Raw genomic sequence first — 72,089 nt, 5'->3', positions numbered from 1 at the left:
ACCATCTTCTCCCAGTCTGTGACTTGTCTTTTCACTTTCTTATTAATATTTTTTGATGAATAGTAGTTCCTAATGTTATGAAGTCTGATTTTAATTTTTTTTCTTTATGGTGAGTGATCATTGTATACTCCTTATTTAATCTTTGCCTAGCCCCAAGATTATAAACGTAGTCTCCTCTGTTCTACTCTAGAAGTTTTGTTTGTTACCTTTACAATTTAGGTCACTTAGGTCTATGATTTCTCTAATTTTGGGCTGTGGTATGAAGTAGGGGTCAAGATTTAACATTATTCCATACAGATATATAATTTCTCCAGCGCCAGTTATAAAAAAAAAGACCATATTTCCCTTGACTTAATTGCAATGGCACATCAATATATGCTTATAATATATGATATTAACTTGAATATAAATATAAATATATATATATATTTGCTGACTTTTCTATTTTTTCCCCAATACCACACTATCTTAATTATTATACCTTCATAGTGCTAGTAGGAGTACCAATTGGGACAACCACTTTGGAAAAGTCTAGTGTCTAGTAAAGCTAAAAATACACTTACCTTATGATCTAGGAATTTGACTCCTACATATTTGCCCAAGAGAAATAAATGCATAGGTTTACCAAAAGACATATAAGAATGCTTGTGCACCTTTATTCATGAGAGCCAAAAATTGAGAATAAACCAAATGTTATTAATGGATAATGGATAAATGAATTTTAGTGGAGTCATACAATCGAAGATTACACCACAATAAAGAACAAATCCCTGCTTCCCATAACATGGACGAATCTCATGAATATTTTTGAGCAAAAGACAGAGAACTGCATATACTACAAGATTCTATTTCTTTTTTTTTTTTTTTAAGATTTTATTTATTTATTTGACAGAGGTCACAGAGAAGCAGGCAGAGAGAAGAGGAAGCAGGTTCCCTGCTGAGCAAAGAGCCTGATGCGGGGCTCAATCCCAGGACCCTGGGATCATGACCTGAGTCGAAGGCAGAGGCTTTAACCCACTGAGGCACCTCCATGATTCCATTTCTATGAAATTCAAGAGTTTGCAAAACCAAACACACTGAGATTAGAAGTCAGAATAGAATAGTGGTTACCTCTAGGGGGCAGGGTATTGACTGTCAAGGGGCAAGATGAACATTGGGTTCCAGAAATGCTCTGGATCTGGGTTTGGGCAGTGTTACACAGGTACCTATGCATGTACAAATTGACTGAGTTGTACATTTTAAGGTAAGTGTTCATTATACACTTTGCTTTATCAATGTCATATATCAATACATTTAAAAAAGGAGATGGAAGTCCAAAAATGTTTTTGTTCTGCCTCACAGTTGAATGTTTAGCTGGGTTAAAGGACACAAACTGTGTGCTTCCTCTCGCATTTCCTCAAATGCCTCCTTAATGGCCCTCTTGGACGGGGCCCCGTCTGTGTGGCATTGCTCCTTTTCTGTCAGACCTCCGTGAAATCTCCCAAGACAGCATAGGAGGTCTTGTTTCTGACATGCCACTAAGGCTAGACGAGGCTACCCAAAAGTGTGTGTGTGTGTGTGTGTGTTTTGGGGGGTGCAGCGATGAAAAGGAGAAACCATTATTCCTCTCCACACGACTTCACTTTCAGTCACCAAATGTGTGGACACTTTCCCACACTGACCAAATTTCCAACAGCAACTGGGTGTCCTACAACTCACTTCAGGTCCGACACTGTCTACCTGGAGTTAACTCGGATCCCCCAAGTTCAGAGCTCAGTCCCACAACACTGCTCCCATTCCCGGACGCCTCCAGTCACGAGTCTCAGGTTGTCATCTGCACTTTGACTGACCGGCTATGAGTCAGAGTTCCCATGACCTGCTCTTCAGGTTCGGTCAGTTGTTAGAGCGGCTCACAGAGCTCAGGAAAACCATTTATTTATGAGGTCACCAGTTCGTTATAAAAGATTACAGCTTATGGACATTGGGGAGGGTATGTGCTTTGGTGAGTGCTGTGAAGTGTGTAAACCTGGCGATTCACAGACCTGTACCCCTGGGGATAAAAATACATGTTTATAAAAAATAAAAATTTTTTTTAAAAAATTAATTAATTAATTAATTTAAAAAAAAGGTTACGGCTCAGGAACAGCCAGGTGGAGGAAGTGTGTAGGCCGGGGCCGCAGGAGGGGCTGAGGAGTTTTCCCGTCCTCTCGGGCTGTGTCAGCCTCTGAGCACCTCGAGGAGTCCAGCAACCTGGAAACTCTCCGAAATCCGTGGTTCAGAGATATTTATGGAGGCTTCGTCTAATAGGCTGGATCAATTATTAGTCTCCAGCCCCATTTCCCTCCCTGGGGAACGGGGAGTCTGCCTGAAAGTTCCAAGCTTTTAATCATGGTGTGGTGTTTCAGGTGACCAGTCCCCATCCTGAAGCCATCCAGGAGCCCATCCAGGTCTGCTTCTTTAGACCCAAACGTTCCTATCATTCAGGAAATTCCAAGAGATTTAGCAGTTCCTCTGTCAGGAACTGGGTCAAGACCAAATGTTAGAACAAAAGATGCTTCTAGCACCTTTATTGCTTGGGAAATTGCAAAGGTTTTAGGATCTCTGGCCAGAAGCCTGGAATAAAAACCAAAGTAAGTATATTTCTTACTATATCCCAATATCACAGAGGGTTATAGTCCCTTGAAGTGAAGTTGGCCAATGGAAAATAGACAAGAATACACTAGGTAGATTTTTTTTTTTAAGGGGAATGCATTTAAATATCACTCTAGGAGTATTCCCTTTTCAGTGTTATAGTCATGACATTAGATCTGTAGAGAAGGAAAAATAATCCTAGTACACAACTCAGCTGGAAACTAAAAATAATATGTTATTAATATGTATATATGTACATATATGTCATGTTTACTGGTTACCCAATGGACCCTATCAATATAATGCTTTGTGTTATTTAGCTCAGATAAATTATCTTTTACTTTCTTTGATACTTTTTTGTACCTGCTATTTCTGTACTGTCTTTCTGGAACTTCTCTTTGTTGGATAATGGACTCTACTCTTTTCAGCTCCATGTTACTATTCTCCTCCTTTAGATCTGGCATTCCCATGTCCTTAAACTCTCTGGCACTCTTTAGGATAAGTATGGCATCTGTCTACACTTTGGCCTCTTCCGGTTTTGGTTTCCTTCCTTCTAATTCATGAATTATCATTTCTCTACCAATTCTAGGAATTGGTATTCTAGGAATACGTTGAAACCTTTTATCCCTTGAGGTCCTCATCTAGTCTCTTTGCATGGGTAGTTATACTATTATCTTTTTTTAATGCATTCTAAGAGCCTTCAGGGAGAGAAAAGGAAAATTGCTTAAGGTCAGTTCGCCACCTTGAACTAAAGTGTCTAAATGTTTATTACATAGTTGAATCTGTCTTTGCCATGTGACTTGTGTGTTTCATGACTGCTTAACAGGACCATCTTTTTCTAAAAGTTAGGCACGCTTTTGATTCATTTGGCTTATGTAAACTTTTAGAGACAAGTTAATAGTTATCTGCCATCCCAAAGCAACCAACACCACCTGTCCCCAACCTTTATCCACAGGTCAACACATCTTTATTTCTGAAAATAACTAATTGTGTTTTTTAAATATCATAAAGAAAGCGGAAAGTGAAAAAGTTGTTTGTATGTTCTATATTTTTCACTTCCAGGAGAAGCTTTAAGGAATTATTTTTAGAAAAATAAAACTCTGTTTTTCTTCTTTTGATGCCTTAAACATCACATAATTTTGATTTTCCCTCCCTGATCTTAAAGCAACCTAATTCCTTATTTTTATCTTTAAATTATCTATAAACAAATTTTACTTGTTTTTTAAAGGATTTTCTTTATTTATTCATGACAGACAGAGAGATAGAGGGAAGGAGAGGCAGAAGCAGGCTCCCTGCTGAGCAGAGAGCCCGATGTGGGACTTGATCCCAGGACCCTGGGATCATGACCTGAGCTGCTTAACCGACTGATCCACCCAGCTGCCCAACAAATTTTACTCATTTAGGCAGAATCTACACAAGTTCTCTTTTCCTTTCCCCCAGAAATCTGGACATTACTATACTAGAAATGGACATACTAATGATACAAAACTTATTAAAAAATTAGACATCCTAATGATACAAAACTTAAGCCATCTGGGAACACTTGACAAAAGTCGTTCTCAATGTTTGCACTTTCCAATGACTAAAAATTTACCTTTTAAACATGGGCGTGAACAAAAAATCTTAACCATTATGTCTGAATATTTTAGTTGATTTAACATGTTTTGTCAGTGGACTGCTTAAAACATGATGGCCATGGCATGTATTATTTTACCAAATTGTAAGTTCTAATTAATATTTTCAGTCCTTTAGGTCCTGGACAGTACACCGACCAGAGAAAAAGCTCAGTATACATAACATTTGTTGAATAAATGTAGGTAGAAGGAAGGAAGGAAGGAAGAAATGCAGTAGGATGATGGCTTAACTCACTGAGCCACCCAGGCGCCCCTACTATTTACCTTTTTAAGAGCAAGGAAAAATAACCACTCCATTTTATTTTAATATTCCCCATTTTGTTTCACCTCCTATAGTTAATGCTGATACCATCTATTTATGTTTTGTTTTTTTCCCTATTCCCATCTCCTCACCCTTTGGTATACAATACCTTTTTTTTTTTTTTTTTTTTTTTTTGACAGACAGAGATCACTGTAAGGACCTATTTTATATTTTTATTTTAGCTCCATTTAGGTTAAACAATAACTTTTTTTTTAACCCTTAAACTGTCCCTGCTCCCCCCTGTTAAAAACAAGTCCCGGAAACCAGCTCCAGGTGTGGAGGCCAAGAAAAACAAGGCTGTACCCACCTCGAGTCCCGCCCTGACATAAGTACAGCCATCTTGGCAAAGCAAAAGCAGGCACCTTGCTCTGTAAGAGTGGGTTAGCATCAGAATGGCCATCCTGAAGGCCGGGAAGCCATTTCCCTGAGCGTCCCTAACCAGCCCACCCTGCGCACGTAACTTGAGATAAGAGAAAGTAGCTAAAACCTAAGAAACAACTTAATCATATACCACCAGGGCGGTTAGGCAATGGCGCCACAGGGACCAGATGTTGAAGAAAAACAAATAGTTAACTTGCACAGATCGCGATCCTGCAAGTCAGGAATCTCCCTTGGTTTGCAAATGTCCCAGTGATTTACAACAAAAAGGCCATCTTTTTTTTTTTTTTTTTTTTTTAAAGGCCATCTTTTCAATGGCCCAATTTCCAGAGACAAATGGCTCAGTACCTCTAGGCCTAAGGTCACCCTCCCCACCATAAAACTGTAGGAGGATGAGGCAGAAGGAAATGTAAATAAAGCTAAATTTCTTCTATACCTAAATCACATTTAACCGCCAGGATGGCTCCAGGGTGACGCTGGGGTGGCAAAAGGTTAAACAAAGTTAAACTGTCAAAGTGGGGCGCAAGATATGTATGTAGCTATGGGAAAGTGCCTTGAAAATGCTATATAAACCCTAGGCTTTGAGTGTTCCGGGTCCTTGTTGAAACGCGCTGCGCCGGGCGGATACTTGGACCCCAGTCCAAGCTAGCTGGAAATAAACTTCACTGTGTGACTTGCATTATCGAGAGTGTTCTCTGTCTAATTGAGGGGTGGTCGACTCCGTACCCTAACAATCACGAGTAGGCAGAGGCAGGCAGAGAGCCCAATGCGGGGCTCGATCCCAGGACTCCGGGACCATGACCTGAGCCAAAGGCAGAGGCTTTAACCCACAGAGCCACCAGGCACTCCATGGTATACAATACCTTAAAGATGTCTCAAAATGGAAAGTAAATAGAAAGTAAAGTTGGCTGAATATTTGCTACAAAAGAAAAAAAGTGTGAAAATGCATATTCTGAAAGGGTGTTGTACAGCTTACTTCGACTGTGAGTTGGATGCAGTCAAACTTGCTCTTGCCTTTGATCTCGATAAAGGTGGCTGCACCTTTGCCCTAACGGAATGGAACACTAGGTAATAGGCACAGCACGAAGTTGACAACATGGATATCTGAGCTTAATATTTTAGCTGCGGGCGATGCAGAGCCTCCAGCTGGGAAGGAGAAGGATCAGCTAGCTCTGCTGACCTTCAGGAGCTGGGTCAGGAATAACGACCACAGGAAGGGTGTGCCGCGGGTGCCAAGTGTGTTAATTAACCTCAGGCCATGTTTAGATAGCATGGTGGGTTGGTTTTTTGTTTTGTTTTGTTTTGTTTTTCTTATCAGCCAGTGCAAGGAGCTCTGAAATTTGCTCTAAAATCCCTAAGGAAGGATAAAGGTGACTCATTCTTTGTGCCCTGAATTTCCCCCCATCTGACCTGAAAGAGTGAGGTTTAGCTTTTTCCATGTGAGTGGGAGGGTTAGAGATTTTATTGTTACTTAATTGGGAAATGTGTGACTGAGAAGAGGAAGCAATGTTTAGCAATCCAGTGATCTAACATAATGGTAAATTTAGTGATTCCTTAATCTGTTAACGTAATTCTAAAATTTATGAAGAAATTTTGAGCCTGATTTGTCTTATAAATCAGGTTTACTATATTTGCAGTAGTCTTCTCAAAAGGATATATTTCCGAATAAGAATCCTTTGGGGTGCCTCCAAAAGTCAGGCGAAGTCTCTAGATCATTAGTTCTCAGAGTAGAATTGTGAAAATAAACTCACAGCAGCCTTTTTTAGTACTTCTTTTTACCCCACACACAGTATACATCAAAATTTAGTTTCTTCTTAGACTATGATATCCCAATTTCTTTTTTTTCTTTTTTTTAAAGATTTTATTTATTTATTTGACACAGACAGAGGTCACAAGTAGGCAGAGAGGCAGGCAGAGAGGAGGAAGCAGGCTCCCTGCTGAGCAGAGAGCCCGATGCGGGCCTCAATCCCAGGACCCTGGGATCATCACCTGAGCCAAAGGCAGAGGCTTTAACCCACTGAGCCACCCAGGCGCCCCTGTATCCCAATTTCTTGAAAACTGACCATACGTTAGCGATGATTAGTATTAACTGGAAATATCCCATTCAGAGACTGCCTCAGTCCTCACCAAGATGATAAAGACGACAGTTTTAAAAGAATCTCAGGCCAGCTGGTTGGTCTTTGTTGAATTTTTAGAAATCTCTAGGGATCAGACATCCTAGCCTTCATCAGCAATTTGGTTTTTATCCAACAACACTTACAGCTGTGAATTCTGTCCTTTTATAACTTAGCTTCTTCCTCATATGATTTTATTTCATAATACCCACACGCACACACCACACAATATGGATGGTAACTGGCCATTCTCTATCAGATAGACATTATAAATAAAATAAATATCAAAAAGTAGATTTCATAAATATTATTGAGTCATCCTAGAACCTTCTTTTCTCTGAGCAAAAGAATTTTGGTGCTTGATAGGTCTGATCTTAATTTCAAGTAAAAATTAGGTTCCATGTAATAAATGGTGACATCAGAGAACCCGGCTTCCCAATCTCCCTCCCCACAAAGCTCAATAGACACTATCCATGAACAAAACCAGCTCTGGGAGTGCTCTAGAATCCACGCAGGATATTTTAGAAACACAGTGGAACAAAAGGAACACGAAGAGTAGTCACACAAAAAGAGAAGGAAAACAGATTCATTTTGCCTGCATCATCCCATCTCCCAGCCCAGCGTCGTTCAACACCAAGAAGGAACTCCCCAGCCAGAAAGAGTTCCTCTCACCCTCAAAGAGTGGGTTGAGTGACCAGTTTCCACAGCCTCTTGGGACACTGCACGAAGGTTCCGCTTCAGTTTCACCCCGCCCAGACCTGCAAAGCTGAGATGTGTTGAGCCAGCTAAGAATAAGGAAGAAAAACAGAGGCTGTTATTAGCAAACACACAGTGGCAGCAATCATTGCTCATAGAGACCTGCTGTGCAGAAAAACTCAGCCGATTTTGTTACTGATAAAGCCAAAGGTCAGCACAGCGCCCACAGAACCCCCTGCACGTGGCCCACGTTTTGCCCCACAGGAGTTTTCTGGCTGATGCCAGCTGCTTGAGTCTCTCCTGCTCCTCCCCTGCCCTGGGTCTGGGACCATCGCCTGCAGCCATTGAAGGCTCTGTGGCCTGGTAACTGAAAGGCACCGCCCACTGGAGTCCCTGCCCACTCCCAGCAGAGCCCAGGAGCCATGCTCCCAGCCTGCTCTAGCTTCTGCAGCTGCACAAATGCAGGACCTCAATCTAGGCTCCCCTAGCTAAACCCACTACTATGCCTGGCCTCAAGCCTAGCCCGTTCAGGTGTGCACCTGGCCACCACTGGCTTGACACCAGTCCTTGGCCTCTACCCTAGCCAGCAAGCATGGGGGCGTGTATACAGCCATGGCTGAGTGCACCAACACCAAGGGCCTTTGCCGAGATCGAGTCCTTTCTTCCAGCCCTGGCCAGCACCACCATGCCCCCCTATAGCTAGCCCCTCCAGCTTTGCAGGTGTACACCCCCAGCCTGAATCTGTCACCAGCAGTCACAGGGGAGCACAGCAATAGTCAGGTCCTCTGCAGCTGCTAGTGACCTCAGGGTTAGCCCCAGCCCTTGTCACCTGCCCCGGTGTCCATCACTACACCTTTGCTGGCAACTGGCCCCAGCCACCACGAAGCCCCTGCAGCCGGCCCCCATAGTTAAGTGTGTGCATACCACCAGCTCCCTACCTGCTTACCCTGATCCTTAACTACTACTAGACCTGGAGGCGCTAGTTAGGATGCCAACAGCCCCTGCAGCAGCCACTGCAGACTCCTCATAGTGCCCACAAGGACCACATAGTTATTGATGCTGTGGGTCCCAGTGGCCTGAGCCAAAGAGACAGCACACTTCCCCAGACCTGGTGCTGCCACACACCCCCACATGTGGCACCTTGCATCACTAGACCCAGTGGATTACAACACGACCAAAGTACCCCCAACCAGAAGTAAAAGATTTCCCTTACTGAACCCAATCCATAAGGTCTGAGAGAGCTGACTGCTTTTTCAAATGTGTAGACACCAGTGCAAAGCTATAGGGATCACGAAGAATCAGGGAAACACGACACCACAAGGGAATACAATAAAACCCCAGCAGCTGGCCCCAGAAATGGAGATCCAGGAATTGCCTGACAAAAAATTCAGAGTAATTATTCTACAGATGGTCCTCAGATCGCTACAAGAGAACTCAGATCAACAAGTTAATATCAGGAAAATAATACAAGAACAAAATGAAGAGCACTACAAAGAGATTTAAAAAAAAAAAAGAAGAAGAACCAAAGAGAAACTTCGGAGCTGAAGAATACAATGACTGAATCGAAGCATCCAATTGAGAGCTTCAGCAGCAGACTTGAGCAAGCAGAAGAATCAGTGAGTTAGACGATAAATTAATTGAAATTATCTAGTCAAGGAGCAAAAAAGAAAAAAAAAGCGTGAAAAAGAATGAAGAACACCTAGGTAAGTTATAGGACACCTATAAAAAGAAATAATGTGTACATCACTGAAGGTTCTGAAGGGAAAGAGATGGGGAAAGGGATAGGAAGCTTATTTAAAGAAATAATGGCTGAGAATTTCTCAACTCTGGGAAGAGTTGAACATCCAAGTTCATGAAGCCAATAGGTCACCTAAAAATTTTAATCCAAAACAATTTTATTTAGCACACATAATAACAAAACAGCCTAAAACAAAAAACAATAAGAGGATTTTAAAAGCAGAGAGAGAGAGAGAGAGAGAGAGAGAAACTATCTTATACAAGGAAACCCCCGCAGGGCTTTTAGCTGATTTCTCAACGCAGACCTTACAGGCCAGGAGAGAATGGGATGTTATATTCAAATTGCTGAAAGAAAGTGCAGACCAAGAATACTTTACCCAGCAACATTCCTTTTCAGAACTGAAGGCAAAGTAAGGACTTTCCCTAATAAGCAAAGCCAAAGAAATTCCTCATCAATAAATCTACCCTACAAGAAACGCGGAAAAGAATTCTTCAAGCTGAAACAAGATAATGCTGATTAGCAGCATGTAAACATGTGAAAATGTACAACACACTGATAAAGGTAAGCAGAGAGTCAGGTATAGAATCCTCCAATACTATAGTATAGTGATGCGTTTTTAACTACTTAACTCTAGTGTAAAGATTGAAGGAAAAGATGTACTAAAAATAGCTATAACTTCAACAATTTGTTAATGATTGCACAACATGGAAAGATACAAATGATGACATCAGAAACAAAAGGGAGAGTAAAGGCATACAGTTTTTGTATGTGATCAAAATTAAATTCTTGTCAGTATAAAATAGACTGATATATGTATATATGATGTTTTATGTAAGCCTCTTGGGATTCACAAAGCAAAAATTTACAATACATACAAAAAAGATAAGGAGAAGGAAATCAAACCATAGCACTGTGGAGAATCAATAATTTATAAAGGAAGACAGTAAGAAAGGAGACAAAGAAAAATAGAACTACAAAATGGCTGGAAAACACTTTCAAAGATGGCATTAGTACCTCCTCGCCTATCAATAATTATTCTAAATGTTAGTGGATTGAATTCTCCAATCAAAAGGCAGAGTGGCACTGCCACTCTGGGTATTTACCCTAAAGATACAAATGTAGTGATCTGAAGGGGCATGTACACCCGAATGTTTATAGCAGCAATGTCTACAATAGCCAAACTATGGAAAGAACCTAGATGTCCATCAATGGATGAATGGATAAAGAAGATGTGGTATATATATACAATGAAATACTATGCAGCCATCAAAAGAAATGATATCTTGCCATTTGCAATGACATGGATGGAACTAGAGGGTATTATGCTTAGCAAAATAAGTCAATCGGAAAAAGACAACTATCATATGATCTCCCTGGTATGAGGAAGTGGAAATACAACATAGGGGATTTGGGAGGTAGGAAAAGAATAAATGAAACAAGATGGGATCAGGAGGGAGACAAACCATAAGAGACTCTTAATGTCACAAAACAAACTGAGGGTTGCTGGGGGTAGGGGGGTAGGGAGAGGGTGGTGGGGTTATGGACATTGGGGAGAGTATGTGATATGGTGAGTGCTGTGAAGTGTATAAACCTGGCGATTCCCAGACCTGTACCCCTGGGGCTAATAATACATTTTATGTTTATTAAAAATTTTTTTTAAAAAGGCAGAGTGGCTAGATGGATAAAAAATAAGATCCCAACTATATACTGCCTACAAGAACTCTTCAGGTTTAAGAACACACATAGGCTGGAAGAGATGGCAAATATATTCCACACAATTGGAAACCAAAAGAAAACAGAAATAGCTATACTTATATCAGAAAAAAAGACTTAACACCAAAAACGGTAATAAGAGACAAAGATGGTCACATAATTATAAAGGGATCAATTAGTCAAGAACATATAATAATCATAAATATATATGCACCCAACATTGGAGTTTCAAAATTTATTAAGCAAATGCTAACAGATATGAAATATAAAATACAATAATACAATAATAGTAGGAGACTTCAATACCCTACTCTAAACAATGGATGGACCATCCAAAAAGAAAATCAAGGAAATATTGGATTTGAACCATACTTTAGACCAAATGGAAATAACAGATACATACAGAACACTCCATCCAAAAGCAGCAGAATATATATTCTTCTCAAATGCACACAAAACATTCTCAAGCATAGATCAAATGATAGGTCATAAAACAAGTCTTAGCGAATTTAAGGAGATTAAAATCCTAAGTGTCTTTTCTGACCACAATGGTAAAAAACTAGAAATCAATAGCAGGAGGAAACTGGAAAATTTAGAAATATGTGGACATTAAGCAAGTACACCTGAATAACCAATGGGCCAAAGAAGAAATCAAAGGTAAACCAAGAAATATCCAAGACAAAAATATCCAAGAAATATCCAAGAGACAAAAATGGAAGCCCAACATGTCAAAACCTATGGGAGGCTGCAAAAGCAGTTCTAAGAGGGAAGTTTATAGCAATGAATGCCTACAGAAATAGCTCAAATAAACAGCTTCACTTCAATTCTCAAGGAACTAAAAATAGAAAAACAAACTGAGCCCAAAGTTAGCAGAAGGGAGGAAATGAAGACCAGAGCAAAAACAAAACGAATAACAGAGAAATAACGAAAGATCAATTAAACTAAGAGCCAGTATTTTTTGTAACGATAAACAAAATTGACAAAAGCTTAGCTAGACTAACTCAGAATAAAAGAGATGTGACTTAAATAAATGAAATCATAAATGAAAGAGAAATTACAACTTATACCACAGAAATACAAAGGATCATGAGAGAATACTATGAATAATTATACACCAAAAAACTGGACAACCTAGAGAAAGCGATAAATTCCTAGAAGCATACAATCTGCCAAGACTGAACCATGAAGAAATACAAATCTGAAGAAACCAAAAAAAGAGTAAGGAGATTGAATCAGTAATCAAAAACCTCCCAACACAGAAAACTCTAGGACCAAACTTTTTTTTTCTTTTATTTTAAAGATTTTATTTATTTATTTGACAGACAGAGATCACAAGTAGGCAGAGAGGCAGGCAGAGAGAGAGGAGGAAGCAGATTCCCTGCTGAGCAGAGAGCCCGATGCGGGGCTCGATCCCAAGACCCTGGGATCATGACCTGAGCCGAAGGCAGAGGCTTTAACCCACTGAGCCACCCAGGTGCCCCTAGGACCAAACTTTTAAAGAAGAATTAACCCTGGGGTTCCTGGGTGGCTCAATCCATTGAGTGTCTGACTCTTGGTTTTGGCTCAGATCGTGATATGAGCATCTTGAGATCAAGGCCTGAGTCTGGCTTCCAGTTCAGTAGGGAGTCTGCTTGAAGATTCTCTTCCTCTGCTCCTCCCTCTGCTTGTGCATGCACATTCTCTCCTTCCAATAAATAAATAAATATTTTTAAAAAAGAATTAACCCAATCCTTCCCAAACTCTTCCAAAAAACTGGGGAGAAGGGAACACTCCCAAATTCATTTTACAAAGTCAGCTTACCATGATACCAAGGCCAGATAAGAACATCACCAGAAAAATAAAATTATAGCCTAACTCTAATGAACACAGATGCAAAAATTCTCAGCAAAATACTAACAAATTCAACAGCACTTTAAAATGATCATACACCCTGATCAAGTGGGATTTGTCTCTGAGATTCAAAGATTATTCTACATACATGAATCAATAAGTGTAATCTACCACATTAATAGAAAAACAAAAATCATATGACCATCTTAATAGATGTAGAAAAACCATTTGACAAAATAAAAAATCCTTTCGTGTCCCCAAATTGGATATAAAATGAAGACACCTCAGCAAGGATGCCTACTCTCTTCACTTCTATTCAAAATATTACTCGAAGTCCTAGCCAGAGCAATCAGGCAAGAAATGTAAATAAAAGACATCCAAATAGTAAAGGGAAAAGTGAAGTTGTTTTTGTTTGTAGATGATACAGTCATGCATGAGACAATTGTCAAGACTCCACCAAAACACTGCTAGAACTAATCAACAAATTCAGTACTCTTGCAGGATACAAAAATCAACATCCAGGAAATAGTTGTGTTTCTATACACTAACAACAAGACATCTGAAAAAGAGCGCAGCATGCTGCGGAGGAATGGCGGTTGGTCTGCGGTGGGTTCAGGTCTCCCCGGTTCGTTGGTGGCTTCTGAGCTCTGCTCTCCTCACTGAGCTGCTGTCCTGTGAAGAGGAACCCATTGCGCTCTGGGTCACCAGGAACACAAAAGTTAATGTTGAAAATAAGGCAAAGATCAGTATGGCAGGCACAAATCGTGTGCCTCTGGCCACAACTGCGGCCTCCAAGCCGGGGCTGAGGCCCAGAACAGCTCTTGGAGACACTGATCTCAAAGTCAATGACCAACCACAGGTCAATTTGCCTCTGAAAGAGGAAGCAAAAACTTTGGTTCCTGGAAAAGTTATTCCTAAAAAAAAAATACCTAAACCTCTGGAAAAGGCACCCGAGTCTGTGTCGGAACCAGAGCCAGAACCTGAGCCCATTAAAGAAGAAAAACTTTCACCTGAGCTGATTTTGGTTAGTACTCCCTCTCCAAGCCCAGTGTAATCCTCTGGACGTGCCCCCTGCAGAAGAGTCTGTGTCAGGCATTCTCTGGTGTAATTCTTTGCAGTGAATGATGTGGATACAGAAGACGGAGCTGATCCAAAACTTCATAGTGAATTATGTGAAAGATGTTTATGCTGATCTGAGACAACTTGAGGAAGAGCAAGCAGTCAGACCAGCACTGAAAGTTCTCCATAATGGTGAATGGACACCAACTCTATAGCATTATCTGTCATACACTGAAGGATCTCTTCCAAATGTTAGGCAACACCTGGCTAATGGTATGGTCACGGTGAATCGTGGGCTTAGAAAGCACGTGACTATCAAGAACAAGTATGCCACATCTAAGCATGCTAAGTTTGGTGCGCTGGCACAGCTAAATTCTGCACTAGTTCAAGGTCTAGCCAAGGCTGTGGCAAAGGTGTAACTGTAAACATGAGTTGGAGAACTATAATAACTGCAAATAAAATTGGCACCATCTGCCGTCTCTACATTATATGTTACCTTTACTTACGTTTAATAAAGTTTGTGGTCCTTTTTACTTCTTATACCTTAAAAAAAAACCTAAAAAAGAAATAAACAATCCCATTCATGATAGCATCAACAATAATAAAATACTTAGGAATAAATTTAACCAAGGTGATAAAATATCTGTACACTGACAACTATAAGAATTGGATCAAAGAAAATGAAAAAGATAAAAATGAATGGAAAGATATCTCATATTCTGCATCAAGAGAATTAATATCATTAAAATGTCCATATTACCCAAAACCATCTATATATTCAATGCAATCCCTATCAAAATGGCAATGACATTTTTCATAGAAATAGAATAAATTATTCTTACACTTGATCTTAGCCAAAAGGCCGGGAAGCGATTAGAATAAACTATTCTTAAATTTGTATGGAGCCACAAAAGATCTTGAATGGCCAAAGCAATCCTAAGAAAGAACAAAGCCAGAGGCAAACTGTACTACAAAGTTATAGTAATCAAAACAGTATGGTGCTAGCATAAAAACCAACACATGGACCAATGGAACAGAATTGAGAGTCCAGAGATTAATCTCCACATATGTGCTCAACTAATATTTGGCAAGGGAGCCAAGACTACTTAATAAGGGGAAAAGATAGTCTCTTCAATAAGGGGTGCTAGAAAAACTGGATAACCACATGAGAAGAATGAAATTCTTCTATATTACACTACTCACAAAGATGAACTTGTAATGGATTAAAGACTTAAACATAAGGTCTGAAACCATAAAACTCCCACAGGAAAACATGAGAAGAAAAACCCCTTGACACTGGTCTTGGCAGTGATATCCTGCATATTACGCCAAAACCACAAACAATGAAAGCAAAAATTAATTACTAGGACTGCAAACCAAAAAGCTTCTGCACAGTGAAGCAAACAACAAACAGCATGAAAAGGCAACCTACTGAAGGGGTAAAATGTTTGCAAATCATATATTGGATAAGGGGTTAATATCCAAAACATATGAAGAACTCTTACAACTCAGTAGCAGAATCAAGCAATCCGATTAAAAATTGGGCAGAGGAATTACACAGACAACTTTCCAAGGAAGACATACATACGGCCAACAGGTACATGAAAAGGTACCCAACATCACTCATCATCAGGGAAATGCAAATCAAAACCACATGAGCTACCATCTCACACCTGTTAGAATGGCTAGTATCAAAAAGATAAAAGATAACAAGTGTTGGCAAGAATGTGGAGAAAAGGGACCCCTTGTGCAGTGTTGGTGGTCCTTTTTACTTCTTATACCTTAAAAAAAAAACCTAAAAAAGAAATAAACAATCCCATTCATGATAGCATCAACAATAATAAAATACTTAGGAATAAATTTAACCAAGGTGATAAAATATCTGGTGCAGCCACTATAAAAACAATATGTAGATTCCTTGAAAAATTAAAAACTAAAGCTAGAACTATCTTACGATTCAGTAATCCCACTTCTGGGTATATATGGAAAAGACTTGGCATTAGTATCTTATAGGGATACCTGCACTCCCATGTTCCCTGCAGCATTATTTCACAAGAGCCAAGATGTGGAACAACCTAAGTGCCCCGCAACAGGTGGATGGATAAAGAAGATGATTTATAAATATAAAATGGAATATTACTCAGCCATGAAAAAGAAGGAAATTCTGCCATTTGTGGCAACCTGGATGAAACTTGAGGGCATAATGCTAAGTGAACTAAGTCCAACAAAGAAAGACAAATACTGTGTGATTTCACATGTATGTGGAATCTATCAAAGTTGAACTCAGAAACAGAGTAATGCGGTGGCTATCAGGTGCAGGAGTGTGGAGGGCATTGAGAGCTATTGGTCAAAGTACACAGATTTACAGTTAGGAGATCAACAAATTCGGGGCATCTAAGGTATGGAATGGGATTATGGCTAATCATACTGTATTATATACTTGAATGTTGCTAAGAGACTAAATCTAAAATGTTCTCACCCCAAACATCAATGGTAATTAGGTGACAGGACAGAGGTGTTAAGCTAATGATATGGTGGTAATCATTTTGCAAAATATGAATGTATTAAATCAACCCGTCGTACATAGTACAGATTACTGAGGTTTAAGAATCCAGCTCTTTTGTAACCAAGGTTATAAGAATTGATTCAGTGAAATTTCATTAGTGTATGCTAAAATGTCTGGGTAAAAGGCTGTTGGAGAAAATGAAATTCATATGGCCACGGAGTATTCCCCAAATGTGACTTACTAGCTACAAAAGTAAAATGAAACCTTTACATATATAACAGAGAAATCTGGTGATCAAACTTAATACCACCAAAAACAGGACAAACTGAGAGTACTTACCCCCTAATGCGACGCACTGAGGATACAAAGTCACCTGTACGTAGATGACAGAGTAAATGATAGTTCTGTATCAGTGTGAAATTTCTTGGATTTGTTCATTGCCTTGTGGTTATATAGGTAAAAGTTGTTCTTTGGAAAAACATCATTTGGTGAATCATCACGTTGTAATGCTTTAAATATCTTACAATTTTATTGGTCAATTATATCTCATTAAAGCTGAAGAAACATTACAAATAAATATAAATAAATAAAAGTAAAAATAAGCAAGGATTGGCTTAGCTAGCGTTTCTAAACTAACAGACAATATATTTTTTTAATTTTTTATTTTTTATAAACATATATTTTTATCCCCAGGGTTACAGGTCTGTGAATCACCAGGTTTGTTTTATTCGTTCATTTGAGACAGACAGAGCACAAGCAGGGGGAGAGGCAGAGGGACAGGCAATAATCCTCCGGCATAAACCGGAGGATTATACCACCGCGGTTACCCGGTGAGAGTGCATAACCTGTACCTAGCACAATAGCTTTGAAAATATCCTAGGTCACTCACACTTTGGTGAATCTGCTCGTGTGGTAGAAAGAACATGGACTTTTTTTTTTTTTAACCAGAAAGGTGTGCATTAATGTTGACACAGTTCCACAGTAGTTGTGAAATGGCTTGTGCCTATCATTTGTTTGGCTTAGACGAGGATGTTTTGCTAAATGTTAGCTAACTGTGTTACAGACATTTGTTTTGGGTGCTGGCCTCTCCTCCACTGGCAGCGCTTGCCAACCCCCCAGAAGAACACATGCCCACGCGTCTACCCATTTCCCAGACCGTGCAGATCCTAACTGAGGATTCATTCAGAACAACGGCCAAGACCGAATCGTGAGCATATGGGTATATTCACAGTCTGATTTGCTGACACTTAACTGCAAAGTTAGAGCCTACAAAATGAGTGGAACTGGAAGAAAGAGGTCTCATACAAGATCTTCTTTGCCTCTGAGATTCTGTCCACAACATGAGGTGACAGTCTTGTCTCCTCCCAGTGCCGTGAGGGTCACCAGGCCATGAGCACCAAACTCGGTACTTAGTTTTCCCTTCTCAGCCCCTGAACAGTGACACGTTTGGCCCATTACATGCAAAAACACAGAGAATCTCAGCCCCACTGGGGCAGAGCCCATCTCTGCTGGGTGAATCCACCCTTTTAATACTAAGAAGATCAATAACACAGACACCAGGAGGGCTCATTCATTTTAACAGTCGAGCACAACTTTATTAATTCTTCCTAGGAATCATCTCCCCGGGCCCCGCCCACCCCCCACCCCCCACTACCCAAATACAACAGCTACAAGTATTCAAATTTCATAAATGCGATATTGCAAAAGCAGGGGAACTAAGAAAAGCCTTCATAGTGCTGAGATAAAACAATGCTTAATCATGCTCTCAGTACATGTTACTAAATGCTAAGTACTAGAAACCGGAAGAGATCTGCGGGCAGCTGGCAGCCGGCGGCTTGGGAGAAGGATGGACGACAAGCCGGGTAACACAGGACGGCGCTCTCTGTTCTGGTAACTCTGTTGGTATCCAGGTTTAAAAAACAAACAAACAAACGAACAAGCAAACAAGGAACCCTGGAGACACACTTTCAGGGCACAAATGGACCACAGAGGGTAGAGAGGGCCAAGGTTCTCAGACGCCTAGAACTGTGGTTCCCCCTCTTGATCTCACTCTGGTGGAAAGAACTGACTCTGTGAGCCTGTGTCAGAGTAATAGCACAATGAAAATTTGCTGAATGAATGAACTGATACCTGGCTGCAGTGTGAACAGGCCAGACCTAAGTTTCTTTGCTGGGACGTTTTGGGGAGGCAACATTGTCCACGGCAAGCCTGACTTGCCAGGACGGACCTGCAGTGACCTGCACATCCTGGGAGTTTGCCCAAAGGAACAACCAAGTTCTTACTACTGTATCCTGGTCGTCGGAATATGCCCACCCAGCATCAAAATTTGCAGCCAGAACCTCAGGTTCAATACCACATGCTCATTTTATGTTGATTACTATGGAATCTGGAGTGGAATGTGACTAGTGTGAGACCCCCCCCACTCCTCCCTGTCCCTTTTGTCTTTTTCACTTTCAATGGCCTTCCTCCTGTTCTCTTCCCCCCCGTCCTCCCCTTTTCTCCTTGTCTTGTGCCCGTCCCCCAGCTTTCTTCTTTCTTCCTCATTACCAAGGTTAAGTAGTTCTAAATATCTGTGGCTCCACAGGGTGGGGCAAGTAAAGCTATTTTTAGTTTCCAGAAATAAGAGCATTTCCAAGAAAAACAAAAAACAAAAAACCCTGTTCCTGGCCAAACTAACAGTGATTCACAGACTCTCTCTTGAACTCATGCATATCTAGAACATTCTACTGGGTGTGAATTCAACACACAGTAAGCTGGGGATTTTGGCTTCCAGGACATAAATTTGATGATGATGATGATGATGTAAAAATAAACCAGTATTCACACAAGTAAGAGCCATTTTGTGTGTGTATTTAAATAAAACAAGGGGTAGGTGCTATTTTAAAGCAGCTGGGCATATCGGATAAATCTTTGGCACAATTCTTAGTTTAAGACTTTAAATTATTTCGACTTGGGCCTTATATGGTTCTAAATGTCTTTTCATTCATTCATTCATTCAGTAAACTTTCACTGAGTATTCACTCTGCCAAACATCCTTGTAAATGCTCCGATGGCCGTCCTGTCACTCTTAAGTGTTCAATCCTTCTTGGCATATATTATCTCCTAAATATTTGGAAGATTTCATTCACTATGGCGACAATAATTACAAAGATAATACAAGATGGAAAATGAGTGGCCACTCCCTGGATTGTTGCCTCTTTTGGGGAGTACATGAGCCTATCTCCAGGTGGCCTGCTATCACAGAAAGACCCCCAAACCTGGGGCTGCGTGGACTAGATGTGGTCTACGCTTCAGAATCTTTGGGAAGTTACTTCCCCACTTTGAGTCCCTATTTTTTTTTTTTTAATCCTAAACCTGAGTCCAGGAACCCTTGCCCTATCTTTCTCTGGCATTATTATAAGTGAAACATGAAATCAAGTTTGTAAAAGTGCTCTGAAAACCATAAAGCCCATACAAATGAGAATTATCACTATCAAACAATCTTTAACATTCCTTTCAGGGAAAACCTTCCCCTTATAGCTTGTTTCTCTCTTTTTTTAAGGGTTGGGGGGCACTTACATGATCAACTAGCATTATTGGGTTAGGTACTTGGCGGCATAACCCACACTGATCTCACTGGAAGACAGCAGTTAGAAGTTTTCCTTGTTGAAAATGAAATGCACTCCCCGGGGGCCAGACTCAGAGTTGGAGATGCACTGTTTACTGAGGGTTTCAGCTAAGGCTTCAGGTCCGCAGAGGAAAACTCCTATTCTGGTACTTCGGGGGAAAGAAAGGAAAAATAAAACAGTGTCAGGCTTTTGGATGAGACAGACTACAAAGCACATGAGGGCATTTCCTCTTGATTTTAGGCTCTAGGGCAGAGTCCCCCCTGCTCCTTTGTCTTTTCCTCTGTGGGCCATGTTCAGATTACTCTGTGCGGGAGTGTGGTTCAGCCCTGTTTGTGGGGACAGATGCAAAAGGCTGTTGACTTCCCTGGGAAAGAGCCCTCAAGGAGAGAAAAAATGGTGGTGAAGTGATGTTTGTGGACTGGTTCCCTTCAGGGCTCTATGACGACTCTGCCAACAGCTGGGTGCGGCTTTATCCTTCTCTGTTTTAGACTCTAAAGCCTAGTTCCTCAAGGTGTGGTCCCAGACCAGTAATTTCCTAGTCAGCTTTTTAAGAATGTAGATTCTCAGGGTGCCTGGGTGGCTCAGTGGGTTAAGCCTCTGCCTTCAGCTCAGGTCATGATCTCAGGGTCCTGGGATGGAGCCCCACTCGGTGGGGAATCTGCTTCTCTCTCTCCCTCTGTCCTTCCCCCTGCTCATGCTATCTCCCCCAAGAAAGTAGAATCTCATCTCCCACCCCAGACCCACTCAGTCAGCATCTGCCTTGTAAAAAGATCCCCAAGTGATTCATATACTCATTAAAGGATAAAAAGCAAAGGTGTGAAAGGTATATTTGTGGTGATTTCTTGAGTTTATCATGTGTTCTAGCAAGACAGAGGATCTCCTCAAACTTCCAGAATGGGTACAGCTTTAATGAAGGCACAAAGGACCATAGGATGTCTGGCAACTTATGATTTTAGACCCCAAAACTAAAACTGAAAGTGGGCACCATATCTCCTTAATGATAAAAGTCTAAATCATATTGAATGAAAAGAAGTAGATACACCAGTGAGATTTAGGAGCCAAAAGAAAAGAGCTAAGTTATGGCCTCACTTGGGAGGAACAGGGTTCAGAAAGGCAGACGTGAGCCCCCCTGCCAGCATCTTTGTTTATAATAAGTAATTATTATAATTACTTACTGTAATTATAATCCAGGTAAAATTGATAATTATTATGATTACTTACTATAATCATAATCCAGGTAATTTTGGTGTGCTCTAAAGCCTCCCTTGTAAAGTCATATGTATCTGGAAACTTTTATTGGGTGTGAATACAGTAATCTAGGTATTTTAGTTTTCAGAATATACAAATCTAGCTGTGTTTGGGAGCTCCCTCTTTCGGTGACAGCGAAAGGGCTGGATCACCCAACTCCTTACTTTGGGTGTTGACTTGCGATTGTCTTGAATTCATTATCCCAGTTGGGTCGTCCATACAAGGTCTTTTGTTTCAGGCCTGTGATCACATCTTTCTCCTCGTCATGGTGCACGGCAAAGTGATCGGCCTGTGGGAAAGGGCACGAATTCACAAAAAAGAGACAGGCTGTAAGGAAAACACCGCTCTATTTACGTATCTCGCAAGCCAAGTTCTCACTACCCATTCTAACCATGTATATATTGGAGGGCTAGAAGGTAGACAATGATGAACAAACTGGGTCTCCTCAGGGAATTTATAGTCTAGAAGGGCAGACCTTGAAGTATGAGCATGAATAATCCTTTTTGCAGAACAGCGTATCACGAGTGCCACAGGAGAGGTACAACTATCTCAGTGAGAGTGAAGTGGGGAGGCGGAATGGGATGGATATAGGAAGACAAGGTTGGCAGCACTTGGCATCGGGCATGGAAGGTGTGGGTAGGATTTAAATTCTGACTAGTTTTCTTCCTGTTCTACATATGACTTTCTCTCTTGACCTTAATAGACTCCCACTCCTTTAGGAGAATTGCTAAGAACTAAAACAACCACAGACTAAAATGCACTCATATCTTGGCAACATAATGAGACAACAAATCAAGTCTAAAGCTAGTGTGTGTGTGGGTGTGTATGTGTGGGTGTGGGTGTGTGGGTGGGTGTGGGTGTGTGGGTGTGGGTGTGTGGGTGGGTGTGGGTGTGTGTGTGTGGGTGTGTGGCTGTACATAGTCACCTGTTGTTTTCTGCTACCATTCTAGGGGGTCTCAGTTCGAACAACAGATAGTTTTCATAAAAGTGGTTCATTACATTTATTTAAAACTTGAATCAGATTTTAAAGATTTTTTTTTTATTTGACAGAGAGAGAACACAAGTAGGCAGAGAGGCAGGCAGAGAGAGAGGAGGAAGCAGGCTCCCCGCCGAGCAGAGAGCCCGACGTGGGACTCGATCCCAGGACCCCGAGATCATGACCTGAGCCGAAGGCAGCGGCTCAACCCACTGAGCCACCCAGGCACCCTTGAATCAGATTTTAAATTCACTGGACAGGGGATGGTTGATGGGGATGGAGGAGGTTAACAAGGGTGACCACTGTGATTTAATAATCCTGTAAGGACTAATTTTGTAAAGCAAAACAGTTATTTTGCAATGCAAATAAATTTCTCATCTAAAAAACCGTGTCTGGTTTTTTAAATAATAAAACTGCAAAGTAATTCATAAATTATAGATTTTTTTCCCCTTGGGTTTCATTTTTTATCAAATATTTGCTGTTTTGTTTTGTTTTTAAATTGCAGAAATGGCATGTGAAATACTTTTTTCTTGGGGTACCTGGGTGGCTCAGTGCGTTGAGCCACTGCCTTCAGTTCAGGTCATGATCTCGGGGTCCTGGGAACGAGTCCCACTTCGCGCTCTCTGCTCAGCATGGAGCCTGCTTCCCCCCACCCCCGCCTGCCTCTTTGCCTACTTGTGATCTCTATCAAATAAATAAATAAAATCTTTTTTAAAAAATCCTTTTTTCTGGAGCAACAATGTTCATGGTCATCTGTTCCCAGATCTACAATTGCAACAAGACTCTTCTAAGACTTGGAGGATCGATGATAAACAATATGCCAAAACCCAAATGAAGGGTCAGTTTTCACAATCCAAGGTGCTTGTGAAAGTTGCCCAGGAGGGAGGAGGCAATGTGTGGCTATGGCCACCTTTCTCCCTGATACCAGCCAGGTACGGGCAGAGACTCTTGTCTTAGCTCCTTACTCAGGTTGAGCTAATGCTGCTTCTGCTGCTTCCAGGCCAAGTCATTGATGTTTGCTTATTTAGAAAGATTTTAGGGGCCCCTAGGTAGCTCAGTCAGTTAAGCGTCTGTCTTCAGCTCAGGTCATGATCCCAGGGTCCTGGGATCGAGTTCCACATCAGGCTCCCTGCTTGGCAGGGAGTCTGCTTCTCCTTCTGCCTCTCCCTTTGGCTTGTGCTCTCTCTCAAATAAATAAATAAAATCTTAAAAAAAAAAAAAAAAGAAAGAAAGATTTTACCCCCTAGGAATCATTAACTTGTTTCAGAGTTTCTCAATTTTAGCACTTTTGACATTTGAGACCAGATAATTCTTTGTTGTGGGTGAGCTGTCATAAATTGTAGAATGTTTTCGTTGTTAACATGGGAGCTACACATGCACACACACACATACATATATAATGTGTTATGTTTTATGTATTGTATGTTATATTACACACACATATACAGACATATATGCTATATTATACATATGCACACATATATCATTTTCATTAAATGTATTTTGATTTATTGATAAATGATAATCATGAACTAGTAGGAGTTTCTAAGAGTGCAGGTTCTGGAACATTCTGCCTCTGTCTCTTACTAGTTGGGTGCCCTTGGACAAATGACTTAACCTGTTCTGGCCTTTGCTTTCCTTGTCAGTAAAGTGTGGAGAATAATACCAGCTACTTCATAGGACTGTTGTAAGGATTGAATTTGACAATCTGTGTAATCACTAATAAAAATACCTAGCACATGGAATATGCTTAATAAGTATGAGCACTTATTATTACTATTTACTAAACGTATTGTGTGTATTGTAAAATAGACATGAACATAAAATTAAAGGAATATGTATGTGTGTACAGATAGAGGTAGAGATAGGCATAAAGAGAGGGAGAAAGACAGCTAATATTTTCTTCCCATTACCCTGTGGATCATCTTGTCCAGGTGGTTCGAGACCCTTGGAAGAAGCATGACTCTAAGAAGGTCAAAGTCATGGCTCTTATTCCCTGTGGGCTCCCTAGCTTTGATTCCAACTTCGAATCTAGTCTCAAGAGTCTGAACATGTGCGGACACTGAGTGAGAGCGGATGGGCTGGATCTCCCAACTCCACCAACTGTTCTTGGTAAGAATGGAATAGGGAACACTCCAGTAACCAAAGGGAAGTCGGTCTGCCCCGGGGAACTGTGGGAAGGATGCGAGAGTTGGGATCTCGCCCTCACCTGAGACTCATCCCAGCCCGTGAGATAGATGTTATAGCTGAGGAAGCCGGCGTTGTTCCTCTCCTGCATCTGGGTCTCTAGAAGCTGCAGCAAGTCCGCAAACCACTCAAAGGCGTGTGTGTCCCGGCACAGCCAGTAGAAGTATATCTGCAAAAGGTCTCATCAGAATGCACAGACGGGTTTCTACCCCACCCAACCCTGCAACCTTTCCCTGTTTCCCTAGAAACATAGGTTTTCAGAAAGCTCTGGACATCTCACAAGCTAGCTCACATGAACCTGCACAGGCCTTCACCCCGTGGGGCAGTAAATACCTTGGTCTCAGAAATGCATGGCTTAGGAAAACAACATCAGCTCAGCGCTTTCCCTCTGGGTCTGCTCTTGGCCACCTCAAATGCCTGGCTTCCTTTGTCCCGCCTCTCAGAAAGCCCAACTGGCTCTAGGCTAGCTTCACTGCCCGATAATGCCAGACATTCCTGAGTTCCTGGGGGGGAGGGCGGGGGAGCTGCTCTTCCTCTACCTTCTCCATATAGCAAAGAGAGAAAAGGGGAGAATAAAAAGTCACCGTCTGCTCAATGTCCCTACTCGAGGTTCTCTCTAAAGTGATTCGAATGACTCAGGTTTTATTCAAGATGTCCTTTACCGGGCAATGAAACCAAATGTACATGTGACCAAAAAATGCCCTGGGAATTTACTCTGAGGAGATACCCGTAAGAAAGTAAGTACAAGTTTCATGAAAGGGCGTGTTTCCTGCCCTCCCCTTGCAAAAAAAAAAAAAAAAAAAGGTATTGGGAGACCGGAAAAGCAATCAATCTCAATATCTAAATAGGATGGTATGATTCTGTACCCTCTCAATGCCACATAAAGAATCATTAAAAAGAATTATTATAAAGGCTGTGACAACACTGAAAAAACACTATGTTTTTTTTTTTTGAAAAAGTATACGTACTCAATATTTACAACTTTCCAAGAGTATGTAAACACGTGAGAAAATATTGGACGAGAATCCACAGAAAGGGTAGCTACTGCATCAGGGTTGCTAACATTTTCCATCCCCACTACCTTTCTTCCCAATTTCTTCTAATGCTCTCCAAGCGCAGTATATTACTTGCAATAATAGACCCGCTTATTTATAAGCACATTTGACTTATCAAACAGCTCTTTTATGAGAAGTCTGTCTCTCTGGAACCACCTGGAACTTGTGTTCACTTCCTTTGGTCTCCGCCAGCCTCTTCCTAGAAGGCTCTCTTTCACTTTGCTGGGCCAAGTGGGATGATTGCCCCCCAGCCCTCCAAAAAAATGAAGGGACTCACCTTTTTGAGTCTCAGATTGGTGGCATTGTTGCAGTATTTGTACCAGACAGACTTGAGAATGGACGCAAAGGGTGTGACCCCAATCCCTGCTCCCACTAACATCACCACCTCGTAACTGAACACATCTTCACTGGCTGTGCCGAAGGGCCCGTCCACAGCTATCCTGCAGGGAAGCGTGTGAGGAGGTGGTTAGAGGGTCACCTCGTACTGCAGAGTAGGATGGGGCACAGCTTATGTCCCACCGAACTGGCACAAGGTATCTACAGGGCACACTCTTCTATGAAATGGCTTTCAACTTGGTGTCAACATTGTGGTTCGAAGTAAGAAGAGGAAGTTTTAGCTAACTGAGAACATTTGGTAACTCTCAGGGGCATTTTTTTCATCTCTCCACCCTTTCATCAACCACCCCCCCCCAACACACACACACCTGTACCTCTTGCCAGGGCATCCCACAGTTGAAATTCCTGCTTACATTGCACGCTGAAGTACAGTGCAAACTTTCTGTCATAGCATCTTGTGAATTTAAAATCTTCACTTTTCATTTGTCTATTCATTGAGTCAAGCAACAAGCTTTTCTTGAGCATCTACTAAGTGCCCGGCACCATCTCAGGCACGTGGGAAGAAGGGGGCAAAGTCGATAATATATGGCATTTACCCTCAAAAAACATAGGTCAATTAAATTTTAAGAATATCCTTGATGGGGCACCTGGGTGGGTAAGCAACTGCCTTCAGCTCAGGTCATGATCTCAGGTTCCTAGGATCAAGCCCCATGTCGGGCTCCTTGCTCAGCGGGGAGTCTGCTTCTCCCTCTCACTCTGCCTGCTACTCTGCCTGCTTGTGCACTCTATCAAATAAGTAAAAATAAAAATTTTTTAAATAAATAAATAAAACAAACATATCCTGATGAGATGTGTTCCCTCTATCTTTAAAAAAAAAAAAGAATATCTTTGATACACTATAACTTTGTCTAGAAAAGTTAATATACCTTGGCCTTGACCCTTACATATTTAAAGGAATTTGGTAACACTCATTACTAATATTTGATTCAATATTTCCTATTTCCCACAAGATTTATAAGTATATGCTTAAACGCACCACACACATAAAATGGGGAACACCGACATAGCTACCTATATTTGTAGAACTTGTGTGTTTGCTCACCCCCGGGAGACAGTGTAGTGAGAGATGGGAAAAGGGGAGCTATTGGGTGACAGTTTTCGTGAACTTGTACACTTCTGTAAATATGCTCTTTGTGCTTACTTAGGTAGTTTCCAAGCATCCTGAAACTCCTGCTTATCACAGCCACAAGCATTGAAAAGTCCTTCCGTCCAGTCCCCAACGATCCGAATATGGATGCTGAAGAAGTCTTCCTCAGGGGCGGAGGTCAGTGTGAAAGGGTGCCACTCCAGCCTGGACACCTTGGGGCACTTGACGAAAATGTATTGTCCCACCTCCATCTTGAATCCCTTCTTCTTCATCTGTAGCTCGATGGTTTTGAAAGGGTGAGTGACCACCTACAAAACAAAACATGTCTCTGGGAGGCGCCTGGGTGGCTCAGTGGGTTAAGCCTCTGCCTTTGGCTCAGGTCATGATCTTAGGGTCCTGGGATCGAGCCCCACATCGAGCTCTCTGCTCAGTGGGGAGCCTGCTTCCTCCTCTCTCTCTCTGCCTACTTGTGATCTCTCTCTCTCTCTCTGTCAAATAAGTAAATAAAATCTTTTTTTAAAAAGTCTCTGGAAACTACAATTTCCCCCAAATACTTGCCTTTTCGGTGTCCATACGGACAAAAGGCTGAGCTAAGATGCCACCCACACATCCTCTGTACAAGTCCAAAGAGGCATTTCCTCGAGTGCATGTGTCTCATCTCTTGTGGCTTGTCCTCAGCTGGAGCCCATGGCCTGCCAAATCCCAGACATCTTCCCAACCCACTCCCTGGAGGATCTGCTGAGGCTGCAGCTGCAACCGACTGAGAGTCATTCATTTCCTCCCCAAGCCTGGCCATCTTTCCTTTTACAGGTTCATCTCCTCAGAACACACCTCCATCAACCCTCTGTCTGCAACTCTCTGTCTCCAAGTCTTTGCCAGGGAGTCTGGCCCAAGACATCAGCCTACTGTGATATTTTTTCTCCAAAAAGTCAAGGCACGTGCTAGAAACAGGAAGAAGAGATGGCTTCCTGCTCAGCCTTCCTGTCTTCCCAGGGGACGATCAAGAGCCTTGGCAGCTGGATAGAAGAAGGGGACCCTATTGGCTGGCAATATAGAAACATCCCACAAACCAAGCCAAATGTACTCGTCTTTGTCCTGAGTCATACCTTGAACCTGCCTGATTGCATGCATTGTGTTTACATTTCTACCTATCTGGGAAGTACATCATCGGTCTATCCCAAAGTCAGCTCCCACCCACCCATTGCCATGCTCATTCTCCGTGTGTACAAGGGTTCATGACAGCTTTGTTTGTAACAACAAACAATTGGACACAGTCCAAACACCCATCAACTGGTGAGGTGGTAAATAATTAAAAAAAAAAAAAGGCAGTCCAAAGAAAAGCTGTCATTACAATACAGAGAGCAATACATCATTTCTGGGACAATTTCTGAGATACTGAGGACTTTCTAGGTACAACTAAAAAAACAAACCAAGGGGCATCAAGGCAAAGAAAAATCAATAGAAACAAAATTGCAGCTCCCTAAATGTTGACCGAAGGTGCCAAGCTTTCTGTGAGTGAGGAGGGTTAAGGCAGGAAATCCTTTCAATAAATATTGCCAAGCATTTCCAAAACTTGTGATTTCACTCCATCTTAAATGATTAAGCAGCACCCAACATCCTTTCATGACCGAAATAAAGAATCTTAAAGCTTCATTTTGAAGCCAAAAACTAAAAATCGACAAAAATTATTTTGAAAATGATGTTTACCGTGTTGCAATTTTGTATGGTGAGAACATTCTTTTGGCTGCCCCAGGTGAAACTGGGTTTAAATGAAATAAAACACACTAGCAGAACTGACACCCTGTTTCTTAGTTGTTTTTTACTTTTTGAGAAGAAAATGAATATCTGTTTTTATGAGAAGAAAACGAGTATCTATTTTCTCCACAGGAAAGCAGATTTGTTTTTAAAATATGTTCGAGAAAAATACTTGCCTGCTTAGTCAGGTCTAGCCTAGTAAGGAAAATTTTGTGGCAGCCTTTCTTGCTCTTCTGTGGGCTTTTTCTTTTCATATAGTGTAAGTATCATAAAAGGAGAGCTGCTATAGCTTCCTATATTTCATGATTTCCAGTGCCAGCTGGACTAACTTTACTCTGGCCTTCCACAGATGCCAAGAAAGAAAAGCTAGAGAGGGCAGGGAGAATTCATATGTTTTGCAAGAATAACCCATACTAGGCTTTTAGTAAACACTTTTTAAACTGTATTGAGTTGAATTCAATTTTATTTGATGAAACTAGTTTTGTCTCTTGTTTCCTGAAACGATAACCAGGAGTTTCTATTTCTATTTATTGAGTCGGATATTTATTTAGTTAGTAATGAGAAGCAGCAGAGAAACTAAATGCATGATATTCTGTGATGACATTCACAGTACACAAAGAAGGTAAAGGGAGACCAAGAAAACTACCTCCACCTCGGTCAGACCTGCCCTTGGCTCCCTGGTTCTTTTGGCGTCTGAGTATTTTAAGGCTCAGTGTGTACCCTTTAGAACTCACGTGTTTTGCTTCTTCACTCTTACCCGCCCACGTCATCGCTGGATGCCACTGGATCATCCTCCTCTCTCTCTCTCTCTCCATACACACACACACACACACACACACACACACACACACACACACACACTGAGAGAGAGGGAGAGAGAGTTTTATTCATGCACACAAAACAGTCCACTTTATTTTTCAACAGAAAATGTTAATTTGGGGGCGCCTGGGTGGCTCAGTGGGTTAAAGCCTCTGCCTTCAGGCTCAGGTCGTGATCCCAGGGTCCTGGGATCGAGCCCCGCATCAGGTTTTCTGCTCAGCGAGGAGCCTGCTCCTCCCTCTCTCTCTGCCTGCCTCTCTGCCTACTTGTGACCTCTGTCTGTCAAATAAATAAATAAAACCTTTTTAAAAGAAAGAAAGAAAATGTTGATTTGTACTTCCCCCGGTTAAAAGGTTCAACCATCATCAAGCTAAGTATACCAACTGAATTCAACCATAGCTCTTCTCTCTGTTCTACATTAAATCAAAAGAAACCAAGTGAAAGACAGCTCCGATCAACGGTACAGACAACTTGGGTAGACTTGTCCATGTTATAGTTAGATACGATTAGTTATTCTTAAACCAGACAATACCTTGGTGATGACCACCTTCTGTTGGGATCGCCAAAACCGCACCAGCCTCTCACAGAGATACAGAAACATGGGACCCACTATCCACTTCCACGTCTGTAATCAGAGCAAAAGATGAAAATGGCATGTATTCAGGGGTAAGAGCTAATAAAAGATTAATGGGAATGAAAAATTTCCAAAGTCAAGTTAATCTTTGTAAGCTTGTTTAAATATTTGATATCCGATAGGTAAATTTCTTATACAACAGAATGCATGAAAAATATCGAAAGTTAAAATAAAATCTTAAGGGGCGCCTGGGTGGCTCAGTGGGTTAAGCCGCTGCCTTCAGCTCAGGTCATGATCTCAGGGTCCTGGGATCGAGTCCCGCATCGGGCTCTCTGCTCAGCAGGGAGCCTGCTTCCTTCTCTCTCTCTCTGCCTGCCTCTCAGTGTACTTGTAATTTCTCTCTGTCAAATAAATAAATAAAATCTTTAAAAAAATAAAATAAAATAAAATCTTAAGCCAATAGAAATGAGCATTGTCCTTGGCCACATTGGGGAACTTTATCTACAGTATAAAACTTTCCCAAGAGGAACTGCCCACAAGAATGGGATTTCCTCCTGGTGTTGCAATAGCAGTTGCAGTAACCCTACAGCAGAACAAGATTAGTTTCAGAATTAACATTTCTCTTAAGGATAGCATTTCAACAACACCATATTTTTAATGCAACATTGTAGTTGCTTTCTCTCAACCATGTAGTCAAAGCTTAATCTTTTGCAAGATAAGAAATTTCATGCAAGAATTTAGCTGTTTCTCCAACATCCTTGTGAGTTCTGGGAGCTATGCAATGCACCTGCTGAACAGGAACAAGGCCAAAGATTTTCAGATTTCTTTAGATTCCTCTCTTGTCAGAATCTTCAATGCTTCGCCACACTGGAATTAACCTGTAGTATTACTGGCTATATGAAAACCTTTAGGGTAAACAGATCCATCCTGGGACTCCCGTCAGTTAGGTTCCCAGTTTAATACCTAAAGTAGTAAAGAGCTTTAGGAGGCGATATCATTTAAAAGATGGCATTTCAGAATGGATTCCAAGAAAGAAAAAGAAATCACAAAGGGCTTCCTATAGTCTCACCTATGATCTTTCTATTAAATGTTTCAAGGTAGCTTTAGATTGGAAGTTGAGAGCACTGAATGTCCCACCTCCCACCAAAATTGAAGACTATCTGCCCGCAAGTCAGATATATTCTGCTGCTGGCCTTTGTTTTCATGGCACAGGTTTTCAAAATAGCCTGGCACCACCCATCTCTTTCCTAGGACATCGAACATAATGAGGTGTTGGACATCGCCTCTACTCGCAGAAACCCAGAAGCTCCTTTGAGGTAGATGCCTGTTAAGTGCCCTGATTCCAGCTGTCTTCAAGGAAGGGTGCGTTCCCTTAACCCATAAGAGGACCTGCAATACAGTTTCTTTTCTACCTTTTCCATTGATGTGCGCATGTACCGGGGGCAGTTTGTTGATACATCTGGTTGCTTTCATTAATGGGCAAGGATGCTTAAAGTTTTTAAGTCTCTGGACAGCAGACTGTGTCTTAGAAGAAGAAAATTCCTATGTTAAGAGAGTAGGGAAAAAGAAAGGAGAAAATGGGGTAGGACTTTTGTCTTTACATTATACTGTGCTTAAAAAAAAAAAATAATAATCCTGTTCAGAAGCAAGCCCTGTACCAACGTTGATTTTTGCCTAGCTTTAGACCGGTAGTTGGCATGGTAACCAATAAGGTACACTGCTTGTCCATGGAGGAAAATAAATGAAGAACACAGGTCCCACTTCTCAACGGAGAGGAGATATTGAGAATACATCAAACTTTGCAGAGCACACAACAGGAGCACCCAGTGGAAGGTGAATATTCTACCATGTTTTCCCTTAGTCATCCTTGCTATACTCTTGTGTTGGTATAAACCTGGATGTCCAGTGTCCTTTATGTGGTGCAGACATGGCCCCTGATGCTTAAAGGCAGCCCTATGAGTTACTTCATCAGTTTCCTTCCCAGCTTTGAAAGCTGTACAGAAAGTCTTACTTCATGGTATCTGAAAAAGCCCTAAGCTCCTTATGAGCGATTATCTGAGCTATCCAACTCAGCTCAGAATGGAATCCCTCTGGAAATCATTACTGTGGCCCTCACATCCAGAAGAGAAGAGATGGAATTTCTTGAACCCCCAACAGCACTTCCAAAAGCAATGCTTTTCCAAGTTTTATATCAGGTTGTTCGTAATAGACCAATGCAATCCTTACCTTTCAAGAAATAATTCTAGACAATAAGTATAGGAGAAAAAAGTAGATATTTATACCATTCTAACAGTTCCGTGGCATTTGTAACAGACAGCTCTATGACATTTGTACATATTTCTGAGACACAGTTGGAAGATTATTGGTAAAGAAATTATAATTGTAACAATGAACTATACATACCATAGGAGGGTTCCCAGCGAACTGTGGGATTGCACATTTTCCTGGTTTTCCCCATTCTGAGGGATCTTTGTCACACTTTTCAGGGTTGTCTTTGTCTAAACTCTCTTGGGTTTGCTGGCGAACAATTCGCCTGCGGAGGAAATGTAAGTCCAGACCATTTAGTAGCAAGAAGCTAAGTTCTTCGCTTTTTGAGAATCTGGGCATATTTCAAGTATTCTAGAATGGATCCTGTACTTCCTACTTAACAGTGATATCTCATTAACCCTTCTGAGTAGATTTGAGGAAGGGAAAAAAATGTCTTCTTCAGCAATAGAAAAAAAACATTAGCACAATGGCACAAAGAATACGTAAGTTTTGGATCATATCAATACCTGTTTCCTTAAAGGGAGCATTTGTGCTTCTGTTTCAAGTATTATTTCCATTTACAAACAAACAGACCAAAACAGGAAAACTGCAAATCTAACAGAGCAAGTACTCGCCCATACAGTGCCTTTGTGGGAATTACAAAGAGATGTCCCCTCTGTGAGGACAGTCCTAGAAGCAAAGAGCTTGGCCAGCGAAGCATAGGCGAATATTACATGCCATGGACAGGTGCCCCTGTGTGGTTGACCATCACACACAGTAGCTCTGAGGCTTAATCCAATCACTTCATCTGATGTTCCAAAATTGTCTCAATGAAACTGAAAGTGTTGAAATCAATTTAAGGAGACTTTGCGGAGACTCAGACATTCTCACAGATATCAACACTAATGGTGTGTCCTTGGAGGCACTAAGAGCCTGGTCATTTCCATTCCCCAGATTTCAGCTGAGCAACTGCTAACACATAAGACAATATGGGTTTAGTGGGACCAGAGGAAAGCAGATGCAAAGTCAAGTGAATCATGTTCCTGACCTCAAGGAACTTAAACAGCAGGGTCTTCAGAAAATATACTAAGAGACACAGAAGGCCCCCTTTGTAGTAGCTGTATGGGGGACCTAAAATGTGGTGTGCCACGTGGTATATTCTGTGAATGTTTTAATCCAAGGCTGTCAACCATCCTTTTCTACCCTAGGCCTTGGGGCCGAGAGTTACCGTGTACTGAGCATCTATTATGTGCCAGGCCGGAGGAAAGTTACTCTACACAAATTATCTCAGTTGTACCCCCATAACAAGCCTGAATGGTAAGTACTGGCACCCCAGTTGACATACGAGAACGCTGAAGCTTAGAAAAACTGGTAACAGAAAGTGATTTGTAACAGAAAAGCAGAATGATTTGGAGAAAACAATTTTGGGCCCGTCAGACAGCCTTGGTTTCAAATCCCAGGTCCACTCCTTGATAGTTTGGTGGCCTTGGGCAAGTTATTTAACTTCTTCTGTGCCTCAGTTTCTTCAGCTGTAAAATCGGTCTAATAATACCTAACTAAACCTGTATTTTAGTAATAAATTGACCTGATGCATAAAATATGCCAGCACAAAGTAAGAGTCCCACAACTGATAACTGTCAAAATTCCTGAGGGCCAAGTTCACATGGGGAGTAAGTGAGAGAAAACAAATTAGATTGTCTCCTCTTCTCTGCGCCAGGACCAGAAGTCAGAAAACCTGGATTTTAATCCCAGTTCAGCTGCTGCCTTGGCCCTGAGACTGTAAGCAATCAGCCAGCCAGTGTAGGTGGCAGATTCTTTTCAGACGGCGAGTGGGGCAAATACATGTCCTCGCCTGCTCCAAAGGAAAATGCATCATTGTGAAACTATACAGACATAAAGTGGGGGATTACTAAACTAGGGAGGGGAAGAGCCTCATTTTTTGTGTCTGGATTCTCTGAAACAGCTGGGTTCTGACCAAATCCCATTTAAAGATACTCATTTGCTTTAAGAGAGACCAGAGTTCTTTGTCTACACAGATTTTTCAGAGCTTACAAAGGGTTGATCAGAGGTCAGAGTCAGCAAGTCGGTCAAGAATGCATATGAGTAATTGCCTGATGCTACTTCTTCCCACCCTTTCCCTTTTCACACTTAGGTCTTAGGCACCTCTAGGCCAACTTGGCTCCCAGGAGAGTCACTGAGCCTTGAGCATGTGCTCTCCTGATGCTTAGTTACGTGGAGCCCGAAACCCACCAGGGGACTTCCCCAGGCCTGCTTTTGTGTGCAGGTGGGAGAATCAGCTGCTGTGAAACAGCATAAAAAGGAAACCCAGTATAAAATAGGATTCCCCATAAGACCTACTGTGCCAACCACACGTGCAGGCACTGTGACTCTCTATGAGGATATTCGTCACCACTGGCCTGAGACCACCTGGGCCCCAGTCCCCCAGGATATGGGGATGTGAGTTTATCTCTAGAATGAGTGCTCGATAGAAGTGAGCTCTTACCTTTATTGTGTTAGAATGCTGGAAGGCAATAACCATGTATGTTTCCTTCTAGTATTGCCCACCGTGCCAGAGAGCAGTCCTCATGCACCGTAGATAATCAATACATGTCCAGCTTGAATCGAAGCTCACTGAACTACAGCAAACCCTGTCGCCTGGTTAATCAGGTGCCCCTCTAGTTTGGGAGTTTGTCTAATTTAGTAGAGTTTGAGCCATAAGAACATCACTGCAGACATCCAAGACCCCTCCAGCACCCTTAACGTGTTTCACACCCTTGCAGAGGTACTCAAACATTGGTGCATTTTTCAAGCTTGTTAGAATGAACTGCCTTAATAATAGCTATTGTTAAATTACCACAGAAATAATAGCTATTCATCGGTGTGAGAAACTGAAATGCTGCTGAGTGGTCTCTGTCCAACTGACCTCTGGTGTCCCCTCATATTCCCTCAGCAGACAGACTCGCCACACACAGACTAGGTCACGGTGCCTCCGACAGCATCATACCTAGAAATTAAAGGATTTAAACACTCACTCAGCTCCATGGATGGCGAGGCCAATGAAGAAGATCACAAAAAGGTGGTGCGTGTACCAAAACACTTCAAAGTAAGACCTCCGGATGGTTTTGGCAGAGGAGGTGATAATTAGAATGAGGCACAGGGTGATCACGATACCAGTGATGCCGGCCACGCGGGTCACAGCCACATACAAGCCTCCCTCAGGATTCTGCAAAATACAAACACACACACACACACACACACACACACACACACATTATCCGTAGGCTCTCAAATACAGGATGACCTATTTATAAAGTGTCTGGTGTATAGGCCAATAGATATTTTCATTCCTCCCTTTCAATAATCCTAACCATCCTTCACAGAGTGAAATAGATTTGGAATAGGTATTTCTCAATTTAAAACCGTCTTATGTGGTCGAGGTGTCATAGGAAGTACTAACTGATAGGCTGAAATAGTTCTAAGGGAGTATTGAACAAATAGTTCTAAGGGAGCCAACTGTAAGATGTCCTAAAAGAGTCTGAGGTTCTTTCTCCCTTTGGTTTGGAAAGGGCCACAGTGCTTAGTGGGCAAATGTATTCTGGACATGCCCCCCATCTTAGGCTGGGTTCCCCTGAAGCAGACAGACCTTGAGATGAGGATTCATGAGTAAATGATTTTAAAAAGGTGTGCTCCAAAAGACACTGGTAAGAAGATGGGCAACAGGATAGGAAAGAGGGAGAAGTCAAACAGGAGGGTGAGCTCAGGCCAAGTCTTTAGTGAAGGTTGCTTCAAAGTTCATCCTGACTCAAGGCAAGGAAGCTGGCCTTTCATGGCCTGCACCCCACAGGTATTGGCTAATGGCTGCCCACAAAGAGGTAGCCATCCAGGCTGTTCCAGATCTTTGAGTTTGTGCGTCAAGGAACTTCCGTAGCCCCAGGGTGGTCCTCTGAGGAAGAAAGGCAGGTATCAGCAATTGGAAGTGAAAACACATGGAAAGGTAGGGGGAGCACAGACATAGTACAAGTGGTCCAAAGAGATCCAGGCAAAGCAGGACAGCATCGGCTCACCTAGTGTGTTCATGTTGCCTTCCTTCTATATCATTGTACAAACAATGAACAATATGAAAGAAAAATTATCCCAGAAGTTACAGAAAAGGAATTTCTTTTTCTCTTAGGCAAGTTGTTTCCATGTTGGTCTGAGGAGAATTATTTCTGCAACATTAAGGGACATTTTTTCTCATCTTTTCTAAACACGAGGAAACATGTTTGGAATTCAGTGTATAATTATGTGACTTGGCCATCTTCCCAAGCCATTGGGCACATGAAGATGACTCAGAGCTTCTCTGACTGAGTGTAGGAAACTCTAACAACTGCTGGAAGGGAAGAAGTCCTTGCTGTGGATACCTCAAATGGCTTCGCCTGGAAGACCTTGGAGTTACTCCCAGTTCACTGTGCTTCCCATGGGATGATTATCAGCAGACATAGGCCACCCCTCGGATGTTGTAGGCAAGAAGGAAGAAAAGTACCTCTGTCGGCTGTCAGCTGGTGGCTAGCCTGGTATGAACCTTGAGACCAGAGTGTTCCCTAATTCACATAAAGAATCTCATAGAACACCCGCATCAGATGAGGTCGGTGTGTGACTGTGAGGGAGTGGGACAAAAACAAGACCACTCCGGAACTTTGTCAGAGCCAAGAAAACAACACAAGGGACTGCTGCTAAGATACCCAAGCATAGAAAGACCCCAAGTTCCTGACCATGCCTGATGCAGAGCAAATCCTTGCTTCCTTAAACCCCACCAAAACCACCTGACAGAAGTCCATGACAAGCCTCCATGAGCACCTTCCTAGAATGTCCCAGACTTTCTCATGGTGTGAGGCCTCTTTTGCTGCAGTAAGTAATAAACTCAACTTTGTTTGACTAGATGTATGTTCTTGTTTTTCTTTGTCATGGGTGAGCCTGAGTTACTCCAGATTCTACAGGTGAGCATAAGGAACTGGAAAACATCTAGAGACCCTCCACACATGGGATCAGGAGTGGGGAAGACATGTTCTCTGTATCCACATTCTTAGAAACTATAAACTTTGCCCACTGATGGTCAACTTTTATCATTGTTGGTGTTCTGCCCAAGTAGAGTTCTTCACTCATTGAAATCTAGTCCTCAGTTTTAACGGCCTAGTCTGAATCCAGAAATAGACTTACCGGGATTTCCTCTCGAGCAAAATTGAGGTAAGTTTCACCAGGTTTATCTCCAAGTCTAGAGAGTGCTATTGAATAGCTATCAGATTTGTTGACTCGGGCATTCACACACCACTCCACATTAAACAGATGGGCAATGGTATGAATCGCTGAAGAGGACAGAGAAGAGAAGGGTGCAGTCAATTTTCATGTAAACTGGGTTTCTGGTTATAGCCCCTGACTCTATGATAAGATACAGGGAGACACAGGGATGGCCCAGGACACTTAGAAACAAGAACTGGGTCTCCAGGCCAGACAGGCAAGACTAGAACTCTAGTGGGTAAGCTATTCTCTAGTTGTGTGATCATACGCAAATCACTTGACCTCTCTGGTCTTGGTTTCCTCATTTGTAAAATGAAGATGTTTAAACGACACTATCCTAAAGATCCAATCAAGTTCTGAAATTCTACAAAATAACCGTGGTCTCTGAGGATATTTAGGTGTGCTCTCATTATCTCTCTCCCCCTGATATGTTTATGCTCAAACAAGAAGACTCTCATGCAATGTATGCCTTTGGCCAGCCCATTCACCTGATTCTGACATTACTCCAGAAAGACAATAACATATTATTGAACTGATATAAACCAATGGCCACAAGAGTGAATATCTTCTTGAAAATTGCATTCCTTACTTAATAAGCACTTACATACAACTTCCCGGGTGCCAAGAACTGTTGTAAGTGCTTTATAATTACTTAATACTTATGTGGAGGCAATGATGTAGGTACTGTTAGTACCAGCTCATCTTACAGATGAGGAAACTGGAGCATAGATTGCTTTAATATCCCGCCCAAGATCACCAAGCTAGAAAGCAGCAGAATTAAGAATCTAATCCAAGCACTCTGGTACTCAAATTTTTGCTCCTCACCATTACGCTATGTTGCTTTCTAATAAGATTTTATCATGCATTTTGCTTTTGAACCATCTTATTCACCACAGCTCAGAAAGCCTGCATGATCTACTAATAGAAGAGAAACACAGTTAAACACTTGCAATGTAAACCTATTTTACTCAAATTATGGGGAAACTCTTTAACGGCAAAGTAAAAGTCTCTTTTGTTCATCACTGCCAATTGCCCAGCACATCACTTATTTGTTAAGTGAATTAGTGAAGATCTGATTAGGGTCCCAAATACATCCCTTCTGCCAACACTGCCACTTTAGTAATTATAATAACAACACATAATAAAGAATACATATACACATATGTATACCTAGTAGATATATAATAACAATAATAATAAAGGAGACTCTTGGCCGATAAGGGCTATCTTACCCTTAAGATAAGATAAGATATCGTCTCAGCTTATGGGTTGTGGCCCCCATAGGGTTAGTGCAAGAAATTCGCAAATCTACATGTTCAACCCTAGTATTTTTGTTAATGGATAAATAAAAGCTCTCAGTTGTGGACTTTTTTTATATTAAAAAGCATGGAGAAGGGTGAGGACACTGAGATTTTGTCAGAAGACCCCAAGATAAAAGAAGTTTTAAGACTTGAAAGAATGGGGTGCCTGGGTGGCTCAGTCGGTTAAGTGTCTGCCTTTGGCTCAGGTCATGATCCTGGGGTCCTGGGATTAGGTTCCATAGCAGGCTCCTTCTCTGGGGGGAGCCTGCTTCTCCCTCTCCCTCTGCTGCTCCCCCTTCTTGTTCTCTCTTTCTCTCTCTGTGTCAAATAAATAAATAAAATCATTTAAAAAAAGAGTTGAAGGAATAAATCCTAATATGGCAATGGAAGAAAGAGTGGTGAATATTTTTTAACAGAATTCATTCAAAAAGTACAACATATCTTGGTGGGAATGTAAATTGGTGCAGCCACCATGGAAAACACTACAGAGTTGCCTCAAAAAAACTAGAAAAAGAAATACCACATAATTCAGTAATTATACCCAAAGAAAATGAAAACACTAATTTGAAAAAAAGATATATGCACCCCCATTTTTATAGCAGCATTATTTACAACAGCCAAGATATGGAAGCAACCTAAGTGTCCATCTATAGGTGAATGGATAAAGAAGAAGTGGTACTATATAGATATAGATATAGATATCTTATATAGATATCTTATATAGATATCAGATATACATATCTTATATCTTATATATATATATCTTATATATATATATCATAACATACTCAGCCATAAAAAAGAATGAAAACCTTGCCATTTGCAACAACATGAATGGACCTAGACAGTATTACGCTATGTGAAATAAATCAGACAAAGAAAGACAAATACCATATGGTTTCACTTATGTGTAGAATCTAAACAGCAAATCAACCAAACCAAACAAACCAGAAACAGACTTATAAATATAGACAGCAAAAAAAAAAAAATATATATATATAGACAGCAAACAGGTGGTTGCCAGAGGGGTTGGGAGTGAGGGGATGGGCAAAATAGGTGAAGAAGATTAAAAAATATAAACTTCCAGTTATAAAACAAATAACTCACAGAGGGGTAAAGTACAGCACAGGGAATGTAGTCAATAATAGTTACTAACTTTGTGTAGTGGCAGACGATAACTCTGTGTATCGTGGTGAGCATTTTATAACGTATGTCATTGTCAAATCACTATGTCATACACCCGAAACAAACAGGATGCTGTATGTTAAGTATACTTCAGTTAAAAAATTAAAAAAAAATACAACATAGCCAATCACCACCTGATCTATCTAAAAAGGCTGACCTCTTCTAAAATAAAAGGTATCTAGGAGAAGAGGGAACTGTCTGGTTTCAAGTTTTCTTTGCAATCTCACATATCTTAATCAGCTCACCAGTGTGAAGCGCAATCATCCACGCCACCATTTTATGGAAAGTGAGGTTCCTGTCCAGTTGTCTTCGAATTCTTGTGGAACAGCACTTTTGGATTAAAGGGAAAAGAACAAAACAGTAATTGTTATCAAGAAGGTTTTCTGTGTGCCAGACAGTAGATACAGATCATCTCACTTAATTGTCATAACCACCCTGAAAGCACTGTCATTCTATGCCTTTGATAGATGAGAAAACAGAAGCTCAGATTCTCGTACTCATCTTCCCAAGGTCAACCAGCCAGTGAGTAGTCTACCTGACAGGTTCCTGAGCAACCACACAAGCACAACTGGCTCAGCCCCAGGAGCCTGGAGAAGTTCGTTGAACAATAAGTGTTAGGTCCCTACAACCAGTCTCTGCATATTTTACCTGGACCTGAAGGAGGAGCTCTCTGTCTCTGTGTCTTCTCCATCACTTTTTCCCACCCCAGAATGTTTGTGAGCTCCCCACAGTTCCTCACTGGCAGGTAGCGAAGGCTCATCCTTGTGAAGGTGTCAACCAGTAAGTTAAGTGTTAGTTAGGTGAGAGATTCAAGAGTTAGCTCTCCCTGGAATACCGGCAGTGTCATAGGAAAGATGTATGCATTTCACACGACCCTGAAAGTCTAACGGGGACACAGACTAGTGAACAGCTCTAGAATAAGTGAATACTTTAAGAACAACACCCTTCGAAGACATACACTGTGGGAGGAAAAAAAATACCCACTCACCTCTGTTGATAGAGACAACATCACAAGGAGATATCATTAACCAAATATTAATAGCAAAAAGAGTGATAGGTAGTATTTACAAAGAGCTTGTGCAAGGAACTGTTTTAAATGTTTTATGTGCATTCTGACTCTTCATTTTTGCATCAGTCCTAGTAGGGAGGGACCATTATTATCATTGTATGACAGGTTAGGGAAAAACCTGTGGGGAGGTAGCCTTAGGACACATAGTTAATAAGTGGCAGAGTTGAGATTTAAATCTATCAGATGCCAGAGTATCAATATTCTGATATTTCATGCCTTGTATGATTACCTTGACATTAAAAATACTATTTTGGTCAGTACTCAAGTGTGACTGTCCTTCTGATATGTGTTAGAGGATGTGGATTTGAATCTTGATTCAGGTCAACGCCCAAAGTAGAAAAAAACAAACTCTGTCTTATGATTGAATCCAAACTTTGTCCTCCTGAAAACTGGTCAAATGCTTGCTTTGGCTGCTTTGTTCCCAAGTCTAAATGTACTGCCATAGAGATACAGAGAATTGTTAAGGAGAGCCAAGTGCAAAACAAAAGAAAAAAATCTTAGTATAAGTACTTAGTATAAGTAATCTAAGTATATCGGGTTCTAACAATATTAAATTTAATCTAGAGTTGTTTAATATTTGACTTATTATTTTTTTTAAGTAGGCTCCACGGCCAGCATGAAGCCCAATACAGGGCTTAAACTCATGACCCTGAGATGGAGACCTGGGTTGAAATCAAAAGTCAGACACTTAACCGACTGAGCCACCCTGGGCCTGGCGGCTTAGTTATTTTTAAAAAAATGTTCTGATTTTATAGAAAAAAATGTAATTGTGTGGGAAATTGTGCTTACTCCACTATCTCTCAGTTAGCTACATCTACAGAGAGCATGGCACCATGAGAGCAGATTCCCAGGACCACAACAATACTACTAGGGAGGAAGACACAGGATTCCAGAGAAAGGAAGAAAGAATTAGGCTTCACTGAATACTTTCTGTGAGCCAGGCAGTTTACCCATAATCATTATCTCATTCAGTGGCAACGAGATAAGAATGACTGTCCTCATTTTAAGATTAAAAAAATTAAAGTTAAATCTCACATTGGCTGGGATGCAAGTCTCTTTGTCTTTAAGGTTCACACCCTTTTCCACCAAACCAGATGCAATGATATAGTCACTATTACTTTACAAGTCTAAAAAAAAAACCTGAGACAAGACTTTAAGTACTCAGCCGCAAGGTGATCACAGAAAACAAGGTCAGGGGAAGTGACATTGGGAAGACAAGGCAGCCAAAGAAGGGTGTATTATCAGATCAGCTACCACCGCCATATAGCCTACCATATCATATATCATATCATACCATGGTCTCTTTGACTAGAAGATTCTGAAGCTATAAAAAATCCTCCAGAGGTTTTCTTTTCTTTTTTCTTTTTCTTCTTTCTTTCTTTCTTTCTTTCTTTCTTTCTTTCTTTCTTTCTTTTTTTAACCTGAGGCATTAGAAAGTTTAGGAATTCATCCCTCTACTTCCAACTGTCACAGGCCAAGGGCTGGTGCCAGGGCATAGATTCCCGGGCATTTCAGGCTTGCCCCAGAAGAGGGCCGAAAGAAAACCCTCAGGCAGAGAACGAGTGGGGCTTGCAGAAGGCAGTGAGTCCATGCACTATAGAACCACAAGTGTGGAGGCAACATGACTGAAAAACCAACAGCATCAGCTATAACTAAGTGTCCATGGCTGAAGGTGGGCCATGACTCAGGCTCTCAAAACAAGGGCTTCCTGTTTGAAATCACTTAGTTCACATTTCTGCTGGTGAAAAATTGACTTTGGTTTTTTTTATATAGCCTTGTCATCTTTTCTGTTTATTTCAAATGCTGTACATTGTCTTACTACTTTATATTCTTTACAATTTTAAAGAAATATCTTTTTCCTGTTTCCCAGTTGCTAGGTTCCTCCATAGTTTCTTGGAGTCCTTGTAGCAGACAGAATTCAAAGAGGATCCCCCATGACATTATATAATATCTTCCCTTTGAGTGGGGCTGGGACCTGAACTGTGAATACGATGGGATGTCACTCCTGTGAGTTTGTTACATTATATGGCAAAAGGAAATTTGCAGGGGTAATAAAAGTTCCAAGTTGACCTTAAGAGAAAATTATCTGGCTGGGCCTGAGCCAATCACATGGCCCTTCAAATCTGGGTCCAGAACTCAGAGACTGAAGAACTCAGAGATTCAAGGCACAAGAAGTATTTGGTGCAATGTTGCTGGCTTGAACATGGAGGAGGCCAGATGGAAGGAATACAGAGACTTTCACGATCTGAGAGCAGGCCCTGAATGGCTTTCAGCAAGGAGACAGGAACCTCAGTCCCACAACTGCAAGGAACTGAATTTTGCCAACAAGAATGAGTTTGGAAGATTTTTACCCAGGGTTTCCATTTGAGAATTCAGTCCACTTGGTACCTTGACTTCAGCCTTGTAACATGCTGAGCAGAGAATCCAACCAAACACAGGAGGCTGCACCTCTCACTGACAGAACTGTTGGCTAATAAATTGTGGTTGTTTGAAGCCACTGAATTTGTGGAAATCTTTTACACAGCAACATATAATTAAGATAGTCCTTATTGGAGTGATGGAACGCATTTGGAGTCTTATGACTGAGAGAATGGGAACAGTAGGATCAGAAATCAGTGCTGAATTGAAGTTCAGAGGGCAAGTTCTGCAAAACTTGCCATCAGATATACATGTGTTGGATCTCAGTCCTACCACCAATATGATCAGTTTCTAACTTCCTCACCTATGTATTTATCATAGTTCTTCTCTCATAAGTCTAGATTCACTAAGAGGTGTTTAATAAATATTTGAGGGGTTTTTTTGGTATTATTATTTAACTTTTCAGCTCGTATAGCTTGGCTCCCCAGCTAGAAATTAAGCTTCCTATATGCAGAGCAATGTATCATATGCTTCAAAAAAAATATCTCTTAGGGCACCTGGGTGGCACAGTCAGTTAGGTGTCTGGCTCTTGGTGTGGCTCAGGTCCTGCTCTCAGACATGAGATCAAGCCCCACATCAGGTTCCACACTCAGTTCAGAGTCTGCTTGAGTTTGTCCCGCCCTCTCCCTCTGCCTCTCCACCCTCCTCTACATGCCCTTTCTCCCTCTTTCTCTTTCTCCAAAATAAATAAATAAATAAATCATTTTTTTAAAGTCCCTTGATAATTATTTGGTTAAATAAATTACATTTTCACTGTTCTAGAACCTAAGATGATTATTCTAAATTTATAGTGATGTATTTACCCATGTATTTATACTTGCCACACGGATTTCTTTTCTACTTTCTGACAAACTGTTTTGAAATTTTGGTGGTGGGGGTGATTAATACACTGGCTTCTGCATGCTGAATTTGAAGAAAAGAATACGGTTTGGGGCGCCTGGGTGGCTCAGTGGGCTAAGCCGCTGCCTTCGGCTCAGGTCATGATCTCAGGGTCCTGGGATCGAGTCCCACATCGGGCTCTCTGCTCAGCAGGGAGCCTGCTTCCTCCTCTCTCTCTCTGCCTGCCTCTCTGCCTACTTGTGATCTCTCTCTGTCAAATAAATAAATAAATAATCTTTAAAAAAAAAAAGAATATAGTTTTAATGTGGCCTCTACAGTGTCTCCATAGTTCTACCTTTATCATCATCAATATAGATCATCAAAAATGTGGAAGAACAGATTCTGATGCCACCATCAGAAATTGAATTGAATGCTTGAGAAATAAAAGGCCCATTTGTAATACTCTGATCATAATAGGTAATTTTTAAAAAGCTAGTTGATATGAAACACATATATCTTAAAAAATGGAAAAATATAGGCCATTAGTTACCAATGGGTCATTGGAATGGATCTCACTGAGGCACAAATCCTTAGTTTTTCCCAGTTGCCTTCTATGATATGCTCAGGATGCCCCCCGCTGCCAAAAAAAAAAAAAAAAATCCAAAGAGAAGTCACAAGTCATGTTTATATGGGGCTTCCAAATACAATTTCCTCACCATTTCCTAAAATGGGAGCGAGGCAGGTGGTTGGTGGAGTGGGAAGGAAGAGCTTTGCTGCCTGTGACCACCTAGGGCTTGTTTGTTCCTCCTCATCACACAGATACCATTTTTATGCTTTTCAGTCGCTTCTGAATTATTACCAGCTACCTCCTAATTACGCAAGTTGCCATGATGTCCCATGGCTTCCTCACTGAACTACCCCTTTGCCATTGACTTCTAAAGGAAGTTTCTCTTTTACTGTCACCTAGAGCCTAGCATGAACTCACTTGGCTAACATTCAAGTGTAAGGGAGATTATTGCATCATCTCAGCAAATTTCTATGCTGCATTCAAACCACAAGAGAAAAAAAAATTTTTTGAAGATAAAGATTTTATTTATTTGAGAAAGTGAGAGAGGGAGAGTGGGGAAAAGGTCAGAGGTAGTGGGAGAAGCAGACTCCTTGCTGAGCAGTGAGCCCAATGTAGGGCTCCATCTGAGGACCCCAGGATCATGACCTGAGCTGAAGCCAAGAGTTGGACACTCAACTCACTGAGCTACCCAGGTGTACTGAAAAAAAAATTTTTTTTTTCAAGTGAGAAATGGAACCAAAAAGGAGTGCATATTTAATGGGGTAGAACATGAGTTTCTGTAACATGACCATTACAGAAACTTAAAAGTTCTATCTTATGTACACCTGGTATCACCACACATGCCACGAATTCACTTAAATTTGATGTTTATAAGCAATTTGGGGGAAATTACAAAATCCACCCTTGAGTCTATAGAACTCAGGCAAAGAAGTTGCCAGTGATGTCCAAACCTGGTGGCAGTAGGGTATGTGATGAGTAAGAACCTCAGTTTACTTGTATAGCACTGTTGAGAGCTTTGAAGTCGCATGTTTCTTCTCCATCCCTTCCACAAAACTCTAAGCTCCTTGAGTTTTACTCATTACTCACCATGTGTCACAAGTACCTAGCACACAGCTGGCAGTCAACAAATGTTTGTTGACTGACAATTCAGCAGTTGACAGCTTAGTCAATTAATATATTTTTGGAATGTTATATTCATTCTTACAGTTACATTGTCTCACCTGCTTTTCAGCTAAAATAATAATAATAATAATAACAACAACAACAAAAAACCAAACCCGTGCAACAGGAAGTCCAAGAGACTTCCCTACACCATGTGGTTATACGGAGCCCCACTGACGGCCTCTCACTGTCCGACTGTATAAGGTTACAGATAAGAGCTGACTTTTTCACCTTCCTTTTTCTTTCTGATCTGAGACTCCAATCGATTAGAATTCAGTTTCTACATGGCAAGGTGGGGATTACTAAGCCCCATCCTACCCCATTCCGCGCAACAAAGCAGGCTGAGAGCCTTTGCCTTTACCTTCCTCAGGGTGGGCCAAAACTGGGGCTTTATTTCTTCAAATAATCAGAAGGGTTATAAAGCAAAGTCTAACTTTAAGACCACTAGAAACTGAATGGAAGTTCTGTGACTGTGCAGTCTGCGGGACGTCCTACTGGCAAATCCTTGAAGTGACAACAACCTTGTCATTTCTGGCCTGTGCTATTCAGCATGCTCCAGCATTCACATATATGGCGGACTTTTGAAGACCGTCATACGACGCGAAGGCGGTTTTGAGTTTCAGTGGCACATAGGAAAGTGAATGGTCTCTCGGGACACAAAGAGCAGGTTTAAATTCCAACATTGTCATCTCATTTCATCCCCGTGTCGCTGACTTGACATGCAGCTTCTATGAGGCGAGCTCTACGAAGACTCGGTAGGAGGCAGCTATTAGGAGTTCCAACACTGGTCGCAGGATGGTCACTCATTTTAATCCCAATCCGAAAAGAAGTTTCGTTTGCCAAGTTCACACTTCAGGTTGGGAAACCCGGAAGGAGGGACACTCCCGGTCTCTAAAAGAATGTGGCTTGCTCCTAATTTTATAAAATATATTCTCCTACATACAAATCTCTCCATATTAGCAGAGCATCTCTGCAATTTGAAAAGCAGCCTTATTTCGTCCCTGTCTTTGAAGACGCTCGTGAAGATCTTCCCTCCTGGGCCCCAGGAAGCCTGAAAGTGGCCATTACAACATGTGCATTTCACGAGGCAGGGCAGCTCAATAGCAGTGAAATTTGGGCCTGGGTGGTAACAAGGATTTCTTAACCGGCCCTCCTGGTGAAAATGCTGCCTGTTTCTCAGGGTTTACTTCCTCTAAATAGAAAGTATTCAAACAGGGCATGGGGGGGGGGGGAGACCAAAAAAATGAATCGTGCCTTCCTAAAAACAAAAAGCTACAATACATGAGCTTCATTTAGCAAATGTTCATTGGGCACCTACAGTATGCCAGGCCTTGGACTTAAGAGGTGGCTCGCTGCTAAAACTTGAAATTGAATGGAATTTTACCTCTGTGGTTTCTTAGATGGGGAAAATTATTTAAAAACCCTAAACCCTTGTAATCAGTGTCTACTGTTAATTGTATCCCACTAATCCTATATTTGTTAAATCAACTAGTAAATTTACTAAGATTAGGAAAAATAAGGCAGAGTTCAAGGTAAATTCTACTTGATATTGACAGTTTAGATCACTTTCCTTCCCCCAAATAGTCCACAATTGCCAAATTAAGTATTAACTTCTCAGGTCTACATTTAAGGTCCTAGTTTACCAGGAAAGTTCCAGCTGTCCTCTGCAGCCTTAGTTCAGACACGTGGCCTTTACAATCCCTACATCCCCATCAAAGTACATTGCTCACGTCTCTCCTCTATAAATTATCTCCACTAAATAGATTTTTTAAAGCTGGTTACTATAAAACACATACATTTTATTTAGATGAAAAACAGAGGCGAGTAGTTACTCATGATCCAGTAGAGTGGGTCTCACCAAGTCATCAATCCCTAGCTTTTCCAAGCTACCCTCTTTGGTGGGATCAGGAACCTCAAACAAATCCAAAGAGAAGCCATGTGTCGTGCTTCTATGGGGCTTTCATGAATGTAATTTCCTCGCTATTTTCTTTGCATTGGCCCATTCCATTTTCTCCAGGTAGAATGTCTTTCTCGTTTATATCTCCTAGTGGCTTGTCTGATCCTTATATGCCCATATTTGACGCCACCTTTTCGAAGAAGGCTTTCTTCATTCTCTGCCCCAACTTCATTCCTAATCCCCCCTTCTTTGATACCCCAGAGCCCCTTATTTCTAATGTTCTGTGGAACCCATCAGATTTGGTTTTGTAGTACACAGATTAAGTAGATTCTAAGTTCCTTGTTTCTCATCTTTGTGTGATAACAGCAATAAGAAATTCATGTGCACTGGGTGTTATATGTAAACAATCTTGGAACACTACATCAAAAACTAATGATGTATTATTTGGTGACTAACGTAACACAATAAAAAAAAGAAAAAGAGGCCTATTTAAAAAAATTATAAAACTATAAAAAATTATTAAAAATTTTATAATAAAAAAACTATAATTTTAAAAATTATAAAAAATTATTTAAAAATTAAATGAAATTAAAAAGAAATTCATATACTATTTTATAGGTCACAAAGTTTCTTCTTACGTAATATTTTCTTCCTTCTAACAGTACATTTAGGGGCTCACCAAATTGTTGAAATGAGGGTTTAAAAAAAAAAAAACGCCCTGGACATTTAGAAAGCACCAAACTCCTCAGTTCCATGGACTCAGTACCTCTTAGTCATTCTCGGTATACTGTGACTCATCACTCCCTGATTCCACCTGCTTGGGATGTTATTCACGAAGAGATTTTCTCACTTCAAAATTTTGAAAAACATGCTGCTGTAGGATTAATTCCCAAATCTCATGTCAGCCTCATAAAGTCCATAATATATTATATTATGTGTGTCTGGTGTGTGTGTGTGTGTGTGTGTGCACACATGCACAAGTGTTTTATGGCTCTTCTTGAGCTGTAGGTTGATTTTTTTTTTAAATGTCTGTTCCAAGTTAAATGATTGTCCCAGGGAACTCCATCAACAACTGATATACAAATAAAATGGAGAATCAAGCACAGTTCAGCTTGCAAATACTGGCCAGAGGTTGGAATCCTCACAAACCATTAGTCTGCTTTTCCTCAGAAAGGACACTTCGTGTAATGGCCTTTGAAAATTTTGAGAAGCGTCAACTTTGTAAATGTTTGCTCTTACCGCGCTGGAACCCCTGAGGAAGGAGAGCAGATTTCGACAGACTGGCAGCAGAATCAGCATGCAGTTGAAATTCAGGCAGGCTGCAGGGGCTCTGGCCAGTGGCAGCGCAAACTGGAAGATGTGGGATAGAAAGCAGGTAACTCCTGTGAGCGCAGAACACCCCTCCCCCACACCACAGGGTTCCCAGCATGAGGCCCACCAGAGACGTCAAGTTATCTGAGAAGGAAGGTCCTTCAGAACCAAGAGTCTACCTGGAGGACCTGCTGGGATCCTTTGCTTTACCCTGGCCCTTCTCTCCTACCCCAACATTTTACTATGAAAATTTTCAAACGTAAAGAGAATCTGAAATATTTTCACAATGAACACCCGTTTTCCCATCTCCCAGGGTCCCCCCTCACATAGCTGTCCATCCATCTGTCCTCTAGCCATCCGTCAATACATCTTATTTTTGATGCATTGCAGATATCAGTTCACTTCCTCCTAAATACTTAAGCATGTGTATCATTTGTTAGAGTTCAGTATAGAAACTGGGGCTTTCTAAAGAAGATTTTCTTAGTTCTTAGACTCACTTCAGCAGTAACTTAGGTTGGTCTGCTGTAATGCTTTGGCATTATAATTGTTCTTTGTAACGCTTAAAGAAGTTTCATACTTTGGAGGGGAAAACAAAGGTAAATCATCCTTCTCAGTATCAGCCTGAATTAGTTAACAACAATTATAATAGCACAGTATTATTATGTAGTATAATTGTGTATACGCATGATATATAATACATAGTACAATTAGCATTACGTCATGAATTCACGGTTTCAGCATAATGTAAAAAATGGTATCCTGGGGGCACCTGGGTGGCTCAGTGGGTTAAAGCCTCTGCCTTCGTCTCAGGTCATCCCGGGGTCCTGGGATCGAGCCCTGCATCCGGCTCTCTGCTCAGTGGGGAGCCTGCTTCCTCCTCTCTCTCTGCCTGCCTCTCTGCCTACTTGTGATAGCTGTCTGTCAAATAAATAAATAAATAATCTTTTTTAAAAAAGGGTATCCTGTGGGGGCCAGCTGTCATTGTAATTGTTGCCCGTTTGTCGTGAAGAAGAGTCCTGACAGTCCAAGGAAAACAAGAACGCTAATGGCCCCAAGGAAAGCTGGGGGCCTTCACTCTGCTGGCCTAGTCAATGAATGTGACCCTTGGGCAGGTTCCTCAAAGGCTGCATCTGGAGGGAGAGGCTTATTTCCTGAAGGTCATTTCACAACATGTCACAAGACGCAGGGCTCTCCATGCACGAAAGTTGTCAGGAATCAGATGTTTTAAAGAATATGGAAAGTCTCACTTGTTCCACCTGTGTCACCCTTGGATCAATCTCACCAAATCTGCCTGCCATTCCAGGGTTGGCATTAGATTTCTTCTTTAAGCTAAACAGTGGCACAGTAGTTCTTGGGAGGGGAGGGATGCCGCTGGGATTCTCTGACACACTTTAGTTTGTCTCACACGGGAAGGCCTACAGACTTGCCCAGGGGGTGGCAATGGAGGGAGTGAGGTAATGGTGCCGTCTGGGTTGGTGAGAACATTTATTTAAAGTGTTGAAAGGAGTATGAACCAGAATCTTTGATTAGAAATGTAAGCCTGTCAATATTGCATGAGATGCAACTCATACCTACCCCAAGAAGTTTTCGAGTGTAATAGTACTGAGGTTCAATGTCATAAAACCTGTAGAACCGGATAAAGAGGAAGACGTTCATCCCCAGCCATACCAGCTGCAAAAAGAGAAATAGTTGTGTGACGTTTCCACATTTCAATGGGTAGATTTCACACAATATTGGAGTCAGAGTAGGGTCAGGACTTCCCCAGTCTAGCCTTCAACAAAGGTAGTTACACATCTGAGTGTGACCATCTGAGAGTCAGCCCCTTCCTCCAACAGTGCCCCTACACTTCGTGATTGTGACCTTTCCACCTTGTGGCATTCCCTGTGATAGTTTTACTATGGGCCAGGATGCCAGGTTATTATCAATCTATCTCACCTCTGTTGTTTCATTCCTCTTTTTTTCTTAATGAGTAGCGGGTGAGTCTTCTCGAAAAGAGAAGGGAAAGGAATAGGTTACTGTGTCATCCCCTGCGCCCATAAGACACTGTGTTCTACTCTCAGGGATGCCATCACCTCCCTCCAGCGCACAGCACCCCACCCCAACCAGTGGGAGTCACATCGGCTAAAACGTCAAGCCTTTAATTCTATTTGGTAACTTTTGCTTAACTTTTTAAAGAGGGACTATTGAACATGAATGAGGGGGTGAGGAGCATGGGATTTTTTTTTTTTAAAGCGACCCTCCTACCTTTTGACTGCTCATTTCATCCCAAGCACTGACTGCATTGAGTGAGGCACTGCTCAGTCTCGAACCTTCAGCTTCATAGTGATCTTTTCTTACCTGTGCTTTAATGCCCAGGTTAAAGGTCTGTAGATGCCTGAGAATGATCTCTTTATGAAGAACCTATTTAAACAACTTCTCCATTCTCTAACCTTGTCATTCTTACTCTTGCTTTCCAGACTGTGTCTTTAATGTCAAACGTATGAGTGTGCAATTTAGGAGGAGGTCATCTCCTGGGGAAAACTGTGGTAGGAGCCAAAAGTATAATATGAACTTGTTTTCTATGGGAGTAGTCTGTTTTCAAAGCGGTGATAAGAAATCAAGTTAACAGCTCTGAGTCCTCAGAAGAATTCTATATTGCATTAGCATGTTGGTTTGGCATAATTTTTTAATGCACATATTTCTTGGTTTTCTTTTATTTATGCCCCCCTTCCTCTCTGTGTCTGCAACTCAAAGTCTCAATATTTACTTCATGATAAATTCTTTCAAATTCCACTGACAAGTGTTCCTTTTAACATCAGTACAATACTTTCATTGGCTATTAGGAAAGGCTATTTAAAAATCACATTTCTATTTTCCCAATTGTCTGTGATTGCTTTGCTGAGACTGCCATCTTAAAATAATAGTTGGTCCTTTTTATGGTAAAAAAAAAAAAAACTAAAGAGATTAACATGTCTATTTGCAAATTAGCCCTATCTCTACTTACAAAAATTATTTCTCAAGATAGATTAGATTGATTTATATAGTCACATATAATATTATAATATATATAATATATCCACTGTATATATGAGTCTAGTTTATTTCAATTTCCTCCTCTTGAATTTTTATAAACCTCATAAATAACTCAAGTTTACCTCAGAGGAAGAAAAGGTACTTTAAAAAAAAAAAAGTTGAGAAATTCAATTATTTTTACTGAACTCACTGAAATAAAGGCCATCTCCCATACATGAGCCGATCTTGTACTTGTTATTTGGAAAACGGTGTAAAATTATGATTGCCCATTTTTAAATGGTATAAGCACATAAAAAGTAGAGAATTTGCCTCTGAGTAAATATTGATAAAAAACTTAGACTTAAAGATCATTAGCATGAAATGTCTTCTACCCCCTCTGTGAAATGCTGGCTGATTTAGTACCCCCAAAGTCTCAAGAAATAAAGTAGGTGAAGTGAGACCCTGGATATATTCTTTTCATTAATAAGTTTGGAAGACTGCCCTCGGTCCCGCTTACAGATAGACGTATGTTCACATGGTAAATCCTCTTCAGTGCAATTTCACAAAGAAGCAAAACAAACAAACAAGAAACGTTGCCCTCTTTTAGTTTCCCAGAGAACCCAGACAAGTTGGAGAATTTATCATTTCTCTCTCATTGGTACTTACGACGACAAAGATGGAGAGCCCTTCATTCTCAATCCAGTTCCCCATGGTGACAGACGTTCAATGCCTTGTGTCTGCTTCTCTTCTTTGCTCTGCTTCTTCTTCCCATGAGGAAATGAAAACAGCAGCCTGGGGCAATCAGTTTCCTTTTCTATTATCAGAAATTAGCTAATCATTGGTCAACTGAAAATCTTGTTTCCATAAGAACTTTAAATCTTTAAACCACAAAAAAGCTGCGGGAAAAGGGTCCATAATAATTCGATCATAACTAAACATAGTAGGAAATGAAACCAATTTCTACAACTGAGAGACAACAGACCAATGATGGGATATATTTTACATACGGACTTAACTTTTTGACTAATCAGTTTTTAAGTAGCCGCTTTGAAAAGTCACTCAACTAGCCATGACTTCGTACTGGATAAAAGTCATTAAATAAATATCTTTTGGCAGGCTGAGCAGCATTTTACAGTCTCGTTGAGAAAAATAGTAACAATAATGATGGTTGATTTTTTTTTAAGATTTTATTTATTTATTTGACAGACAGAGATCACAAATAGGCAGAGACACAGGCAGAGAGGAGGCAGAGAGGAGGAAGCAATCCCCCTGCCGAGCAGAGAGCCCGATGTGGGGCTCGATCCCAGGACCCTGGGATCATGACCTGAGCCAAAGGCAGAGGCTTTAACCCACTGAGCCACACAGGCGCCCCAGTGATGGTTGATATTTATAGCATGCTTACATCATGCCAGTTTTCTAAGACACATGTGTGTGCGTATACATATATACACACATGCGTACATATACAAACATAGCTACATAATAACTGACACATACCACTGTGTAAACACATACACACAGGTATTAAATTTCGTATACAAGTAAATTCACTTGATTCTAACAATTCAATCTTTATAAAGTAGTTTTTTAGAAGATTATTTTATTGTTTAAATTTGTTAGTTAACACACAGTGCAACATTGGTTTCTGGAGTAGAATTTAGTGATTCGTAAAGATTTTATTTTTAAATAATCTCTACACCCAATGTGGGGCTTGAACTCACAATCCCGAGATCAAGAGTCACATGGTCTACTGACTGAGCCAGCCAGGAGCCCCTAAACTAGTTTCTATTACTATGATTACACTTAACAGATGAAGAAATTGAAACCCAGAGCACTTAAGTTACTTGGCCACGGTCATGCAACTAGGAAAGAGTAAAGCTGGAATTTGAAATCCAAGCACTTTGGCTATACTTCTAAGCAGATACCAGGAAAAAAAAAAAAAGGCCTAACTGTGTCAAACCCATCCAAAATCACTCCAAATAGAACTATAGAAAATAAAAATATAACAAATATAGCAAAATGTTTGGATGACCATAGGATTCCTAGGAAGACATGACATCCTCTAGACTAGGTATGTATACAGGGTCAATATAAAGGTACATCAGATGTGGCCGAGGCCAAAAGCCAGATTTAGCATTTTTTTTTTTTCTGACTACTACTCTGTCTTCAGGACATGAAAGATACAGGAGGGTAGGATGGTAACCCCAGTATGAGATGAACGCTGACAAATTACACAAGGGCGGTTGTACAACAGCTCCAGTTCATGAAGAGGTAAAGGCAGAAACAGCAGGGCCAAATGGGAATGAGAGAATCAGCAAGAGAAGCAGGGACCATTTTGGTGGTTGTTTATTTGTGAACCACTTGAGACAGCCTGCAGAATTAGGACAATTCGTAAAGTAACATTATTTTGCACTTAAATATTTTAGGAAAGGTATTAAAATGTGACTTTCTCCATTGCTCTCGGATCATGCGCAACCCATGTAAAGGACAGATGGCTTCGTGGTTCCGTTCCACACAGAGGTGAATTCGAAGAAACACAGACAATGAAAACATGTGCCCTTTATTCACGTCTTTGTGCTGAGCTCTACTCCCTTCCCTTTCCTTGCGCTGCTCCGTCTCAAGGAGAAGTGCATGTGCCGGGCTCCTTGGCCCTCTGGCTTCTGGTGTGGTCAGCCAACCTGGAGAACGAGGAGCAGGAGAGAAACCCGCTTGTTTCTCCCCCCAGCTCTCTGCTTCAAGTAGCATTTCTGAAGTGGCTGCATTTACACGAAGGCTCCAGCTTCTGCCAGCTTTTCCCTCTAGAACATGAGTTCTGGGGGCACCTGAGTGGCTCAGTCGTTAAGCCTCTGCCTTCAGCCCAGGTCATGATCTCAGGGTCCTGGGATCGAGCCCTGCATCGGGCTGCCTGCTCAGCAGGAAGCCTGCTTCTCCCTCTCCCACTCCCCCCAGCTTGTGTTCCCACCGCTGTGTTTCTCTCTGTCAAATAATAAATAAATAAAAATCTTAAAAAAAAAAAAAAAAAAAGAACATGAGTTCTGGCTCCTGCTAGATGGCCCTGCCTTCTGGGCTTGAGTTATACCACCTCCTCTTGGTGTCCCCCCAGGGTGGTAACCACTTCCTGTAGTTGTTCATCTTTGTGTTGCCTGCACACACCCATGTGCGGATTCTGCATTTTCCCATCATCCATGCAACGAATTCCTAGCATGAAATGACCTGTGTTAAAATGTAGTGCTTTGGGGGCACCTGGGGGGTTCAGCTGGGGAAGCACCTACCTTCAGCTCAGGTCATGATCCTGGGGTCCTGGAATCGAGTCCCACATCTGGTCCCTGCTCAGCGGGGAGCCTGCTTCTCCCTCTCCCATTGCCCCTCCCCTCTGCTTGTATATATATATATATATATATACACACAATACACTCTCCCTCAAATAAATAAGTAAAATCTTTAAAATAAATACAATAAAATGCAGTCTTCTTTACCTGGCTGGACTTTGCCTGATACACAAAATGTAACTGAGGCATGTACTCATTTTCTTAGGTAATTAAAGAAGTGAGGCAAGGAGGAATACACCAGCTTCAACATCTGCTCTCCTGCACTCTGCCCCGCTCAGGCTCCTCCACAGGGGTGGGGCGGGTCCTGCAAACTGCAGCTCCTTCAAGCTCTGTGAAAGTTACCAAAACCTCCTCGTCTCCACTGCCCCCCACCGCCTCTCTTCCCCAGCCTGCTGCTTCATCTTCCTTGATCTCATCGAAATCTTCAAGCGTCTCTCACATTTTCTCTTCCCCCTCCCAATGCCTCTGCTCTGCTGGGGAGGCCATAGCAAGAGGACTATGAATGCACATGTGCTAAGAAATAATGCTCTTTGTTTCACAAAAACCTCTCCCCTGAATGTTTTCCAACTCCCTTCCCCTCCCTCCATGAGTTGAGAGAAAATGCAAAAGAGAAAGGATATTTTCCGTGGGTAATCAACCATTCCCTCCCATTGCTTTTTTCCCCCTTTGTAAAAGTAATCACAGGGCTGTGAGTAGAGATTTCTGGAGGGCCTTAAGGACCTCAATCAGTTTCACAGCTGGAAGATGACAGATCAGTTGCAAAAAAATGGGGGGGGGGAGTAAAAGCTTTCTTTTATGGAAAGTTCCTTCCCTTCTGAGAACACTGTTCAAGCAAATTGTAATGTGCACCACTCTTGGAAAGACAGAGGGTTTGATAAAAAGCAACAGGGAATGGTTGACTGGGATTGACTGGACCTGAAGAATAAAGAAAACTGGGGCACCTGGGTGGCTCAGTGGGTTAAGTCGCTGCCTTCGGCTCAAGTCATGATCCCAGGGTCCTGGGATCGAGCCCCGCATCGGGCTCTCTGCTCAGCAGGGAGCCTGCTTCCCCCTCTCTCTCTCTGCCTGCCTCTCTGCCTGCTTGTGATCTCTCTCTCTCTGTCAAATAAATAAATAAAAATATTTAAAAAAAAGAAAACTGAACCCCTGTACCTTCTCCCAGCCGTTTTGGCTTCCACTATTTCCTAAGCTCTTAGTATCAAGCCAGACTGTGGCGAAAAGAAGGCAGTACTCACCCTCCCAATAGGCAGTCAGGAGTAACACCCTCGGATGTGACTGAAATCCTAGACACCTCTGGCTGAGAAAAAAAGGAGATAAGCAGACCCAAGTCTCCAAGAAATTCCCTGACTGTGCATCCCAAGTATAATTCCTTCTTGATTTTTCAAATTAAATTAAGCTCCTAATTTATTCCCAGAAGTAAGTGTGAAATTGCTGAAGAAAGGGAGGTGTGTTACTACACCAAGATTACCAATGTGTTTCGTTCCTGGTGATAGGAGAAATGGATTTCTATTCCTTTTTTGCTTGTTTATTTTTTGAGAAAGAACAGGTGCAGGGAGGGGGCGGCAGGTGTGGTGGGGCACAGGGTGGGGAGGGGCAGAGGGAGACAGAGAGAGAGAGAGAAAGAGAATCCTAAGCAGGCTGGACTGTCAGCCCAGTGTGGAGCCAGAGGCAGGGCTCGGTCTCAGAACCCTGAGACCATGACCTGAGCCAAAATTCAGTGTTTAACCAAGTGAGCCACCCAGGTACCTTGACTTCTGTTCCTTTTGTCTCGGCTGCATATGCTGTACTTTCAAGAACTGCCATACTCCCACTCTGGATGCTTCTATGAGTTATGTGGCCCTACTTTCTTTGCCTAAGGATGACCCGTGAGGGGACTTTACCTCTCCGAACACAGTATTTGGCCCAGGGGTGGGCACTGGATCCAAAGAAGGCTGTTTAGAGTTCTCTGCCTAAGGAAGGAGTCATTTGAATTCCAGTCTGATCTGCCCAAGACACTTGGACATCTTTGTTATTTTTTTTTTAAAGATTTTATTTATTTATTTGACAGATCACAAGTAGGCAGAGAGGCAGGCAGAGAGCGAAAGGAGGAAGCAGGCTCCCCGCCAAGCAGAGAGCCCGATGAGGGGCAGAGGCTTTAACCCACTGAGCCACCCAGGCGCCCCTCCTTGTTATTCTTAAAAGATTGGGTTTCTTGGGACTGGAGATGAACATGCAGGACTTTTATAAGAGAGTGCCTCTGCAGGTAAACACCCGTGGAAAGGAAGGAAAAATAAGAAATCGGCAGTGGGCAGAAGAAGGGGAAGTTGAATGATCATTGTGTGGTCCCAGGAAGCCCTCAGCCCTGTGGGGAGATCTGAAGCCGGGATGAGTCCAGATGCTCTTAGACAAGACAGCTGTCTTCATTGAAACAGTCCGTGCTGTGGCTGCTGACAGCAGGGGAGTAAATCTTTGATTCCTGAAGTTCAGCCTGGTGGTCACGTTGTAGTATCAAATCCAGTTACATAAGCCATTAATTCCCACCGCTACCACTTCCCGCTTTTAAAAAACAATTTGAGTTGACTTTCTACCATTTATACCTCGAAGGGTTCCTACTAATGCATGGTGTACTGAAACCCACTTCTACTCCGTAACCACAGTTTCAAAGGTTAGTGAAAGTGGAGTACAGCTGCTAGAAAGGGATTCACATGTTCTATCCCCTGTTGGAGGGAGAAAATAAGAGACATTTAGTGAGATAGATAATTAAAGGTAATTAAGGACATGATTTTTAAGTGGCATTTCATTTAATAGAAAGCTAATAAGTCTGGTGATGAAGATTTAAATTTTTAACTCTTAAAAAAGAATTTTCGGGGCACCTGTGTGGCTCAGTGGGTTAAAGCCTCTGCCTTTGGCTCGGGTTATGATCCCAGAGTCCTGGGATCGAGCCCTGCATCGGGCTCTCTCCTCTGCAGGGAGCCTACTTCCCCTTCCCCTCTCTCTGCCTGCCTCTCTGCCTGCTTGTGATCTCTGTCTATCAAATAAATAAAATCTTTTAAAAAAGAATTTAAACTCTTTAGGTTAAATGTGATTTGTATACATTCATTGATCAGAATAAGGAAGAAACCGAAGCTCACATGGTTTCTCTCGCTAATCATTGATTTGAATTTAAAACTTTTCAGTAGGCCTCCTGTGGTAAATTGGTTATTCTCTTTGTCTTTCTCGAAAAAAAAAATCAATTATTTCAGATTTATCTTGGTCTTCATAACAGCTTTGTAAAGCATTTTGTCCATGCCAAGTGCCTTATGTGATTTACCTCATTTGTTTTTCATAACCACCCTGCAAGGTATGTAAAATGATCATATCCATTTGTAGTAGGATGAATATGGAGTCCGTTCCCACCAAAGATGTTTAGGTACTAATAGGTTCACAACCCTCTCTTGGGAGGTTTCCTGATATAATATGAAACCAGCCCCTGTAGGCAGCCGTCAAGGAGCGGCGAGAGAGGCAGCCGCACACTGTCGGTGACGGTGTGGGTAGGTGGTCATTTTAATAATAGCAAAGGGGAACTTACATACAGGGTTTATCTTGGGTGGCAGTGAGACCGATAGGTTCCCACACTTGACCTCCAAATCTTAAAAGTTTACATAAAGATAACTTCACTGGGCTCAGTCACATACACTGTGCAAGTGTTTTCAACATCCCATCACCATCTCAAGGCTCTGTCCTTGGAGCAGTCTCTGGGAGCAGACAAGGTTAGTGGAACCCACAGTCCAAGGACAGAGCGGGGGTTGAGAGGCCCCCAAGTACCCAAGAACAGCTCAGGGGTCGACTGGTGGTCACGTCTTTTTGATCACATTCCCCAACAGTACTAATTCCCGGAACCTGTGAATATATTAACTTATGGAGTTCAAAGGACTTTGTAGATGTGATTGAAGACTTTGAGATGGAAGATTAGCATGATTATTCTGGGTGGGCCCAGTGTAATCACAAGGGTCCTTACTGGATGGAGACAGGAGGCTCAGAGGCATAGAGAAAGGATGGGAGGAATGGAGCAGAGATCAGAAGAGAGAAGATGTTGTGCTGCTGACTTCGAAGATGGAGGAAGGGGCCATCAGCCAAGGAATGCTGCTCTGGAATCTATAAAAAGCAGGGAAATGAATTCTCTCCTCAATTTTCTAGAAGATATACAAACCTGCCGACACCTTGCTTTTCACCCAGTAAAACTGATTTCAGACTTCCTACCTCCAGAACTGTAAAAAAACACATCTGTGCTCTTGTGAGCCAACTGGCTTTGAGTAATTTGTTATGGCAGCAAGAGGAAACTCAAATACCGTTTTACAGATGAGAGATGAGAGCCCCAGGGAGATAAAGTAGCTTTCCCAGAGTCAAATGGCTACTTGATGCCAGAGCTGAGATTGAAATTGGGGAAGTCTGTTGCACTGTTGCTTATTTGAGCCACCAGACCATTTTGTAAAGCTAGGGCTTCGTCATAAATAATAAAATCATTTCATGAGTACCAGCTGCCACCCAAGGCCCCCGACTTGAACTCTGCTATCGTGCTTTTGTTGGCAACGTGTAATATAACTCTTTGTCACAACACTGATAGAATCGTCCTTGGTCTCCTGTCCCCTTCTGACAGCCTAAATGTCACTGACAGTTTCCACGCAAGCACAACCGGCTCAGCCCAAGAAGCCTGGAGAAGCTGAACAGTAGGAGGTTAGTTCCCTACAACCAGTCTCTGTATATTTTACCTGGCCGTGAAGGTGGAAAGCTCTGTCTCTGAGTCTTCTCCATCACTTTGCCCCACCCCAGAAAGTTTGTGAGCTCCCCCACGACCTGCGCTGGGCAGGTTGCAAAGGCTCATCCTTGTGAAGATGTCAACCAGTAAGTTAAGTGTTAGTCAAGTGAGAGATCCAAGAGTCAGCTCTCCCTGAAACACTGGCAGTGCCATAGGAATGGTGTAACTTGTGTCCTTCTCAGGACACCGCAGCAGGAGGCACAAGACATTGGTTTGTCATATCACTGGTGATGTCCTCGCTCTTAGGAAATGCACACGGAAATGTTTAAGGCTAAATATAGGCAACTTAGGCTGAAATGGTTCAAAAAAATAATACTATAATGTGATGAAATACTGATATTTGATAGTTGATGAATCTGGGTCAAGAGCATACTAGATTGCTGTGTACTATCCTGGTCCTTCTTCTGCATGCTTGAAATTATTCTAAAATAAAAAGTTTTTTAAAATATGACATTCGAAGCTGTCTTCGGTGTGTACAGATTTCTCTGGCAGTGGGGGCAGAATACAATTTGGCAAGATGCTGCCCTTTCACTGGGGAAGACACTTAGATTGGCTTTTTCGTGATTCAAAGGCACCACCTGGTCTGGGTGTCAGAGGTGTAGCTGGGAAAGAGCTAAACTGCTCAGCACAGTAAAATGAAAGGGTGACATCCTTGCGTGGAGAAATTTAGAGTGTTAGCTGATTTCAAGCTTACGCTGGAGATTATGAAACAGAATGTCATGGTGGATACAAGTGGTTCTCACAGAGATGATGACTAGGCCCCAGAACAGGACAGAATTTCTGGCCCAAAAGAAGACATGGCTAATGAGGGGCTTTCCTGTCCATGGTGAATCTCAGAGAACAGGGGCACACAATAATGACTGCTGGTTTTCCCTTTCCTATACTGTAATTCTTTTATGCTATTTGTATGTCTTCGCTAAAGCTGATTAACAGACATGATATGCATCAGCTTGAATGAATGGTCATCCCAGAAGATAAGGTATATCCTGGCCATGGCCCAAGTAGGCTAGAAGGGGCTGAGGCAGCAGGGAGAAGTCCTGGTGAGATGATCAGAGATGACCCCCTGGGGAGCAACAGGAGACAACCAGGAGGCCACCAACAGCTGAAAAATCCCCAGAAGTATTTGGGAAAATGCACTGGACTTGCGGGCATTCTCTGGGGTTTGGATTGTAGGGATTTGCATATTAAATGGAAGAAGATTGCAGAACCCTGGAGAATTTGACTCTATGCAGGAAAACAGCATCCATTTGCCACTTATGGAATCACATTCAATAAATGGTAAATATGTACATGCATGTTTCAAAGGTTTATTCAAGTCCAGAGAAGAGGGCTGGTGTGCCCACCCCTTACTGCAACAATCATTAAGAGAGTAACTTCTCATTGAGCAAGGTAAACTCGCCCATTGTAGATGAGGTAGATCAAGAACGAGAATTTTCCTATGTGTGTGTACTTTCAAGCTTTGCAAATTTAGGGACCATATGTAAAAAAAAAATTAAGCATATAATAAATGTTTATTTTATTTTAATGCAGTGAGATTATTAATTTGTGGTCATTTATGAGATTTACCAACTTCTTCCTTGAGTCTGAGACCTCAGTAATTAAACTCAACCACCAAGAGTTCAAATGAATCATAAGGTTTTATTTTCTCACTGACATGGGAAGACATCTGCACACACTGAACTTGAAACTACAGGCTAAAAATGTGAATATTGTTGTCAGTTCAAGGAAGTGAAGATATTTATACAGAAGATAGACTTATATAAATCAGAGACCACACTCATTTCCTGTTCTAAACCTCCTGGGTTCGGTGGATTAACAATTTTGAACAAAGGCAGACAGTTCGGTGGAAATGAAACTACGATTTAAAAAACAGATTTGAAGACAATGAATGACATTTAAAATTTCTTCAACTGTCTTTGAAATTTAGTATCTATATCCATATATATATAATTGGATAACTCTCAGTCTTGTGTGATTCAAATTTATAACTATTGATTTGGCTTAAAAATGGAACTTGCCCGGGGCGCCTGGGTGGCTCAGTGGGTTAAAGCCTCTGCCTTTGGCTCAGGTCATGATCCCGGGGTCCTGGGATCAAGCCCCGCATCGGGCTCTTTACTCAGCAGGGAGCCTGCTTCCTCCTCTCTCTCTCTGCCTACTTGTAATCTCTGTCTGTCAAATAAAATAAATAAAATCTTTAAAAAAATGGAACTTGCCCATCAAAAATGGCAGTGTCCTTGGAAATATGGTACATGTATGAATATAGATGCCCAGACTCTCCCAAACTATCTGGCAATATGGCCCATGATGAACTATGCTTGGGTCGCAGGTGACTGTATCAAATTGTTATCGTTAATGAAACAGCTGAAATCAAAGGGGCACCATGAGCAGTGCAAGCCCAGAGTCAAAATGAGGTACCCCCTGGCTAGATCTACTTCACATTTCTCCAGGGTAAAGTAGTCTGCTAAATACCAGCGTTAATAGGCATTGTTTTTGGCTACTCCAAAAATTTTCTCAACTTCCTTCTTCTCTGCTGCCTCCCAATACAGAGAATGAAAAAAAAAAATACTAGGTCTCCCAAACTTCCCCAAACTCCTTGCAAGTAGCCTCAAAATAAAATTTTTCCAGGGGGCAGGGAACAAATCATTACTAGAAAAGTATTTTTTTTAAATCTATTAATTAATTAATTTATTTATTTGAGGTTGGGGAGGGGCACAGGAAGAGGGAGAATATCAAGCAGGCTCCGTGCTGTGTACAGAGCCCCACATGGGGATCAATCTCATGACCCCAAGACCACCACCAGAGCCAAAACCAAGAGTCGGATGCTTAACCAACTGAGCCACTCAGGCAGCCCCAAAGCTTTTTACTTTATTGATAAAATAATAATAATACAGTCAGGGATGAATTGAGCAAAAATGATGGCATTATGGACTGAATTGTGTCCCTCCAAAATTTGTATGTTGAAGTCCTAACTCCCAGTATGACTATATTTGGGGGTAAAGCCATTAAGGGAGGCAATTAAGGTTAAATGAGGTTGTAAGGGTGGGGTCCTAATCTGATAGGACAGTGTCCTTGTAAAAAGAGGAAGAGGCACCAGAGACTTCTTTCTTTCTCTGCATGGGCGCAGAGAAGAGGCCATGAGAGGGCATAGCTAGAAATTAGCAGTCTACAACCAGGAAAAGAGGTTTCACTAGAAATAAACCATGATGGCACCTTGATCTGAGACTTCTAGCCTTGAGAACCAAGACAAGACACATTTCAGTTGTTGAAGCCACCTGGTCTGTAATGTTTTGTTATGGCAGCCTGAGAAGATTAATACAGACAAGTAAGGAAATGCAGGGGCCTGTCCATCCCCAGAATCATCAGAAAACCTGGGAAAAACTGACAAGATAAACCTTATCCAAACTCTGGAAGATAAGGAGAGGTTTCTCTCAATGGAGCAAATGCTTAGCTAAGAGAATGGCCACTAAAACACAGTAGGAGAGGTTTGTGGCATTTTCACTTGCCCTTCTCGAATCCCCTTCCCCCCATGTGGCAATGGTCTTGAAGACGGCAGGCTGCTTTCCCTTCACAGGTACTTGTTTGTAGTGGGACTGGAGCAGACCTTGCTCCCAAGGAACAGCATTTGTCAGCGTTTGTTTTGACCTATCCGGGGGTTCTGTGAGGGACCTAAGCACTTTGTTTTCCTCATCAGAGTTCTTTCAAGGTGAAGTGGCTAAGAAAAGGTCCTCCCTCAAAGACATCAGAAGGAAATCCACTGCCATCTAGGGCAAAAACACAAGACTTGGGGCAAATAATAGATACACTGACAGGCAGAAAAAGCTGGGGCATGAGATTCCTGGGGGGGGGGGGGAATAAGGGTTTTGACAACCTGCTGGGTAGACTGGGGAAACTAGAAATCCACACAAACACACATCCAGGGTAGGGTACATGCTCAGAAAAGACCTAAGAAAACCATAAGTTTCCACCTCTGGATGATATTTAGGCTCAGGGCAAGTAGGAAGCGAAGGCTAAGGTAGAATTGGAAATGGCCTGCTTAAGGGTTGAATCCAATCTTCAAGGACCTGGTGAGTATATTTTTCCCCCTCTCTTCCTTCTGCCCCCTCCCTCCCTTCCTTCCTTCTTCCCCTACTGCCTTTTTCAATTTGGCTCCAAGTGTTTAAGGAAATCTTGGTCAAATAAGTAGCTGGTCCCTGACTTAAAGGAAAGAGACCACATATACCACTCATAGCAAAGAATATATTCTTTACGAAAGCAGTTTAGGAAAGTCACTAAACAAACAACTGTGACCCATAGCAAGCAATAAATCCTGGAATGAGGGAGAATCTAAGTCACCATACCATAATATTCAAAATATCCAGTTTTCAACAAAAAATTACAAGGCATGCCTAGAAACAAGAAGGTATAAAGAAAGTATGGTCCAGATGAATGGATAAAGAAAACGTATTCAGTCATTAAAAAAAAGAAATCTTAACATTTGCAACAACATGGATGAACCTGGAGGGCATTATACTAAGTGAAATAAACCAGACGCAGAAATACACATACTGTCTAATCTCACTTACACGTGGAATTGCAAAAAGTCTAACTCACACAAACTCTAAAATGGTGGTTGCCAGACTGGGTGTTGGGCGAAATGAGAAGATGTTGGTCAAAGGGTACAAACTTTGAGCTCTAAGATGAATAAATTCTGGGGATCTAATGTGAAGAACATTGACTACAGTTAGTGATACTGTGGTATGCTTGCAAGATGCTACAAAGCTAGATCTTAAATGTTCTCACCACAAAAAAGAAACGTTAATTATGTGAAGTGATGGAGGTGTTAGCTAACCTTATCATAGTAATCATTTGGCAATATATGCATGTCTCAAATCATCATGTTGTATACCCTAAACTTACACGATGTTATTTGTCAATTATATTTCAATAAAGCTAGGGAAAAGGAAATATAAGGTCATACAGGGGTGGGATGGACCCTTCTTCATCCAATATGACTGGTGTCCTTATAAACAAAGTATGTAGGGACAGTGGGGGGAGAAGAAATGTTCACAGCTGCAAACCAAGGGATGCCAAGAATTGCCAATAATTATTCATAGCCAGGAAGAGGCAAGGAAGGATTCTCCTCCACAGGTTTCAGTGGAAGCAGGGAACTGCTGGCAACTTGGTTTAGGAATTCTACCTTCCAGAACTATAAGACAATAAGTTCTGTTGTTTAAACCACTCGATCTGTGACATTTTGTGATAGAAGTCCGAAGAAACTAATCTATGCCTCCCATAGAGAAAACAGCACATGCAAAGGCCTGGAGGCAACAGAGAACAGGGCTCAGTCAAGGATCTGCGAATAACTCGATGTATTTGAAACTGAGAGAGGGAGGAGCACCTGGGTGGCTCAGTGGGTTGAGCCTCTGCCTTCGGCTCCAGTCATGATCCCACGGTCCTGGGATGGAGCCCCACATTGGGCTCTCTGTTCAGCAGGGAGCCTGCTTCCCCCCTCTCTCTGCCTGCCTCTCTGCCTACTTGTGATCTCTCTCTCTGTCAAGTAAATAAATAAAAATCTTTGAAAAAAAAAAAGGAAACTGAGAGAGGGAGAGGAGGGAAATGTCAAAAATGAAGCTGGTGAGATGAATGAGTAGGGCCAGATTATGCAGGAGTTTGTAATTTATCCTAAAGATAAAGACAAGACACACTGAAAGCTTTAAGAAGGAGAGTAAGATGATCTGATTTGTGTGTTAGTAGAGAACTATGCCTTCAATAAGAAATGGACTATAAACTAAAAAGCACTATCAACAAATAAAAGTTAGAAGGCTCCAGAATATGTCTCAGTGAGTGTGTAAATTGGCTATCACTGTGTAAGAAAAGATCCCAAACTTAGTGGCTTAAAACAGCATCTGATATTATTTCTTGTGAGTATGTGGATCAGTTGACAGATGACTAATCTTGGCTGAGCAAGTTGGGAGTCAGCTGATCTAGACTGGGTTCTGCTGGCCGGGACTCCATTTCCTGCGGTTTTTATCCTTCTCCTGGGGACAGCAGGCAAATATGGGAACATCATTCTCCTACAGATGGAAGGGGTGCAGGAGAGTAATCCTAAGCAGAAAAGTGCTCTTTCAAGCTTCTGCTAGCGTCATGTCTGCCAGCATCCCATCCAGCAAAGCACATGGTAGAGCTCATTATCAAAGGGCAGGAAAATACATCTCATCCCTTTTTGAGAGGAACTCTAAAGTCACATTATGTACACATAGGGAGGGGTGAGGAATGGAGGCTATTAACGCAATCCACCAGTCATGTGGGAAACTACTTTAAGGCAATGGTGGCCTCCAAGTACTCCAGCAGGCCAACTGTCCCAGCAGTTACAGAAAAGACCCACAGACTACATGAAAAGGCTTGATCAACACAGTTTATCAGACAAACCTTAAGACACACAGCAAATGGAGCAAATGGCAAGGGGAAAGAGGTGAGGTAGGTTGACATGCTGCACACAGGGCACAAAAAAGCAGAGGGCCCACACTTCCTGAATCCTGGAGTAGGCAGTGGGCATACATCCAGTCTGTCTGTCTCTTGCTGCATCCACCTGCCCAGCTCACGGTGCAGTTGTGAGCACTAGACTTGAGACTTAAGCCAGGGGACCACAGACAGAAAGTACCTAAGACCAATGGCACACACTTCCTCTGGGAGACAAGTATACCCAGCCACAGCTATATCTGTCAGTAAGTCTACAGAACACCTGAGGGTTTGATTCATATTTCTTAGGGAGAGGACACGTGGGACCAGGAAGGTGTCACCAGTGGGTGGCCAATGTAAGACTTCACGAATATAGAATCCCTTATCATCCTCATGTAAAAGACTAGGCCTCAACTACCTCATGTATATTTATCATATATACCATGACTACTAGTGTTTCGGTGCTCTTTCCATTCTTTTCTATCTAGGTTCATACACATATTCTGTACTTACTTTACTTATCTCACATGTCTTCCAGGTTAATAACTTACTCATCGTTTTGGTTGGAATTTTGTCACCCCAAAATTCATATGTTGCAGCTCCCACCCCCAGTGTGAATGTATTTGAAGATAGGACTTTTAGGGGTTACTTAAGGTTAAATAAGATCATACAAGTGGGACCCTCTGATAGGACCATTGTTCTTATAAAAAGAAAATGACAAAGGGATCTTTTTCTACACATACACACACATGTGCGTACATGTGTGTGCACAGACCCCCAAGGAAAGGCCATGTGAAGACACAGCAAGAAGGCGGCCATCTACAAGCCAGGAAGGGAGTCCTTACCAGAATGTAATCATCCTGGCACCCTGACCTCACACTTCCAGTTCCCTCAACTGTGAGAAAATAAATTTCTATTATTTAAGCTACCCAGTCTATGATATTTTTTTTTTTAAAGATTTTATTTATTTATTTGACAGAGAAATCACAAGTAGATGGAGAGGCAGACAGAGAGAGAGAGAGGGAAGCAGGCTCCCCGCTGAGCAGAGAGCCCGATGCGGGACTCGATCCCAGGACCCTGAGATCATGACCTGAGCCGAAGGCAGCGGCTTAACCCACTGAGCCACCCAGGCGCCCAGTCTATGATATTTTGTTATCACAGCCTGAGCTGACTAAGACACTGATCTCTGCCTAACACATTGTATGAGTTTTACCTGTCGCATTTGTCTTCTTGTCTTCTACAGCAGAATCCAGTAATCTCAAACAATACAGCAAATAGACACCGCCCTACCACTGTGAGAGACGATAGTGATGTGAATTAGACCTGAATAGGCAAGGGGGAGAAATGGAAAGTTCAGAAGCAATATTGCCAGGATTTGTTGACTGAGGAATTAGTTGGATGACAGTGAGGAACAGGAAGGAGTCAAGTCTGACTTCTGGTTTCTGATTTGGGCAACCAGGTTAACAGTAAGGACATATGGAGAAAATGGCCAGGAAGAACAACCATTAGGCAGAGAAGGGTAATGAATTCAGTTTTGTACAGGATTGAGTTCAGGTGGGTTGGGAAGGAGAGATTTCCAAGGGGAAACACTGGCTGGTTAGTCGGATGTATAAATGTGGAACACAGTAATGAGGTCTGGCTGGAAACACAGGTGTGAGTAGGTGTGAGTGTCAAAAGTAAGTAGAAGGTGTAAGGGAATGGTTGAGTTTCATTCTTCTACACATAGCTGTCCAATTTTCCCAGCAGCGAAACAATCGGAGGGTTTTGGAGGGGTGGGGGGGGGTGGGAGGTTGGGTGAACCTGGTGGTGGATATTGTGGAGGGCACGGATTGCATGGAGCACTGAGAGTGGTGCATAAACAATGAATTCTGGAATGCTGAAAAAAATTAAAAATAATTTTTTTAAAAAAGTAAGTAGAAGGTAAACAAGGCCATAGGAGAATATAGCAGTAAGAAAGAAGGAGGTCAAGGGCAGATATTCCTTGGAGACTTTGGTTTGAAGGCTAACAGAAAAGGACAAGTCTGAAATGGAGCAGAGGAAAAGCGGTCAGAGAAGACAGGGAAAATCTGCAACTATGGGGCTTGGCAGCCACTAGAGTTCCAGGTACTAGTCATTTGATGCCAAGAATTAGGTACAATACAGACTAATGAGTGACCCCAGATTTAGTGATAAGTGGAAGTTATCAGTGACCTCAGTATGAGGTTTCAGTAGACAGCATGATCAGTGACAGTGGTGATCCAAGGGGAGCCAGATGTTCATGGGCTCAGATGAAAGACTAGAGTCACCTCAAAATGGCTGGCTCTGATAGGGAAAAGAAAGCATGCTGGATTCGAGAATAAATGTGGACACCAGAGGGCTTTGGTTTCATTTTGTTTTTAATTAAGAGCTTGTAACTGTTGGTGAGAACAAGCTAGAACAAAGGGAAGAAGCTACACACAGAGGATCTTTGGCAGAACAAGGTTCCTGAGTACTTTGAAAGAAGGAAATGGAAGGAGACTTAGACCGGAGGGGGAGGGGCTCCTCTCTTGTAAAAGGAGGGAAAGAGAGTGCAGATGCAAAAAGGTCTGTAGGGCTGGTGGCAGTGGCTAGAGGGACTTCCTCTTTGTGGTTTCCATTTTCTTTGTGAAAGAACAGGAAATGTTTTCTGTTGAAAATGAAGTGGTTAATGGACATTTCAGGAAAATGAAGAAAGCTTTCAAGTTTTGTGTCTGCTGTTTAGACGTAGGGCTCGGCTATAGAGAACAAAATGATTCAAGGCAGAGTTAAGAACGCACTTGGCTCCGAGATCATAGATCAGCAGTGGTATGAATCTGGGGTAATTTTCATAGCTCTTCTTACCAACTATGTGCAAGTGTAGAGGAAGAAGGCAGGGCAGCTGAGGTGATCAGGGTTGGGTCTTGCCTGACAGGTGGTATGGAAGGACAGTGTGTGAGGGAGTTCAGGACGTGTGCAAGACAATGCTGAAGTGATGGATGGTAGAGTCTAGGATGGGTAGAGGACCAGGAAGTGAACATACAGGAGGGAGGCGAAGTCAAAAATCAGAGAGAAACCAAACGTTTTGATGAGGTTGAGACAGTCAACCTTGGATGTGAGTGAGTGAGGAAGAGAGAGAAGCAGAAAGTGGTGATCCAAGGGCTCACGTCTGAGATGCAAACTTTAGAGGTGGTATACTTCTGAGAGGTGACCAGGCTCAGAGCATGGCTATGAGACAGGGTAGCTGAAGTTGGGGGAGAGGATGATTTCTGAATGAGGAGGCTAAGGAAGAGGGAAGCAGGGTTCTGGATCCGCTGAAGTCACCCAGAATGAAGGCCCTCCTCTAGTAGCAAATTTAATTAACCCCTTTGCTGCTGGACTTTGTTTGAATCCAGTTTCCCTACATAAAGCTGTATGACTTTAGCCAATCTATTTCAGCTTTCTTACTCTCAGCTTCATCATCTGAAAAATGGAAGAGGGGTATTAATGTCCACCTCACTGAGCTGGGGGGATAATGAAGAGTACACAGTGCACACAGCACAGTGCTCAACAATGCTTGAGTTTTACCTCCCTTATAAATGTGGTGCACAGAACTGAGAAAAATGTTCTAGGTCTTGTCTGACTAGTCAAGGGTGAAGGGGGATCTTGACTTCCTATGTTTTAAAGATAGCATGTCAGTGGTGCAATCTCAGACCAATTGTACTACCCTTTCAAAGACTTGCCTCACATTATTGGCTCACATAGAAATGTGCAATCAATTTCAACCACCAGACCATTTTAATAGAAACTGCAACAATTGAGGTATCTGATAAAAAATTTCAGGCCAAGTATATGTGACCTGTGAAGGCTCATGAGAGAAAGGGCTGTTTTATTAGGTGGCCATAACAAACACCACAGATTGGGGGTGCTTAGACAACAAAAAATTATTGTTTCACAGTTCTGGAGACTAGAAGTCCAAGATCAAAGTTTTGAAGAGTCAGTTTTATTCTGAAGGCCCTCTCCTTGGTTTATAGGTGGCCATCATATCCTTTGTCCTCACACGCTCTTCCCTCTGTGTGTGTGTCTGTGCTCTAATCTCTTCTTAGAAGGACACCAGTCATATCAGACTGGGGCCCACCCTAAGGCTTTGTTTTAACTTCATTGCCTCATTAAACACTTCATCTCCAAAAGCAGTCAAATTCTGAGGTCTTGGGGGTTAGGACTTCAACTTATGAATTTGGGGAGGGACACAATTCACTCTCATTTGTAAATGAGAATTCCATTTTAAAACACTGCAAATTTGTCAAGACACATTAGAAACACATAAAAGTAAAAACATTAAGACAGTATGAACTAAGTTTCAGTAACATGTAATAATAATAATATAATATTCATATCAAAAGGGAAAAACCTTGAAAAATTATTCAGAGGGAAGAAATAAATAATGCATCCTGCTCTATAAAGACAAAATGTATAAACTGTTGAGTCTAAGAAACAAAACAAGCCAAAATGAAAAAAAATAATCATGCTAATAGGTGGTCTCTCTGTATATTTAAGGGCTGGGCTGGTGTTGGAACCCATTTCTTCTTGGAGACCTGAGTAGACATGTTTCTTTGGAGCTGGAGTTCTGAAAGAAGCTCTGGAAAAGAGGGCCAATGATGGTGCTGTTGCCTTCCAATGAGGGCACTTAGACCTACTGTCAGAGATGAGAAGTTGATAGCACCACATTTTCTGTGTTCTCTCACCCACTCCTTATTTGAGGGTCACCCAATTTCAAGATGGCCACACAGATGTGGGAAGGAAAACAACACTGCTGACCATCAACTGTTGGCAGGGGCTGTGATAGGTGGTCTGCATTCGTTAATTCAATACAGTGCTCGCATCAAGATTAAGAAGTATTTTTTCTCATCCCCATTCTACAAATCAGTCTGTTGAGGATTAGAGAAATCAAGTACCTCATCTAAAGTCTTATGGTGGTAGTCACAGAGGTAGGATTCAAATTTAGGATGGCCTAAAGATAAAGCATTAGTACTTATGGTTATACCAAGCGAATGGGTCTAGACCAGTACTG

General features: G+C 41.8%; 1 protein-coding gene and 1 pseudogene across 1 annotated transcript; one reads left to right on the top strand and one right to left on the bottom strand.

Moving 5' to 3' along the window:
* The first annotated feature begins 13,603 nt into the window (after positions 1–13,603).
* On the top strand, positions 13,604–14,288 carry LOC101678063 (annotated as a pseudogene).
* A 3,860-nt stretch (positions 14,289–18,148) lies between these two features.
* On the bottom strand, positions 18,149–53,346 carry LOC101677761 (cytochrome b-245 heavy chain). Its single transcript, XM_045089449.1, has 13 exons — positions 53,192–53,346; positions 51,110–51,205; positions 49,463–49,573; positions 40,537–40,621; positions 37,728–37,873; positions 35,564–35,754; positions 32,688–32,817; positions 30,243–30,335; positions 27,191–27,444; positions 25,931–26,093; positions 24,621–24,767; positions 21,600–21,724; positions 18,149–20,335 (listed from the first exon to the last, which is right to left on the bottom strand). The coding sequence occupies exons 1-13, from the start codon at positions 53,234–53,236 to the stop codon at positions 20,209–20,211; spliced, it is 1,713 nt and encodes a 570-aa protein (XP_044945384.1). The 5' UTR covers positions 53,237–53,346; the 3' UTR covers positions 18,149–20,208.
* Positions 53,347–72,089: the final 18,743 nt, after the last annotated feature.

Source organism: Mustela putorius, unplaced genomic scaffold (assembly GCF_011764305.1).
Source record: "Mustela putorius furo isolate JIRA1106 unplaced genomic scaffold, ASM1176430v1.1 tig00003836_pilon_pilon_pilon, whole genome shotgun sequence".
Taxonomy (NCBI): Eukaryota; Metazoa; Chordata; class Mammalia; order Carnivora; family Mustelidae; genus Mustela; species Mustela putorius.
The sequence above is the reverse complement of the archived record's forward strand: the minus strand, read 5'-3'. Positions and strand labels throughout refer to the sequence as shown.

Coding starts and splice junctions, on each gene's coding strand:
- LOC101677761 (XM_045089449.1), bottom strand. CDS start 53,236: ATGGGGAACTGGATTGAGAATGAAGGGCTCTCCATCTTTGTCGTC. Junction 32,818..35,563: donor CTCGCCATCCATGGAGCTGA/GTGAGTGTTTAA, acceptor TTTCCTCCGCAG/GCGAATTGTTCGCCAGCAAA. Junction 27,445..30,242: donor AGAAGGTGGTCATCACCAAG/GTATTGTCTGGT, acceptor TTTGTTTTGTAG/GTGGTCACTCACCCTTTCAA.